General features: G+C 33.5%; 1 protein-coding gene across 1 annotated transcript; it reads left to right on the top strand.

Moving 5' to 3' along the window:
• The first annotated feature begins 13,070 nt into the window (after positions 1–13,070).
• Positions 13,071–59,408, top strand: LOC129224141 (E3 ubiquitin-protein ligase KCMF1-like). Its single transcript, XM_054858557.1, has 7 exons — positions 13,071–13,364; positions 31,373–31,540; positions 38,885–39,024; positions 47,607–47,705; positions 50,990–51,146; positions 52,838–53,123; positions 58,234–59,408. The coding sequence occupies exons 1-7, from the start codon at positions 13,349–13,351 to the stop codon at positions 58,775–58,777; spliced, it is 1,410 nt and encodes a 469-aa protein (XP_054714532.1). The 5' UTR covers positions 13,071–13,348; the 3' UTR covers positions 58,778–59,408.
• Positions 59,409–63,776: the final 4,368 nt, after the last annotated feature.

The raw sequence follows: 63,776 nt of genomic DNA, 5'->3' as shown, positions 1-63,776 counted from the left end.
TTGAATCAGCACCTGCTCCTGTTAAGGGCAACATATGGACCAAATTTTGTTTGATTCCGCCTGTTACTTCCTGATTAATAGCAAGCAAGCGTAACTCAAAAAACGTCCCATTGCTCCACCCCCCTTGGAGGAATTCGCGCCAAAAACTAATGGGCACAAGTTCACATAGGGGCACATATGTGTACTAAATTTCGTTCGATTTCATGCGGTAGTTTTTGTTGTAGAGCGGCCACAAAAAACTGGTCACACCCAGACGTGACACACATACACACACACACAGAGACAGACAGACATTTTCCAAAAACAGTCGAAATGGACTCAGCGCACCTCAAAAAGTTCAAATCCGTCAAAATTCGAAATTCGAAAATTTGCACGAATCCAATACTTTCTTCTATATATTAGATATAGAAGAAAGTAAAAATTTTTACTTTCTGTCTGTCTGTGTGTATGTGTGTGTGTCACGTCTGTGTGTGACCAGTTTTTTGTGGCCGCTCTACAGCAAAAACTACCGCATGAAATCGAACGAAATTTGGTACACATATGTGCCCCTATGTGAACTTGTGCCCATTGGTTTTTGGCGCGAATTCCTCCAAGGGGGTGGAGCAATGGGACGTTTTTTGAGTTACGCGTGCTTGCTATTCCTCAGGAAGTAACTAGCGGAATCAAACAAAATTTGGTCCATATGTTGCCATTAACAGGAACAGGTGCTGATTCGATTTTGGTGTCAATAACTCAAACGGGGGTTGAGTTATGGAACGTTTTTTGTCGTCAATTGTGACTGCTGTATCTCAAGAAATAATGAACGGAATGAAAGAAAAATTTATCGGCAAGTAGTCTTTAGTGGGTATAAGAGCTGATTTTATTTTGGTGTCAACAGCTAAAAAGGGGGTAGCGCAATCGCCCGTTCTTTTTTTCCATTGTGAGTGCCCTATCTCAAGAAGTAATGCTACGTTCTGGTTGAAATTTGGAATATATGTGAATCCATATGTAAACAGGCTTTGGTTCAATTTTGACGCCAATCGCTCCAAGAGGTGTTGATTTTTTTTTTTTTTTTTGAGCAATCACGATTGCTTATTGTTCTCATTTGACCGTCTTTGATGTTCCGTGCCTTTTTCAACCACCACCGCCACCTGCAGGCGCGGCTCCGTCCTCCGGTAGCCGCTCCTGGTCGGTGGCGTCCATGTCCTAGACACACGCACGCTCATACACATACGCACTCACACACATACACACACGCCAACGTACATACACACAGGTCTACGCACACACAAAAGCCTACACATACACAACTAATACACACGTCTCCGTTCAACAGGAGGGTAGACTTGGAGGCACAAGAGCCGTGTCTAGAAACAAGTGAGTAGAGTAGTAACCAATGAGTAGGGTCCTGTCGCAACTCGTAATTGCGAAAAACATAATTTGAATTCAAAATTTAAGAATTCAAATTAATTTTTTTAATTTTTTTTTAAAAACTAGTATATTGTGGCCATCACGAAACTTTCTTCTATATTTTTCTTTTTTTTTCTGATCCCTCCCCATGCTTGACGAGGAAGCAATATTCCCAACAAAAACAAAATTACACATGCAAAAACTTGACGACTATCCCAATGTCTGAATTATTGCAAAAGCAAAGCAAAGAGCGAAAATTGAAAGTTATTTTAAAAGCCTTGCTTGAATTAATTACAAATATTTTATTTGTTAACAAACATAAGATGGCAACAGTTTAAAATTTTAAATCATTGAGATAATATTTCCTATCATTTCCATACAATTAAAATCACGAGAAATACGCAGACGACAATCTATTACGATTTATCTTTCTTATTGTTGCATTAATAAAAATATTTTTATTCGCAAAAAAAAAAAAAAAAAAAAAAAAAAAAAAAAAAAAAATCAACACCTCTTGGAGCGATCGGCGTCAAAATTAAACCAAAGCCTGTTTACATATGGATTCACATATATTCCAAATTTCAACCAGAACGTAGCATTACTTCTTGAGATAGGGCACTCAAAATGGAAAAAAAGAAAGGGTGATTGCGCTACCCCCTTTTTAGCTGTTGACACAAAAATAAAATCAGTTCTTATACACACTAAGGGCTACTTGCCGATAAATTTTTCTTTCATTCCGTTCATTATTTCTTGAGATACAGCAGTCACAATTGACGACAAAAAACGTTCTATAGCTCAACCCCCGTTTGAGTTATTGACACCAAAATTGAATCAGCACCTGTTCCTGTTAATACCAACATATGGACCAAATTTTGTTTGATTCCGCCAGTTACTTCCTGAGGAATAGCAAGCACGCGTAACTCGAAAAACGTCCCCCCCCCTTGAAGGAATTCGCGCCAAAAACTAATGGGCACAAGTTCACATAGGGGCACATATGTGTACTAAATTTCGTTCGATTTCATGCGGTAGTTTTTGTTGTAGAGCGGCCACAAAAAACTGGTCACACACAGACGTGACACACATACATACACACACACATACACACACACACACAGACAGACAGACATTTTCCAAAAATGGTCGAAATGGACTCAGCACACCTCAAAACGTTCGAATCCGTCAAAATTCGAAAATTTGCACGAATCCAATACTTTCTTCTATATATTAGATATAGAAGAAAGTAATAACTAGTATGTTGTGGCCATCACGAAACTTTCTTCTATATTTTTCTTTTTTTTTTTTCTGATCCCTGCCCATGCTTGACGAGGAAGCAATATTCCCAACAAAAACAAAATTACACATGCAAAAACTTGACGACCATCCCAATGTCTGAATTATTGCAAAAGCAAAGCAAAGAGCGAAAATTGAAAGTTATTTTAAAAGCCTTGCTTGCATTAATTACAAATAGTTTATTTGTTAACAAACATAAGATGGCAACAGTTAAAAATTTTAAATCATTGAGATAATATTTCCGATCATTTCCATACAATTAAAATCACGAGAAATACGCAGACGACAATCTATTACGATTTATCCTTCTTATTGTTGCATTAATAAAAATATTTTTATTCGCAAAAAAAAACTAGTATGTTGTGGCCATCACGAAACTTTCTTCTATATTTTTTTTTTTTTTTTTTTCTGATCCCTCCCCATGCTTGACGAGGAAGCAATATTCCCAATGAAAACAAAATTACACATGCAGAAACTTGACGACCATCCCAATGTCTGAATTATTGCAAAAGCAAAGCAAAGAGCGAAAATTGAAAGTTATTTTAAAAGCCTTGCTTGAATTAATTACAAATATTTTATTTGTTAACAAACATAAGATGGCAACAGTTAAAAATTTTAAATCATTGAGATAATATTTCCGATCATTTCCATACAATTAAAATCACGAGAAATACGCAGACGACAATCTATTACGATTTATCCTTCTTATTGTTGCATTAATAAAAATATTTTTATTCGCAAAAAAAAAAAAAATCAACACCTCTTGGAGCGATCGGCGTCAAAATTGAACCAAAGCCTGTTTACATATGGATTCACATATATTCCAAATTTCAACCAGAACGTAGCATTACTTCTTGAGATAGGGCACTCAAAATGGAAAAAAAGAACGGGTGATTGCGCTACCCCCTTTTTAGCTGTTGACACAAAAACAAAATCAGTTCTTATACCCACTAAGGGCTACTTGCCGATAAATTTTTCTTTCATTCCGTTCATTATTTCTTGAGATACAGCAGTCACAATTGACGACAAAAAACGTTCTATAGCTCAACCCCCGTTTGAGTTATTGACACCAAAATTGAATCAGCACCTGTTCCTGTTAATACCAACATATGGACCAAATTTTGTTTGATTCCGCCAGTTACTTCCTGAGGAACAGCAAGCACGCGTAACTCGAAAAACGTCCCATTGCTCCACCCCCCTTGGAGGAATTCGCGCCAAAAACTAATGGGCACAAGTTCACATAGGGGCACATATCTGTACTAAATTTCGTTCGATTTCATGCGGTAGTTTTTGTTGTAGAGCGGCCACAAAAAACTGGTCACACACAGACGTGACACACTTACATACACACACACATACACACACACACACAGACAGACAGACATTTTCCAAAAATGGTCGAAATGGACTCAGCACACCTCAAAACGTTCGAATCCGTCAAAATTCGAAATTCGAAAATTTGCACGAATCCAATACTTTCTTCTATATATTAGATATAGAAGAAAGTAATAACTAGTATGTTGTGGCCATCACGAAACTTTCTTCTATATTTTTCTTTTTTTTTTTTCTGATCCCTGCCCATGCTTGACGAGGAAGCAATATTCCCAACAAAAACAAAATTACACATGCAAAAACTTGACGACCATCCCAATGTCTGAATTATTGCAAAAGCAAAGCAAAGAGCGAAAATTGAAAGTTATTTTAAAAGCCTTGCTTGAATTAATTACAAATATTTTATTTGTTAACAAACATAAGATGGCAACAGTTAAAAATTTTAAATCATTGAGATAATATTTCCTATCATTTCCATACAATTAAAATCACGAGAAATACGCAGACGACAATCTATTACGATTTATCTTTCTTATTGTTGCATTAATAAAAATATTTTTATTCGCAAAAAAAAAAAAAAAAAAAAAAAAAAAATCAACACCTCTTGGAGCGATCGGCGTCAAAATTAAACCAAAGCCTGTTTACATATGGATTCACATATATTCCAAATTTCAACCAGAACGTAGCATTACTTCTTGAGATAGGGCACTCAAAATGGAAAAAAAGAACGGGTGATTGCGCTACCCCCTTTTTAGCTGTTGACACAAAAACAAAATCAGTTCTTATACCCACTAAGGGCTACTTGCCGATAATTTTTTCTTTCATTCCGTTCATTATTTCTTGAGATACAGCAGTCACAATTGACGACAAAAAACGTTCTATAGCTCAACCCCCGTTTGAGTTATTGACACCAAAATTGAATCAGCACCTGTTCCTGTTAATACCAACATATGGACCAAATTTTGTTTGATTCCGCCAGTTACTTCCTGAGGAATAGCAAGCACGCGTAACTCGAAAAACGTCCCATTGCTCCACCCCCCTTGGAGGAATTCGCGCCAAAAACTAATGGGCACAAGTTCACATAGGGGCACATATCTGTACTAAATTTCGTTCGATTTCATGCGGTAGTTTTTGTTGTAGAGCGGCCACAAAAAACTGGTCACACACAGACGTGACACACATACACACACACACACATACACACACAGACAGACAGACATTTTCCAAAAATGGTCGAAATGGACTCAGCACACCTCAAAACGTTCGAATCCGTCAAAATTCGAAATTCGAAAATTTGCACGAATCCAATACTTTCTTCTATATATTAGGTATAGAAGAAAGTAAAAATAGCTTTATTAATGCAACAATCAGAAAGATAAATCGTAATAGATTGTCGTCTGCGTATTTCTCGTGATTTTAATTGAATGGAAATGATCGGAAATATTATCCCAATGATTTAAAATTTTCAACTGTTGCCATTTTATGTTTGTTAACAAATAAAATATTTGTAATTAATTCAAGCAAGGCTTTTAAAATAACTTTCAATTTTCGCTCTTTGCTTTGCTTTTGCAATAATTCAGACATTGGGATAGTCGTCAAGTTTTTGCATGTGTAATTTTGTTTTTGTTGGGAATATTGCTTCCTCGTCAAGCATGGGGAGGGATCAGAAAGAAAAGAAAAATATAGAAGAAAGTTTCGTGATGGCCACAACATACTAGTTTAAACAATGGCGGGATGGGTTTGAGATCTCTAAACAAGTCGCAATCAGTGGTATAAGTACTTGGTAAAACAAGGGGAACCAGGAGCTGATAGTGGGAAGTGTCTTGGATCCAAAAGGCAGAAGAAATGGTGCAACCAGAAATAATTTTAGGGGGGAAGGGAAAAAGATTTTCTCATTTGAAATGGATGTCAATCATTCCATCTCTCTCTCTCTCTCTCTCGCTTTCCTAGCAATTTTTTCAATCATATCTAATGTATGCATTGTATAGGGAGAGAATGAGGTGATAAAACTTCTGGTTTTGGAAAGGGGTCCGTCAGTACTCGCAGATGGAGCACGTACAAATAGAGGGGTCCCGGGGTTCTCCCCGGGAAACACACGTTTTCGAAATTCTACTCCTAAAAACGAAGTTTTTGATGATCTATGGTAATGTTAAAGGGAGAAAAGGTTTGAATACCCTCCTCGGAAAATTTTCGGAATTGATGTCTTTAAAACGCGATTACTTACCATATTTGTGGTCGTTATGGAAAATGATATGACTCAGCGACAGTATTTGATCGATTTTACGATTTGATTTATATCTCCCTTACATCATTTCGAAATTGAAGTTCCAAAAACGCAATCGTAGACGATCTTCAGTGGTGTCAAGAAAAAAGGACATACTAGTGTTTTCCACTGGAATCTTTTCGAAATGGAAGTCCTAGAGAGCGTTCTTCAATGATGGTATCGGAAGAGGTTCAGAGATTCCTTCCCCCTCAATTTTTCGAAATTGTGATACTAAAATTTCAATTTAAATCTTCCTTTTGGTGATATCAGAGAGATGAGTTTCGGGGCTCGTTAGAAGACTTTCCTATTTTCTGAGAACTAGAGAAAGGGGAATTAATGAAAGAGGAAGGGGTAGTACGCCTGAAATGTTTAAATGAAATGTTTGAAGTTACGTTTTTCAGATACATTTTATTAAAAGTGCTTGACGGAAACTATAAAGTATTGTTGATACTTTTTTCTACAATAATAAGTAAAAATGTATATGAAAAAGTGTTCTCCAGAGTATCACAAACATTTTGTGAGGTAAAATGGCATTAAATGGCTTTTTCTACCCGAAATAATGATCCGATTTTTTTGACTTAGGTCTCATTCGAAAGCCCCACGAAAAATACCCCTCAAACTGATTTCCTTCCTTCGAATTTCCAAAAAAAAAACAAAAAAAAACAAAGCTGTAAATCACCAAGAAAAGAGTTATAAGCATTTTCAAGCCTAATAGAACATCCATATCAAGTCGGAAATTTATCGTTTGCCAACAAGCTCAGTTTAAATTAACGTGAATAAAATCGTTTTGAATCTGTTGATATTTTTTTCTCGACTGTGAACAAACAAAATTCTTGCTTTTGCTTTGCGGTAAAAATTTCCCCTTTTGCATATTGTTGGGATCTCTCTCTCTCTCTCTCTCTCTCTCTCTCTTTTTTTTGTATTGTCAGCAAAAGATAATCAAAGATTTTCGTTGCATTCATGGAGGGTTGGGTTTAATTTATTCATTACTTAAAGATTAACCGTTAACAAAATTTAAAAATCATTTTTTGACGAGAAATTTTACAGTATATTTTTTCTTCTATTATTTGAGCCCAGTTGTTGAACATGCGTCACTTGACATAACTTTTATTTTCGAGGTACACCGTGAAAAGCCGCTAGTAGATAAATAAATCAAGTAATTTGCCGCCCTCAAAATTAAAGTGAGTTTCTAGTTAAATTCCAAACTGGTTTTTGCATATATCCAAACACTGATACACACATTAAACTATTTTTTAACATTAAAGTAGCGCATCTTGTGGCACTGAAACATGTATTAATATTTTCGAAAAACATTTAAAGCGCATAATTTGCCCCCCCCCCTTACCGAAATTAAACTGAATTTCTGGTTGAATTCCGAACTATGTTTTGCATATTCAAACGCATGTACAAACTCTAAATTATTATTTTTTTTAACATTAAAGCTGTGTATCTTATGACACTGAAACAGACTTTTAAAAAACTTTTAAAAAAGTTTTAATTTTGAAATTTGCCGCCCCTAAAATCTGCCGCCCTAGGTGGTCGCGCTGCCGTCCGTTTTCCCACGGTTACTCCCATTTCAGGCTAGGGGGTGGGGCTAAGAGTAAGGAGGCGTTCTTTGGGGTGATCGAAACCCAACCCTTTTGTCCGGAGTGATGGGCCAACATCGGCGGGAAAATTGACGGTATGGCAAGTTTTATTTTTAGTTTTGCTTTTCATGAAGGGTTACTTTCATGGGATAGGCCGTTCACCTAGACCTTCGACCTTTCACCTTTGACTTTCGGCCATTTCACCTTTGACTTCGGCCATTAGAGTTTTGGAATGAGTAGGATAGATACCAATAAGTAGGGTCCTGTCGCACCTCGTGGTTGCGAAAAACATAATTTGAATTCAAATTTTCGGAATTCAAATTAATTATAAACTTAAAGTTTTTTTTTTAAAGGATTTTAGGTGTATTTATGGAGGATTGCGTTTAATTTATTCGGGAATTTTTGATTTGCAGTTTTTTTTCTTTGAGAATGATTACTTTTACGGGTGATAAACGGTTTCTTTCCCTCTAATTGATGCCTGATTGTTGAACATGCGTCACTTGGCACAGCTTTCATATTTTCGAGGTAGACCGTGGTGCAACACAGTTAGTTAGATTTAAAAAAAAAAGAACACGGTGGAGCGCATGTTAGAGAGAGCAAAAAAAGGAGAGGAAAAAAAAACACAAGTTGAAAAAAAAAAAGTCGCGCAAGTTTGCGAATGCAAAAAAAAAAAAAAGAAAGAAAGAAAGAAAAGAAATAAAGGCGCACAAGTTTAAAGTCGCAAAAAAAAAAAAAAAAAAGCAGAACGTGCCATAGTTAAAAAGTCAAAGACGAAAAAAAAAAAAAAAAGAAAAAGAAAGAAAGAAAGAAAAGAAAATTAGAAGGCGAGAAGGCACACCGGCCCGCTGGCTGCAAGCATAGGCACGACAAGATAGTGGTTTTTAGTTGCCTCCTCTCCCAGTGTGGACTTCGGAAACTACTTGAAATTATAGTCCTCCTCTCCCATTTTTGGTCAGATGTAGGCATAAAAAAAGGTTATGTGTCCCTCCCCCGGAAAGTTCTCGAAATTGAGGTCCTAAAATTGCAATTTTTAATTATCTTTGCTGAAATTTGGAAAGAGCGTAAGAATTAGAGTTTATCTTCTAGGGAGGGGAATTTACCCCTCCCTGCCCCCTTTTGGCTACGCCCATGACCACACAGTTTACAAATGTAGCAAAACATTGCTTTGCTACTAGGACAAAGGAGAAAGACCAACCAGTCTCTTTTGACTATTTCTCCATTTTCCTTTTTTAGTTGGCCTCATGACACATTCGCTCATTTTTCCCGACTTTTTTTTTTTTCGAGAGAGATATGGAATAAAAACCATAGCTTTGCTTCATTGCTTACAAAAAAAGATCATCAGTTATTGGTGAGGGCCACAATGCTGAATCACTATAACAAAAATCACTATTAGGTGAAATTGAACTTATTTCTGAACGTTTGAAATCCGCCCTTTGTCAGGGATTTTTTCAGCTATTTCTTTCTGATCCAAAGTGATTTGGAATTTTCAAAGTCAGGTATCGATCCAGAATTTTCTTCATTATTAAATAATTCAGAATTTTCACAATGTGAGATTTCAATACAAAATTGTCTTCATTTAAAATGTTCTTGTTGTCGTGTGCCAGCCAGGCTGGCAATTTGGGGTGCGCTGCTTCACTTTTCCAACTGTACCGTAATTTGGTGTAAAGCCCGAATTCTACAGTGCACACATGCCATAAGATCCGTTTATGGGGTAGGAAACCATTGACAGCATAACAACGCATTCACACAAAGAAAGAACACGAGAGAGAAAATACATCCATGCCAGAGGAGGGATTCGAACCGAAACCTCCCCATCACAGTCAGACGAGTCTGACCGCTAGACAATGCGGGCAGCTTCATTTTCAAATGTTAATTCTTTATTGTCAATGTACGATATCGATCTAGGATTTACTTCACTATTCGATACTGATTCCGAATTTTAAAAACTGACGATCCAAAATTTTCATTGTTCCATCGCTTCAGAATTTCCTTCAATGTTGGATATCGATCCAGAATTTTCTTCAGCGTTTAATGTTGGTTAAAAATTTTCTTTCGTTATTTTATTTCTTTCATTTTTTATGAAAAATTTCATTTTCGTAAAAGAAAGCCTTTTATTACTTTGATGAGGATGATAAAATAGTATTCTAACAAGAAGTTCCGCCCAGAACTAAACGAGTCTACTTTCCCGTTTACCAATATCGACTTTCTAGTATGTGATCAAAATTCTCAAAATTAGCTAAAATTGCAAATTATTTATACAGTATTTTTGTTAATATTTTAAGTCTATTTCTAGAAATAAAATATGCCCCTCCTCTTGGGTGGTTACGTGTGAATGTATGTAAGGACTTGTTTGTGTGTAGACGTGTGTGTATGTAGGAGTGTGTGTATGCAGGACATGGACGCGACCGCCTAGGAGGAGGAGGGGATTCCGGTGGACAGTGCTGCTAGTGGAGGCTAGGACCAGAGGAGCAGCTCCGTCCTGCGGTGGACGGCGGTGCTGCAGAGGCCCCTGGTCCATTCTGAAAAAGGAACCGGACATCAAGGACGGCCAAATGAAAGCAATAAGCAATCGTGATTGCTCAAAAAATCGTTTGTTTTTCCCCTGTTGCCAAAAAATAATTTTAAAAATGAATTAACGCAATTTCAAAAAAATATAAAAACAATAAAATGTCAACTAAAAAATTAATTTTCATTGTCGAAAAAAAAATCGTCTGTGCATATCTTTAAGTAGAAACTTAAAGGACTCCAAATTTTTCCTCCAAAAATTGAATTTGCAACTCCAGTAAACTATAGGGGGCGCTGTAACCACTGTCTAATGGAGGATGAAAAAGGTAAAAAAACAATTGCCGTAACTTATAACTTGCTTTGACACTTAGTGAATGGCAGTAATTTTTCATCGTGTTTGTGGGAAGCTTTCTTTTCTATTCTTCTGAAATGACATTACACCATAAACTGTCTGAACCTGTAATTTACCCCAAAGAAAACACGTGGAATGGAATGTTTTACCTATTTTTTTAGCCTTGTTTATCACTGCAAGGTAGCGTATTCGAGCTCTGGAATTGCGAATACATAAGTTAAAACTTTAGAGTGGAAATAAAAACAAATCATATTAACAATAATTATTTCACAGTAAATACCATAGCTGCGGAGTCAGAGTCGGAGTAAATCTCATTTGGGGATAAAAGAGTCAGATTCGGGAGCCGAAGTTGTTTAATTCAAAGACTCGGAGTTAGAATCGGTCATTTCCCTTAGAGTACGCAACTCTGCCAATGTTTGCGGAATCGGAGTTGTACTTATTTCGGGATAAAGGAGTCGGAGTCGAATGTACAAGAATCGGAATCAGTCATTTTCCCTCCGTGTATAAGTTTTTACCAAAGCTTACGAAGTCAGAGTCGAAGTCGTGGCGTCGGAGTCCGACAAATTTTTGGGTACATTAGTCGGAGTCAGAGTCAGGTGCCCCAAAATTCTCGGAGTCGGAGTCAGGAGTTTGTCGTCAAGAGCTATTTCCAACGAAATGTTTTTGAAGTTAAATTCGACTTCAAGTTCGGAATCTACATTGACTTTCAGTTTCCCCGTAGACGCTAAGTATGTTTTGAACTGTTCAAAATTAAACGAAAAATAGTTCAAATCGAAAAGTGAAATATAGGAATTGTCCTCGCCGAGATCTTTCGAACAAAAAAAAAAAAAAAAAAAAAACAGTTCGAATCGGACTATTCACTCAAAAGTTATTGGGGGGGGGGGGGACAAACAAACAGACCGACAGACAGACATTTTCCCCCATCTCAATATCCTACTTTCAAATTTTTAATTTTTCGATTTTTATTAAATTATTATTTTTTTTTTTGACTCTTTTTTTTTTCCGCGATATTTTCAAAATGCATTAAGCCTTTTTTTCATGCTTTCTTCTTCTTTCGCTGACTTTTACCGGGAAAGTAGGCTGAAAAGAGAGGCAACCAGAACTTCAAAAATCCAACACAAGCGCTAATTATGTGCAACGAGGACGATCCAAACACTAGAAGTGCATGTAAACGTTCAAGATTTGTTCCAGCATTTAAAAATAGTTTGTGAAGATCATATTTTATGAAACTTATTGTCCCCATTCGTTTCGCTATTTGGAATTCTCTCCCCCCCCAAAAAAAATTTTGATTACAAACTAGGCCATGGCCTGGGGTCCCTGCTTTTTAGGGGCCAAAAATGGGTAAAAATGTTTTAGCCAATGGCTAAAATTGCAAGTTTTGATTGCAGGCCACCCTTAGGGGATAGTCAAAAAATATTTGTCTCATTGTGAAAAATCTCTAGCCACTTTTATTGAGCCAAGATAAAATGCTGCTTCGGTAAACCTTCCCTAACATTATCAAAGATCGTTCAAGATTGTAATTTTGGAAATTCAATTTCTGAAAATTAGGCATGGGAGAGAATCTTTGAATTCCCTAGTGCTGCCCCTCCCCAAAGGCCGTTTTTTTTTCTATTTTTTTATGCCAGGGCCGAATTTTCTTCTCAGGAATTCCCATTCCTGGGTATTGGAACCACTCGACACAGATACAGCACGTCAGAATGGAATATGCATCACAAAGAGAAGGAAATAACACCCGGAGAACCGATGGGAATTGAACCCACAACCTCTTTTCCTGCATGCAGGCAGCTGTCAGAGCCGGCAGTTTCCACCGCTCAGCCACGGAGGCCCATGCATATATGTAATGCATGAAATTGGCCTTATATGTCATAACATATTGCATACATGAAAGGACTGTTATGCCCAAGCTTTCCAAGGAAAAAATTCTGGCTCGTTATGAACAATTCCCCCACACCAGAGTAAAATTTTGGCTTTGCTCTTGCTATTGATGATGAACATAGCTGAACATTTTGAACAAACAATATCCTACAGACCATGTCCTACTTTTACCACTGAATTCATTAATGTTAATACATTCTCTTTTTGGTTTTAAGGTGTTAGTAAAATATATAAATTATACTTAAAGTTAAGAGCTTTTTATCTGATTTGAGTGCAAAAACCTATTACTGCTGGGAGAGAAATAAGTAACTACTTCATCATGTAATAATTTCATCCCACTAATGCACACTGTAACACGGACAATCAAGACCTGTTTCTTCGCACATTCATAAATTTTCTGCTTTTTTTTCACCTTTTTAAAAAAATATTTGAGTAGTACGCCTGATGATTATCTTTAAAAGGAAAAGAAACGTTCATTGAAATTTTCGGAATCTGGCATTGACTATTTTAATCTTTAGTTGTTTTCTTCAACCAATATGCCGGATATTGGGGTGACTGAAACTGCGCAGGAGTCCGAATTTATATTAGCTATTTCTAATGACTTTTATAATCTTAAAAGAAAAAAGTGTTTTTGAAAACGATTCTAGTATTTTAGTAGTTAATGAATTACCTTGTATTATATCGTACTTAAACCAGTAGACCGTAATAAATTCCTTTTATCTTGACGTGGCATCCAACTTATACCGAAATCTAGTAATGTCTCGTCATGAAGGTGAGTTAAATTTCGTAATCTCAACTTCCTAAATTATATATACCGTAAATAAAACCATAAACCAGCTGCTGAAGTTATTGCAATTTCTTAAGCCTAATTTTTTGCATAGCAATGATCAGTGCCTATCTTGGATGTTTGGGAATATGCATGTAACAACAGAAAATAATCTTAATTTAAAATAAGGTTTTAGAATATATTCATGGTCATTTGTGTCGTGTTGAAATAAGCATAGAGTTCGATTGATTGAGTATGTGCTGAAATGCCATACCTATCAGGTAAGATTATCGTGACACTTATATCTTGACCTCTGACCGTTATTTATCACAACATCTTTAGAATGAATTTTTTGAATACATGTTTTCGAGTGTTAGTTTGTGTTTATTCAAGTCTAATCATAACACAAAAAACTTTCTTAAGCCATTCCATATTAAAAAAAAGCTGAGAATGTTTGTGGTAGTGAAAAATGTAAACACACTTCACTCATATGACACTAGGAAGCAAGATCGAAATTAATGTTTTAAGTAAATCAAATTATATTTATTCGTGCATTGAATAGGTGTGCTTAATGCGTAGCTGATAAATTTAATTCTTAATTAACCTTGAAATTGGAATTTTATCAACTTTATTTTAAAATCTTAAGTCGATTTTATTTACATTTCAAAACACCCAAACAAGAATGAAGTCAAAAAGGATGGCATTTAATTAATCAAATGCGTTTTTCTTGGCTATGTTTTTGAAGAAATGTCATAGGCATTTTCTGAATGAAAATGTGTCAGGAGTTTGAACAAAAATGTGTCGGGCGTTTTCTGAATGAAAATGTCATATCTAGCATTCTTTTAAGTCATTAGAATGCAGATTCCTGAAGATTATGATAATTTTTTCAAATTTCCTAACCAAATTTGTACGAGTAGAACATTTGTTAACGCATTTGAAATTCTATCTACCATGTATTCTGTAATAGAAAAAGTTACTAATGATGTCATATTCTGCTAATTACTGAATGTGTAAATTTAAAAGTGATTTTCCCTACTTTGCTCCTTTGATGGTTCCCTATTTGCCATGATAATTCAATAGTGAAACTGTATGTTTTGTTGAAATCACGTCAAACTTCATTCTTCACATCCTTTTTAAATAAAAGGCGAATCATTTGTAATTGAGTCCTAATAAACAAATTTTTAATGAGGTTGACTTGTTTTAAAGAAAGATTTGTGAATAAATTTTTAAGTTTTGACAAGGCTTTTGATTTTGATTGGTTCTGTTTGGTTTAATGCCTGCAATCTGTTGTTGACTAGTAGTTAACTGTTTTTGAATGTAGGGGAGGGTGGGCCACGATGAGACATAGTAAATTCAAAAATAAATATGATTCTGACAGCTACCACCACCTAGGAGGAGTGAACATAACCAAAATGCTTCCAAGAATTCCAAGTTCCACACTGTTCTATGCTTTTGTTTTGTAGAAAAAAATTAGTTACCTACTGTTTGGACACACTGAAAGTTATTTGGATAATTTCTTGCATCTATCCTAATCTTGAAAAAAATTAACAATTAAGCTAGGTGTTGTAGTTTATGTCGTTACTGACGCTTTAATCTTCTATTATTCAGCTGTATCATTTTTAACTCATGGTTTATTTCAATGATATGAAGCAAAAATCTTTATTTTGTTTGGGCCACAACGAGACTTCTCATTGTGGTCCAAGCAGCAGTAAGCAAGTGTAAAATACTTATCTACTTCTTGTTTTAATCTACAAAAAAAAAGTAAATAATAATTTGAATTTTGACATTTTGAATTCAAATTATGTTTTTCGCAATCACAAGTGTGTGTATGTAGGCATGTGTGTTTGTGTCTGTGTGCTGGCATAAGTGTGTGGGTAGTTGTGTGTATGAATGTGTGTGTATGGGGGGTATGTGTATGTAGGCATATGTGTTTGTGGCTGTGTGGAGGCATGAATGTGTGGGTAGTTGTGTGTATGTGTGCGTGTATGTGTAGGTATTTGAATGATGCTTATGTGTATGTGTGTGCGTGTGTAGTTGTGTATGTATGCGTGTGTGTGCAGTACATGGCTGCAACCTGGAGATGGCTTTCGCTATAGGAGCAGCACCGTGAGGAGCCCGTCGACGGTGATGGTGCGGAGGGTGGCGGTGGGAAAATAAAATGATAGGACGCTAAACACAGTCAAATTAAAGCAATAAGCAATCGTGATTGCTCAAAAAAAAGAAAGGAAATTTAACAAAAAAGGAAAAAAAAAATTAATTTGAATTCTGAAATTTTGAATTCAAATTACGTTTTTCGCAATCATGAACTGAGACAGGACCCTACTCATTGGAGTTATTGTTTCTAGAAACGCCTCCTGTTCCCCCCCCCCCCCCCCAAGCCTGCCTCTCCTCTTGGGCAGTTACGTGTGTATAGTTGTGTGTGTGCGTAGATTTGTGTGTATGCACGTAGGCGTGTGTGAGGGTATGTGTGTATGTGTGTGAACGTGCGTGTGTGTCAGGACATGGATGCCTCCGACCAGGAGAAGTGGATAGCTCAAAACCGGAGCAGCCCAGCAGGGGGCGGTGGGCGGTGGTGCTGCAAAGGCTTCTGGTCCAAGCTGAAAAAGGCACGGACACCAAAAACGGTCAAATGAGAACAATAAGCAATCGTGATTGCTCAATAAAAAATAGGCTTGATTTAAAAATATTTATACTTTAATTATTACAAGTGAACTTTTACCAAATTGGAAGTTGTATTGGAATAGCACAATATGACCGTTCAATGACACCAGCGGATATTAAGAGTGGTTTTCGCAAAACTGGTATCTATTCATTTGATAGAGATCTTCACAGAAGATGATTTCAAATTGTGCCAAGTTAGAGACAAAGAAATGGTTGAAGAAAATGTTTAAGAATGCAATGACCAAGTAGAATTAGATTCTGAACTAGTCCTAGACGAGTTAAATTCTGAATTGTGTTCAGAATTATTCCAAGAAACTTCAAAAAATGACACCTTCTTAAGCCCTAAAATTTTCTAAGTTTTTTTTTAAATCCACACCAAGGAAAAAAGTTAGATGTATTAAAAAGGCATATAATTGCATTGCAACCGACACACCAGAAAAAAAAGAAATTTGAAGAAATGGTGGAAAAGAAAAAAGTTTCAGTTAAGCAAAAAGTTGGAAAACTGCAGTTGAAAAGCAAAACTAAAAGTTAATAAAAAAAATCAAAACTTTCTGAGACTGAAGAGAGTTGCAGTTCTTTTGAACTACATGACAGTTCATCAGATGAATATCGTAAAAACTTAAATGAAGTTGAGCTAGGTCAGATCCTGGACCTTAAAGACGGGGATTTTGTCTTGGGCAATTCCATTGTGACGGGTGTGACATTCAGACATTATTTTTACTGGTTAAACCAACATTTTGAGCACTAAATCAGTTAACAAATACTAACAAAGTATTTTAATCATGTTTAACTATGCTTTGCTTGAATAATTGAGTTGAAGCAAAACTGCAGGGCTTTTCAATTTTTTTAAAGAAATTTTTAAAATCTTGCGACGTTTGCGAGACATGAGTTTTCACCTGCACTCATATTCTTAGAAATTCATGTGAATATTTTAATGTTTCATGACTATAGCATTTTTTTCTAATAAAAAACATTCAAATGAAACTTGATACATGATATTTCAGATGAATTTAAATTTTTTCATTAAACAAGTTTTTTTAGGTTGTGTTGATGGGTGTGACACTGCAAATCTGCTACTTGATGAGCAGTTTCTAAAAGAATAGTGGTCAGTGCAGATAACACACTTGAAAATAGTGAATACAAGTTACATTTCGTAAGAAAAAAACTAGTACTGGGTATACATTTCGTTTAGTACTTCTTTAATGACTGCTAACGAAATTAGGTTAAATATAGCTTTTTTTGGTAATAGGTAAGTTGCAACCTATTAAATGTTCATATTTTGGCTATTGGATATTGTTAATTGACCCTCAAAACTAAAAAATCACCATCGCCAAATTTTAAAACACCGTGATTTATTTTTAATGAATTTTTAAAAATCCATACGCAAAAGTGTGCTCTTCTGAAACGTCACGAGCTTACGTCACAGGGCACTAATGGGCAGCATTTTGCCGAAGATCCCTTGTTTTCGCTAGGGACATTTTGAGCGCGTTGATTAGGGTGGTCCAAAATTTCAAAGGTGAAATTTTTTTGAGTCTTACCCTCCCATTTGGTTCCAATACATTAGAAAATAAGTAGGACAAAATTTTATAGCATTTAAATAATATTTAGAGGTAGCTCAAAGCCGATGAAGTTTGCTTCATTGCTGAATATAAGTAAATTGACAAAGGACCAAACTAATCACAAATATGATTTCTTTTCCACTAAAAGAACTTAATTACATTGTAAAATTGCTACTAAATATATACACAGTTTCAGCATTTCACTGGCCATGTACACTGGCTAAATACACAATTTTTTTTCTATGATGTAGCAGGAAATGTAATTTTGCCCAATTTCTTTGTAAGTTGACAAAGTGTTGTACTTTGACTGATGAAGCATCAATACTGGCAAAAACAATAGCACCTGTTTTACTAGTACAAAATAATTAAGAAATAATTCTGGAATGTCAACACCACATTATACAATTGATTATGCAATTTTTAATAAATGTACAGTTTCCATACTTTTGCACCAAAATTACTTTTCTGTAAGAGATTCTAGGCCTGCTGGGAGTTTATTCATAAGGATAAATGCATTACAAGGCTCAATAATAAGGGAAATAAACTTATCTAAAGGGCTGTAAAATACAATCTGTTAAAAAATTGCTGTATGACTCAAGAGATGATTATCGAGAATTTCTTGAACTAATTTTAATAGTTCAGCATAAAACCCCTTTCGTAGAATCTGAATTATTGCACCTAGAGCTAAGCACTATACATAATGGATGTTAAAAATCCTGTACTGTTTTGAAATACACTTGTTTAACCACTAGTTCACCATCGATTATGTAGAAGATATTGGATTTCGAAAGATTTGGTATATTTGCAGAATGTATTTATTTAAAACCTAGGGTGACGTTTCTATATATGCACTACGTAATGATTTTAATTTGATGAAATATAAATTTCATAGATGCAATACAAAAATATTGATGAAGAAGTAAATAAAATTGCATGGCTCTTTTTGACAATCAAGTGATACACTCGAATATAAGAGATTTGGTAAAGCTGTTCAAGAAGTGAGTGAAAAAATATTGCTGCAAAGTACCTGAGATTATGCCAAAAATCTCATGAAATTTGAGGACTTCCTAACTTATCAGCTTCATTAACTGAAAGAAAAAAAAAAGAATTGAACTGATACATTTCATCTTGCAAAACTTGAGAGATCAAACAAATCTGCGAGTTTTGGGAGAATTATCTCCACAAAGCAACAATATTTATTGCAGTAAGCCAGTAAATAATAATTTTGCAGAAAAGAATAAATATATGTTATAAAAGATTTTAATGGAAAAATAATAACCATTGAAGAACAATTTCAATTCTTGTTGCAGGTTGTCGAAAAACATTGCCGCGCTTATACCGATAGCGAAAAAATAGTTTGGTTGGTACTAGCACAACCACATCCATAGTCATTTAAATATAATTGTTGTGTAATTTTCAACGTACAAAATGCTAAAGATTTAAATGAAATATAGTTGTACTGCTTTTTTCAGCCTTTTTCTTCTCTTATGCATTTATTACTTAAAATCAATTATTAATCGAACTTTGAGGATGTTGAGCTACCTCTAAAAGTTAAAATTATGAGCTGAAACTTCGCAGTAATTAATTTTTACATAAGTGAAACCAAATGGGAGGGTAGGACCGGTAAAAATCAGAAATTTTTAAAAAAGGGCCTTTTATGGACCACCCTAGCGTTGATATTTTTATTTTTTAGAAATTCAATAATCCTTTTGAACACACTTTGGAGGCTGGATTCGTTAAAGCACAATCTAAATAATCTTCCTCAAGTAACATCAATGATGATATTTGAATATTTCCGAGAGGATGAGAGGTTTAATGTTCCAGAAACGCGAGGAGATAAGCCTTTTTACGTTTCGTCTTCGAAGTCGAATGCACGTCCTTCGTTTTCTCCCCTATCGGAAGAGCACATGACGTCACTTCCTATGCCATTTGATGTCACAAGCACTTGAACTTTAAAAATTAATAAAAAAAAAAACTACTTATCGTATAAAAATTTTTTTTCACTTATGATGTTCATACATGTTACTCTATCATATAAAAATAAAATTGAAAAATCGAAAAATTCCCTATTACAAACAAATTCATTTTTTAAATACAGTCGACGCTCGATATAACGACCATCTCCGTCCCAGAGAAAAAGGTCTTTATAACGAGTGGTCGTTATAAGAGGTATAATTAAAAAATATATACACGGTCATCATGCATGCCCCGCTGTTCCGAAAAAAATTGTACTTTTTCAAACATTCCAGTTAAATGCCCAAATTATTTTTATCATAGGAATTTTTTAGAAAAATCGTGTGCAAAATATTATGACAGAATATTAAACAAATTTTAAAGTAGAAAATATAGGGAGGAAAATGTTACACACTTGCAAATCTGCTACTACTACCACAACATTTTCTGAAGATAAAACCAGACAGATGTTCGCCTTTTTGACAGAAGTGATTTTTGCGAAACATTATTTTCTGTTTCTGATATAGGTGATGAATTGTGTTTTTCTTGCTTTTCAAAGAAGCATTTAAAAGTCCCTTGAGAACCCCAAATTTTAAAAACCACTAGATTCAAACACCAAACTACCAACACATCTGTCAACTCCCTTTTCTTAGGAATCTGGAAATTTCTCGATTTTTCCTCCCATTATTTTTTTTGTGCTAGCAGTGGTGAATGGTAATCCCTCCACCCCTCTCAAAGTTCGATTTGACATTGAAAACTTCAGGCAGATGTCCGTAAACAATAATCAAAGTCATTTCAAGCTACAAATTTGTTTATTGGAAAGAACACCAGAAATAGCGTCCGCTGAATTCGGTCGCTGTATTGGATTAGACGATACAAAAAGGTCGTTATAATGAAAGCAAATTAACATAGAGTTCATAGGAACAAAGTTGGGACTTTTACCACTGGTCGTTATAATGGGACGGTCTTTATAATGTGTGGTCGTTATAATGAGCGTCGACTGTATCACTTTTTACAGCAAAAAACCAACAGGGTCATCCATTAGTTTGCATATCTTTACTTACTTTTTTGTTTTAAAGTTAATAAGTAAAACAGTAACATAATACTAATAATGTAGTGCTTTGTACTACATTGTCTTGAGTGGTTAGTGAAAATTAAAATAACAGTTATATCAGGTATTAATATAATCTGACTGGGAGTAAGTTGTTGCCTTGCAGTGATCACTATATTTACAATTAGTGATGTAAAATACCTGGGTATTTATTTTTAGGGGTAAATACCCAGGGTATATACCCAGGTAAATACCCAAATTGTGAATATACCCGGGTATTTATTTCAAAAATTTATATTCAACGAAAATACTTTTCTGTATGTATTCCACTATGTATATATAAAACCAACCATATACAAAACAATAAATTTTTGCCCAAAAATTGTATTTCAATCACACATTCAAAGAATGTGAAACAACTTAGCAATCTAATATGATATTCGCATTAAATGTGTTGGATATGCCTAATCAATGTTGATAGCCAAATTTCAGATATAAAAAGCCATTCTACAAAAAGTAAATAGCTTAACTTTTTACAAAAAAGTAAACATCAATTTTTTAAGGTCCTAGTCTTTTATAACTCAGTAATATGTCCCTGCATATGACATCAAAATGTAACGAGATGCCGCTCAATTTTTTATTTTTCTTTATTTACCTATATGAAAAATTAAGTGTTCCAAAGGATAGACAAATGTCATTAGTAATATAACACACCTCTCCTGTTTTAAATAGCAATCCTGAGCGAATGAAAATACTATGTTTTTTCTAAATACAAGTTTGTTACATTACGTTAACTTTAGGCTCAAAAAAATAATAAAAAAGAAACTTTTATGAAAATTTTCTTTATAATTTCATAAACCTCATGTTACTAGCTTTAATTTGATGTATTACATGTAGCAATAAAACAATTTTTAAATTTCATCCCTTATGTCCACTTTTTCTTGGAATTGCCCTAAAATAATTTTATTTCTCTTTATGTCAAGTACTATTTGTTACTTTTCTCACTAAAACTAAATTTACGTGCAGGACAGAATTATATCGATAATATTAATTAGTGAAAATGTTAAAGTTTAATAGCGACTACTTAATGTGGGCACGTCCCGCCCGAGCCCGAAAATTTGACCCCGAGCCCACTCGAGCTCGACTGATATTGTCTCGGACCAAAATCCGAGCCCGAAGGAAACTTGTATAAAAAAACCGAGCCTTTTACAGTCTGACATGATCTCTCTGTTAATGAAAAATGTTACGTCAAATGTTCTTCATTAACAGAAGTTTCTAAATATTCTTAAAATGCTCCCCTTCAAATGCATTACTGACATATGCAATAGTAATGCAAAAAAATCACTATAAATAAGCGTTAATTTAATTGTTTTTTTTTGGGGGGGGGGGAGAAGGGTAAATTTGACATTGATTGAACTGATTTAAATGTTCCTTTCATTTTCTCACAGTAGGAAAACGTTTATTTGCTTTGAATTTGTATCGAGATTGGCGATTGAATATCTATGCTTGAGCCCGAGCCCTACTTTCGGTTCTACAGTCCGAGCCCACTTCGGGCTCGGGCTGTCAGGCCCGGGCTGAGCTTGTCTCATCTCTAATGTGTGGGAGTCATTTTATGACTGCAGCCTCTCGGCAGATTCTAATTCAGTCATTCAATCTGTTTTTTGTCCGTATTTTGAAAGTATGCTGATTAGTGCTTTCCAAGTTTGGTCAGTTGCTTGTATCATAGTGACGCAGCACATCCTTTGGTTTGTTCCACAAACCACCTTTTTAGCCTGGCTGTTAAGGCTAATTTGTTCTTTTCTGTTCTGCCTTTTTTTTTTTTTTGCAAGTGATTCATTCCATGTCAGTTCAACCACACCCCAACACCCACCATCTCAGATTTCAATGAAACTTTGTATGCTTCTACTTTTCATAGTCCTAAGTAACCTCCTAAAGTATTTCTTCTTTATTAAGAATAGTTTTTATTTTTTGACCCTTCAAAGTTTTGCGATTTTGCGTTAGTTGTCATTTACAGTTTTCTCGGAATGAACAGCAGCTTGTTTGCAAAAAAAATTATTTCTCAATAACTAAAGATAAAAAATTTTTGAAAATTTTGATATTATATATTAAGATTTCAAGTATTTCAGAAAAAAATATGTCAAAAATCTAAATTTATATTCAACAATTTAAAAAAATTAACGAACTGAAAAATTTAAAATTTTTTCAATAAAAAAATGATTGTCAAAATTTTATTTTTTTGGCATGAGGGTCTAAATTAAAATGATTTATATATAGTTTTTAATGATCACACATTAACATGTGTGCTAACATATAAAATGAAAATCTTTAGGGGACTTTGAGGGATTCTGCCCCCCCCCCCCCTGCCTTCTATTTTGATAAATGAAAAAAAGTTGATCACAATATTACAAACTAAGTAAATAATCGCATTAAAGAAAATTTAAATATTGAAATACATTGGTGTTTGAAATTAAATGTAAATATTTAAATACTCAAGATTTTTCTGAATTGAAAATAATTAAATTAATTAATAGTAAACAATAAAAATAAGATATTGCAAAATTCGAGCTTTCCTACAATTTATGCATACTAAAAATTATTGTTGAACTTAGGGCAACATAGAAATTAAAACTTTTCATCTAATTCTAATTTATAATTAGGCAATTTATACAAAGCATTAAAAATCCTACAAATACCAGCTCATAGTTCTTAAATTCCTTTTATTTTATGTCTGTTTTTCATCTTTTCTAATACGAAGATTAGAAAAAAAAGTATGTCATTCTAGTTGTTGTGTGTGGTGGTTCTACAGTACATCATCAGATCTAGGCCAAATGCAAGTAAAAATTCCATATCTGTTCAGTAATGATTTCTCTAAGCAACTTGGCAAAGAACAGACTAAAAGACGAATTCAAAGCTAGACGCTACTAGTTTGCAAAGCTTTTAACTTGTCTTATTAACCTAATGCAATAATGAAACTGAAACTTCGATTTGTTTATCTCTCATCCAATGGAATAACCCAGAAAATAACTAAGCAATTTATTGCGTATGAGTTTAAAAGGGTTACCATTGCCGAAAATGTTTACAGTTAAGGCTTTGCAACAATCTCATTTGACCCTAAAAGTGTGTTTTGTTATCTTGAGTGTTTCTATGATCATAAATGGATCCTAATAACCTGGCATTTGTACAAATGACAGGTATTTTTATTTTGCTCTTCACTTGTAATTTTTTTAGATATTTTGTTTTCTTTCTAATATATTTGTCTGTCACCTCCCTAACTTTATGGTTACTTTACTAGCTCCCCAAAAGGAACAGCTGGTATTACATGACAGCTGATCAGCAAGCTGTATGGTTTACATTTATAGTTGCTTATATTATGACTGTGAGATTGGTAACTACTTTTTATTTAAAAGACACTTTCTTTTTCTTGACTCCTTTTTCAACCTGCTACATTAGTTTTATCAAGGGAAGTATGTTCTTTTATAAGCCACTTTTAATTTTGTACAAATGATTTATAAACATTGCATTCTAAATATTCCTGTTCAAATATAGTGAAGCTTCAGTAACTGGACTCGCTGATAATCCAGGTAACTCGACATTTATTTTTCTTAGGGTCTGCCCATTGCTAACTTCAATGGCCGAAAACCTTTCTAACTTGACACACATTTGCTAGAACCCCTATCAGTCGACATCCAATTGCTATTCTAGTTCAATTCCTTCTTTCATATTGACCTTTTCTCAAAATTTTAGAAAAGCTCTTTCAGAGAATTCTATCTTTTATCCAGGGGAGTCGGCAACCACACTGTGCTGTTAGTGCAATTCTAAAAGGGTAGGATAAAATGTATCCTATGGGAGGTTTGTAGAGAAAGATGGCACCATTACTTGTTTTCTAAACTAGTGTGAGCAGGACTTGTTATCTTTAGCAGACCTGACTAACAAGAAGCTTTTATTTCTTTTCAACAAATATGTATTTATTCCTTACAAGATATTCAAATTTATTATTGATTTTATTATGTATTTTTCAAAGAAAGAAAGCAAAAGTAATACAAAATTCATTTACTGGAATTAGTTTTCATAAAGTGAATGTTAAGCATTAATAAGTATAAGTGATACACACATACACACAGAAAATGTTTAGGAATTAAAATTTTGGAACCCCAGGTAAGTTGACGAAAAATTGCAAGTTATGTCATTAATCTGGAGGGGGGGGGGGAGCAGGGAATCTGGATAAAAAATTTTTTCTCCAAATTTGCTTTCCAATTGTCATTAAAAAATTATAAAAATCCATTGAATACGAGAGGTGCGTAAATACTAATTTATTTCTTCATTTGCTATGAGGGGAGGGGGAAAGGTAATTTACTTTATTTAGAACATATTATTACTAAACAATCAGGCCATTAATTTTTAAGGGTTGTTAAATGTAATTTCAAACAATTAAAAGGATGAATTTGTCGTTGTACAGCAGTAAAACTATAATGGAAAAACAGTTCCACAATAAGAATTTTTTTCAAACGTAGAGAGAGGGGGGGGGGGGGAGAGGGGATCCTGAATGTACTAGAAACTGCATGATTATGAATTGGTGTTAAGACTTAAGACTTTACTTTTGTTTTAAGTTGTCTGGACTAAAATGTAGTAATCCGTATGCAGATATTGTTGTCTGCAACTTTTGAATTTCATGGTATCTTGTTTTCAGAATGTCTATATTTTAAACAATTTTTAACTATTTCAAATAAAAAAGCTTGAATATTAAATTTATATGTTTGAGTTCAATATTTAAAACTTTATATTTAAATTTTTTGAATAATTGCTAAGAACTCTTGTTTCAAAGACATGGAAGAACTTTTCTCTATGTTGCTTTCATTGTTTCTAGGGGTGAGGGGACAGAATCCCTAAAAGACCCATAACTTTTTTCATAGGAAAGGTTAGGGCATATACTCATGATCATATTTTCTTTAAATCATGATTTTTAAAACTGACCCTGATGTTAAAAATTTAGAATTTCAAAATTTAGAAATTCTTCCGGCATGGGCAAGCTGCCGTAGGTGGCTGCTTGCATAAAAGGCGAATGGCGTAAGAAGGCGAACCAGCTGGTCGCCGCAGGCGGCTAGTTTCAAATAAAATAGAAGCTTAAATTCCTTTTTTAAAAAATATTTCAGTTCCATATTCAACACACTGTACACTTGAATTTTTGTCATAATTGTTGACAATTTTGTTTTTAAGAATGTGGAAGAGATTGTATGATGTTTTACGCTTTTTTCCAAGAATGTGGAAAGAAGGGGGGGGGGGGGGGCAGAATCTCTTAAAGTTCCCTAATGTTTTTCATTGGATAAGTTAGAGTACATATTCATGATTATTTTTTAAAAAAATCATAGTTTTTGAAGCTGACCCTCTTGTTGAAATTCAGATTTTTGCCAACACCTTTAAAAAAAAAAAAAAAAAAATTCAAAATTTTCAATTTTCTAATTTTTAAAAAAAAATTTGTGCAAACTAAGATTATTAAAATATTTTTTATCAACATGTTCAAAGTCCTTCTATTTTGTGTAAAATTTTTTAAAAAGATTATAGCATTAGTTACCAAGAAATAATTTTTTTCATAAACAACAACATCTCAGTTTGAGTGTCTCGAAAATGACAAAAAATGTAAAATTGCCAAATTTCAAAAGGCTGTAAAATCAAAACGCATTGACACTGAAAGAAAAAAAATTAGGGGGTTGCTTGTAACCATAAAGGGATGAAGTATACCAAGTTTGATCAAATTCTGAGACGGTGGGTGTTAAAATCCCATTTTTGTGGTTGATTTGACGTGGAATGACCCAAGTGCAAGTTTTTACATGTGTATATTCCATGGGAAGAAAATAGGTTGTTTACGTACACTTTTTAAGTGACTGTTTGATCAATAAAGCAAATAGAACTAAAGATCTTTTGGAAGATACAGTTTTAAATCATTCATGAAAATTTCAGCGAATTTCAAACCAAACTTTCTCATTAAGAAAAACATGCATGTTTCAACACTCAAATTTAGGATTGAAAGTTAGATAATAATGAAACATTCTGTACATGACTTGAGCCACACTTTTCATCATATGTGAAGTCTTCCTTGGAATAATTGAAAACTACAGGAATACTTAAAATGACCCAGAGAGTTATTTTGTGCTTTTGAGTCATTATGAAAAGTGCTTGGTATTTTTTCAAAAATTCTGTTATCGAATCAAAATTAGTGATATTGTATACTAGTAGGGATATTGTATACTGCACATCATTTAAAAAATCTATAACTGTCCAAAAGTTTACACTAGTGTCAGAAATCAAAAACTATAAAACTGAGAAACATTTGTTGAGGTAATTTTGTTATTAATATTGCTTTTAAATTGTTTTTGGTCAAAAATTCAAGTTTTGAAGAAAAAATCTTTTTACACAAATTTTTTTTTGATTTAATTTTGTCCTAGTTTTGATTTTAGCAGTTTGATTGTTATGGAACTTTTCTCGATGTCTCCCCATCTCTTAGTGTATAGCCATAGGATAATAATTTGTAGAACTACCTGATAAAAAGAAAAACAGACGACTTGCATCATTCAAAATAAAGAAGTTAATCTTCAACCTATGCAAGCTGCTTTTCTCAATGAAAATCTAATGCTTAAAAGCTGTCTTTGCAGCCTGTAGAAGCCAAAGAAGTGTATGTTATTGATAATGGAGCCATTGAGTTGCCCGAAAGAAAAGCTCCATGAAGAGAAAATGAGAAAATTGATCAAGGTAGTTTTGTCCATGAAAGTAACTGGGCCCTCACGTTAATTTTTTTTATTATCGCATTAATGGAAATGTACTTATGAATAACTCTCTCGGTTCATAGATGCCAATAGAGCATTTTTTGAGCTGGAATGAGGATTTTTTAAAGAAAGTTTAATTTAATTGAAGTATGAATGACTAAATTACCAGCCTAAGTCCAGGGGCATGCACAGGGGAGAGAAGGGGTGCCTGTTGGCACGCACTCAAGTCTGGGGACCCAAGATTTTTTAAATGATTGAAATATATCTAAGGACATAAATGGAAATTATATGGAGAGGGCTAGCAAAACGCCCAATCCAAAGTTGCGGGTGTGACATTTACACTAACTAAATTAGTCATCAGCAAAAATATTTTAGAGTATAGGTTTCAATTTTTATATTTTTCAATAAAGATTACTTGCAGGTACATTGATGCCAATTTGCAAGTTGATTGATATTTTATTTATTTTTTAAAAAATTAATTTCTACCCGTTGCGGGTGTGATATAAAAAGGACATGCATTTTCACCTTGCGATCAAAACATTCAAAACTCTGTGAATTATATCAACTGATCGAACTGGTTTTTTTTTAATGTTAGACAGTAATACTTAACTAATTATTCTATACAAATATTTAGATACTCACTCAATTAGTTTCACTGTAAAAAATATTCTAAGTTGCCGTAGCGGGTGTGACTTGTGTGGCCAATAAAATAACAACATACACAAATAGTTATCAATCAGACATTTTATGATTAGCACAGTAATAAATAAGAGAAATTGCAAATAACTAAGGAAATTTTTTTTACATAAATCTCATTTCCAATCTAGAATTGATGATTTCAGGGGGTGTTAGTTTTCTTATTACAATGTTCTGTTTCTCCCATGATATGTCGGACTGATTGGGCCAGATGTATACATGTTCTGAAGGGGTTTTTTTTTTCCAAGTATTCTACTTGTATGTCTTCTCCATCTATTTGCTTGATTTGACCAATTTTTTTTTTTTTTTTTTTTTTTTTGAGGTAGAAAACAAAACTAATTCTACAAAATCTCCAATAGCATTTATATTACCAAGGGAGATCGTTTCCGACTGAGGCAGCAATGAAACTATCTTCAGTGCACTTTCTGCAGTTAGTGCCTGCCACTTGAATTGTACCCATATCGATCGGTACAACATGGTGTACTGATTGTAAGTTTGGTATAGCTTTGTACAAGGCAGCAGCGTGCGTGAAGCATTTTTGCAACATCTTTTGTGATATCGCTCTTCGCAGAATAAAGTACTCTGATTTTTTTAAGAGCCTTTTCTGCTCAAATGGCAAAATCCGATGCAGAATTGACTGTTGCTCTACGCTGTAGAACGGCAAGTGACACCATTTTTTTTTGTTACCGCACCAACACCATCCACAGCTCCTTATCTATGAGTCCTTGCAAAGTATGACCATGCAATTTTAATGTTGTAGTCTTTATGGTTGTATGACATTAACAGAAGATTGTACCTGTCTATGGATTGCATTACCAAAGGTTTGAGCTCTTCAAAAAATTGCCATCGACTTACTTTCTACAGCTGGAGATGGTGTGGCCCCTTTTGTCAAAGATTTCTTTCTCTCTCTACACTTTCTCTGCCTCTCATTCTGGTTTTGCCTCTACATTTTCTTTTTTTTCATGGCCACAGATGTAATTTTTTAAAGTAGTTTCTTCGTAATTTCTATTCTTGCTTTGTTTCTTTCCCTTTCTTTTAGAAAATATTCCGAGTATTTAGCCGAGTTTTCTTTCATCTTTTTACGATGATTTCGGAATCTTTCAGTGCTGTTCATTCTTCTGCAAAAAAAAAAAAAAAAAAAGTGTAAAGTGAATAAATATAGCACTACAAGTCCCAGAATACATTGTTGAACATGTTTTTTTTTTTTTTTTGAAGTTCTTTGAATTTTTTAACCCCAAATGAAATTAAAAACATTAAGTTTTGATTCATTTAAAACTTTAACTGACAGAATTTTATACAAAGTTTTTTTAATAAATATTTTAATAAAAGTTTCATTACTATTTTTATTATTTCTTTATATTTATTTTGAATTTGAAGTAAAAAATAATCTGTCCCTAATATTACATTATTTGTTTTAAAAAGTAAAGGGGGAAAAAGTCAAATGCTGAAAGCAAAATCATACATTTTTATACATATTAAAAAAGATAAAATATTGTTTTGGTTTTTTAAAGTTTTATTTAAAAAAAAAAAACAAATCTTACCTTATTGAATACTTGCCTTAATTATAAATCAAGAAATACAAAAATGTTTCTTAGGAGAACCAATAATATAGAATACCAAACTAAATAAATCAACTGCACATGCTCTAAAGATACTAATTTTGAATTAACTGGGGGTCTAGACAAATAAGTCAAAGGCCAAAGGTTAAAACATTAGTGCTGTCATCTACATGCATTCCAGAATTACATTTGTGTTTAATTTAAAAAGATGTTGCAGGTGTGACTTTAACTAAATGTCACACCCGCAACGCTTAATAACTCCAATTAAAACATTAATTAATTTTTTTTTCTGTTTGTTGTTCAAAGTACTTTAGTAAACTATTTTAGAATACAAAGTTTCAAAACTTTTAGGCAAATAAATTTTTCTGTGGAAATATAAATGCATTTTTTTGTTGCGGGTGTGACACAATAATTAAGAATAATTAAATATGCTTACCTTTTGTAGTGAAGATTAGTAGACATTTCTCTTCAGGAAAAAACTGTTGCTAATGAATGTCAGATTATGTGTGAAACTTTATAGATTTCTAGAATTATTTGTTCAGCTGTAATAGACCATGCAACATAAGCAGTTTTGGTGCAGTCTAGTTCGTACTGATATAGTTCCACTTTAGTAATTAAAATAAGAATGTTAATGACATAAATGAAATTTTTTTTCAATAAAATATGAAATAGTATACTTTTAACAGTGCGTATGCAAAATTTCAACCATATTGAATGAAATTTGAATTTTCATCCTCATGTCCACTTTTTTTTGGATTGGGCGAAAAATCATTTGTGACGGACCCCCCAAAGTCCCCCAAGTGGTATTGAGCTGAAATTGAGCTTGCTTGAGCTTATTTGCAGCATTCAGTCCATAACTTTTTCATTAGTATTTTGGTTCAAAAATTTAATAGGTGGAGCCTTGTTTACAAAAGTAATTTGTTATTTGTCAAAAGTATTACTCTATAGTCAGGTTTGTTCGAACATGTATTTTCCAATGAAGTATATTAATAGCTCATTCTTTACAATATTTTGATGAACAACAATATCTTCCAATATTACATCCTATGTAAACTTTCTTAAATATTTCATTGGAAACCTCGCAAATGTCAAAATTAAACATTGAAGCTTCCTTTGTTTTGCAAAAAAGGAAAAGGATTGACCAATCAGTTTTTTTAGTTAAAGTAACTAAGTAATCATTCAAGCAGAAGTAATTTATTAATTTTATGTGTACATAAAGCATGCATTGTTAAAAGGATAAATAAATCATTGAACTATCATTTGAACTACATTTATAAAATTTCTTGTGTAATGTTCCCCCCCCCCCCCCGAATTTTTTTGGGGGGGGGGGGCGTGGGCTGTGCCTTGCCCCCTTTCAGGCAACCTTTGATGAGCCCTGCCCTCTTTTTTTTTAATTTTTTTTAATATAATTTCTCAATATGCCCTCCTTGCTCCTTCCAAATTTATTAACACTTTATCACAAAAGCAAATTTTGTTGCTTGAAAACAATAAAACGAAAAAAAGTAAAAATTCATTCCTGCATGATTTTGAAATGTAACTCTCTCGTTCCCCTTCCTTGTCTACTGGAATGGGTGCAGGAAGATTAACTACAAAATTTTACTTTTTAACGGTAAAATTCTTTTGAGAAAGTGCCCTTTTTATTGAAGGAGTGACCTTTTATCAGGAAGCAAACCTATCCCTTCAGGATTTTCTTTGGAGCGGGAATATAAATGATTGTTTTTTGTTTTCAATGGAAAAAATGTATATTTATGGTCGCAAAATTTTCTGTTTCTTTCAGGCGTCAGCTGCGACTCTTGTTTGAAAGGAAATTTTCGAGGGAAGCGTTATAAATGCCTTGTGTGCTATGACTATGATTTATGTGCTACCTGTTATGAAGCTGGTGCATCTACAACGCGTCACAATGCTGATCATCCAATGCAGTGCATCTTGACTAGATCAGATTTTGGTATGTTTCAGCTCATTTAAATTTTTGGATTTGTTTGCAAACATGTGACTTTAACGATTATAAATAACTTTTGTAGTAGTGAATTTCCAAGTTGTGTGTTTTTATTTTGGGGAAATAAGAAGTACAAATGGTTGAATGGTAGTTTTTCATTTATGTTGTTTTATGGGTCACAAATTATGTGAAGGAAAAGTATTTATGGGTCATTTCACAGTATTCATGTGTTACGTACGAGACATTTCACACTCACATTTTGACATATTTTTACTTTTTTTTTACGGTTAAAATATAAATAAAATGATTTTCAATTATTTTTAATGTATTCATCTCTTCAGCTATATTATGCTGTTAAATTTTAAGATTTTCAGCTGTTTATGTTTTTTTTAAAAGTAATTTTAAGTTTTTTTACGTACCGGACATCACAAAATATATTTTTAGTACCTCTGATACTGAATTTTTCTCTGAATTTATAAAATATTTTAAGAAATAAATTTAATGACTAGATACAAAAATATTTATTCTTTTAATACACTAAAATAATTTTTAAAAATTATTTAATTGTTGAGAGCTACAATAGACCTTTGCTTTATGGGGGGGGGGGTACGTTCCACGGAAATGTAGCGTAAATCAAAACGGCATAAATTGAGACCTTATACTAGTGTTGGGGTTGGTTCCGTAGACAACAAAATACTTCATTCCTAGTGATGACTAATTGTACACTGAAGTGACAAAATTCATGGGATAGCAATATGCAAATATACAGATGGCAGTAGCATCGCGTAGAACAGGTATAAATGCGCAGTGCTTTCGCAGAGCTTTCATTTGTGTTCAAGTTGTTCATGTGAAGAGATTTTGACATGATTATGACCACACGATGGGAATTAACAGTTTTTGAACGCGGAATGATAGTTGGAGCTAGACGCATGGGTCATGCCATTTCGGATATCGTTAGGGAATTCAACATTCCCAGGTCCACTGTGTCAAGAGTGTGCCGAGAGTATCGAATTTCAGGCATAACATCCCACCATGGGCAGCGCAGTGGTCGACCGCGTGCACTTAACGACCGAGACCGGCGACGTCTGCGTAGAGTTGTGAATGTTAACAGACAAGCAACACTGCTTCAAATAACCGCAGAAATCAATGTGGGACGTACGAGGGACGTGTCCGGTAGGACTGTGCGGCGAAATTTGTCTTCCTTGGGCTATGCCAGCAGAAGACCGACTCGAGTGCCTTTACTGACAGCATGACATCGCTTTCAGCGACTATCGTGGTCACGTGAGCATAATGGTTGGTCCCTAGATGAATGGAAAACCGTGGCCTGGTCCGAAAAGTCACGATTTCAGTTGCTAAGAGCTCATGGTAGGGTTCGAGTGTGGCGTAGACCCCACGAAGCCATGGACCCAAATTGTCAACAAGGCACTGTTCAAGCTGGTGGTGGCAGCATAATAATGTGGGCTGTTTTTACATGGCATGGACTTGGTCCTCTGGTGCGACTGAACCAAACAGTGACTGGAAATGCTTATGTTCAGCTACTTGGAGATCACTTGCAGCCATTCATGGACTTCATGTACCCCAACAACGATGGGATTTTTATGGATGACAATGCACCATGTCACCGGTCCACAACTGTTCGTGATTGGTTTGAAGAACATTCTGGACAATTCCAGCGAATGATCTGGCCACCTAGATCGCCCGACATGAATCCCATCGAGCATTTATGGGACATCATCGAGAGGTCTGTTCGTGCCCAAAATCCTGCACCATCAACACTTTCTCAATTATGGACGTCTATAGAGACAGCATGGCTCAATATTCCTGCAGAAGACTTCCAACAACTTGTTGAGTCCATGCCACGTCGAGTTGCTGCACTTCGCCGGGCGAAAGGAGGACCTACACGATATTAAGACGTATCCCATGACTTTTGTCACTTCAGTGTATAATAAGTTTAATGTGTACTTATATCGACTTTTATGCACAACATGCATGAAGAAAACATAAATTAATTTCATGTCCTGTTTATAAAGTGGAGCTGGCTATTGGCAGTCATTAAGAATTTTTCTCTGTAATTCTTTGCAGAGCATTAACGCATCTATGATCACTTGCGTCATATCCATAATAGAATCTTCTTTCACTTCCAAATCAGAAAAATCATTTCTATTGTCTAGAAATGGCTCAAAATTTTCAATGTGAACGTTTTTGGCTGTGTGTCACTGATGTCGGTATCCTTGTTGGTTTTGGCCTCCTTTGTCACTCCTTAAAGCTTTTCTTCCAGTGAGTTTTGAACTGCATGAGTTTAATAACTTTACTTCTGGAAAGAGCTCTGAAACCAATTGCATGAAATGTCTCCAGTGGCCCAAGCTCGATTATTAGCTCGCCAAAATGCAGTTGATTACACGTGATCTGAAATCTTTAGGAGTTTAGATTTTGAAAGAGTGGAGAATTTTATCTGTTTGCATATTCGCATCCGTGTAAAACCGAAACTCATCCGCATAAAATAAAGGTGTCAAACCTTAAACTGCGTATAATCAAAATTGCATTAAATAAACCTGCATGAAACGAGGGGCTACTGTAATTACTTGTGTTACGTACGGGACCTCCGAATTTAAAACATAGCTTTCCTCAAAAGTAAAGCAAAAATAATTTAAACATCAATTTTATACATTCTACTCAGGGGTCTGGCCAGAGCAAATTTGGGTCCGTTAACTGACCCTTCACAAAAATCCGATCAACCAAAACGGACCTTTCACAAAAATCCGATCAACCAAAACCAACCCTTCACAAAATTCTGGTAAACAAAAAACGGATCTTTCACAAATTGTTTATTGAAAGAGCAAATCTCAAATTAAAATAATTCAGCGTATTTAAAGTTAAATTAGAGGAATCAACTTATACAAAATCGGCTAATTTTGCAAAAGGGGGAAAAAAAAGGGGCACTCTTGTGATGCTCCTGCAAGCCATAAATAATTACTATCGCCAAATAAATATAATGCCTGTTGTTGGTTTCTTTGAAAGAAATTAACAGCTGAAAGTCAGTTCGGTTTATGCAGCGGTGTTGTTGTAAACTTCTTTGGAAAAGCGTCAACATTCTCTGACTAGGAGTAGTAAGCACTTTTCTCCCCACTCATGATTTAATCATCAATAATATACAGAGAAATGAATTTAGAACTGCAAAGGATAGTATGGGTGGGGCGGATGTGATCCCTTCAGATAGGGTTACAAAATTTAAACTTATCGCCACTTAGTGTCTGGTGGTGCAATGTTAAACTGTTATTTTGGGAGAAAGTTATATGGGTTTAGTTTTTCGATACTAAAAAGGATAATTAACTTTAAATAAACTTTTATTTACTGTTATTTTTTTCTTTAGATGTCTACATTTTGAAAAACACAAATCTTTTTACATTCAATATGAGAATCATATTTTAATCTTTTTTTCAAGCTAACTTCGCTTTATTAGGGTGCAAATAAATGATAAGTCTCTTTATTTTTGTAACAAAGCTTATTTCAAGTTTTTCCAAGGGGAATTCCATTTTCTTTTATAAGTCAATAATTAAAATGCTGAATCGAGGGTTTATTTTTTATTTTATTTATTTATTTATTTTTGCTTCAACTGTAACCAGATATTAATGATATGTTTATTATAGGACTCTAAAATGCAATTCAAAAGTAATTTTATCAAAAATATTTATTTTACAAGCCATTTTTATACTTTTGATTCCTTCACTTTGAGGATTGCAATCTCTTTGCATCCGCTGTGGAAATCTGATTTTTCAAATTTTCGATTTTAGTACGCTTAGTTAAGAGGTAAAAAAAAATATTTTTTTATTTTTGTGAAAATCACGGAGTTTATAAGGTTTGAACGAAACTCTGTGCTCTTAAACAGTGTCTTGGGTTAAAAAGTTAAATGCTGAACCCCTGCCTAATTTTTTTTTCTTACAGTTATTTTAAATACTAGACAAAAAACATTTCTAGTATAATTTAACATGATGTAGAATGGTAGATAAATATTGATACTTGAGGGGTGCCCATCTCCCAGGGAGCGATGCCTCCCCCCTCTCTTCAAATACTAGAAAAACACTCAAGAATGATATTCTCAACAGAAAAGAGAGAAAACATTCAACTTTAAGTGTCAGTGATGCAGTTTCCACCATCTCAAGAGTCTAAACTTTAGTTTTTACAAGAAAAAAAAATTTTTCTTTTTAATTATTTGATTTTTCACAAAATTCTTTTATTTTTCACAAAAAACGGACCCTGTGAAAAATCCTGGACAGACCCCTGCTACTTATATATTTAATTTTGTACTAATGGTAAAAATATTTAAAAAAAAATATTAGTATAATTTTAACATTTTAATAGATTTTTACAAATTATGTTATGTTTTTAAACAAATTTCCATTTTAAACATTTCTAGGTTGTTTATTGACTTGATTATTATGATAATAAATAATATTCGAAAAGTTATATTAATCACTTAAGTCCTAAAACATTAATAATGTTTTCAATTTTTTTCACATCTTCCGGTGATATGGAAAAATGTCCTCTATTATTTATTGGCTTGGGTGCTTCAGTCTTAGTCAAAAAATTGTTTTCCAATATATTGTCTTTCTCTGGAATGGTCTCGATGTTTTCGTGATATAAACACATGCATACTTCATGATCTTTCTGAGAAACTGGAAATGCTTCAGCTGGACGAAGAGCAGCAAATAAACTGAAACCAATTGATATCTGTGATTCTTTTTTAAACAATTGATAGGTTTCTTTAATTTTCATAACTAAAATTTGTTTTTTTGAACGCTTTCCTGTGGCAGGATCCTTTATAGAAATGTACTCTTTTTTTTTTACCCTAACAAAATTCTGTTTATTAGTCTTGTCTGTAAAATTTAAACACTTCCTCTTTTTGAATTTTAGTTAACAGTATCTGTTCTTTTTTTCTGTGCCGTCTTATTTATTCCCTGTAAAAGTTTCAAGTTCACCTGGGGAAAAAAATCCTCATTTTATTTGGTGACCAATTTTTGAGAATATCTTTAATAATTGTTATTTGTTTGATTGGTGTTGGAGGAAATATGTCTTTAATACGCTTTGCTCTTTTACGTATGACTTGGGGTGTCGGCAAGGAAGGTATGGGTGGTTTTTCAAGTGGGACTGCGCTTTGACTTCTTATTTTCTCTTTAAGTTCCTTTTTCTTTGCCCTTTGTGTTCTCTTTCTTTCAGTCTCATATTGCTTCAGTTTGGTGTTCTCTTTCTCAGTCATACTTCATTTTTTCTTTCCTCTGTATTCTTTAATTCTTTTCCTTTCTTTTGCTTTATCAGATATGCATGCTTCTTTGCAGGCTTCGTGATTTTTTTTGATTTTTTTAAAAAAATTAAAGAAGTCGGATTTTTTTTAAAATTCAAATCGGATTTTTGATTTAAATCAGATATATTTATTTTTTTTAAAGTTGAAAAAAATTGAATATTGTTCAAGACAGATTTTACAGTTAATAAAAAAGTGCAAGCATATAATGTACTGCAATCACTTACAATTCAAATTTATCAGTCAAATTTAAATTTAGAGAATAATGAAGTTTGTTATACTTCAATGGAGTAAATCTTTATTTTAATGTCACCAAAGTTAATAAAACTTATTTATTAAAAATGGGACAAAAAAGGTAAGCGTAGAAAATATGAAATTTTTATACTTATTAAATGGGTTTTTGCTACAAACAAAAATTATAAGAAATATAAAAATACGTTTGCTTAAAAAGTAAAAGAAAATAAAACAACATTAAAAGCACAAATGTGCAGAAACACTGCAGACATGTGTTTTGGCGTTACAAGGAATGCCTTTTTCAATGCACAAAATGTGAGCTTATGGATTTAAAGACATCTGACAAAAGTCGGATATTTTTGTAGGATGTCTTTACATTCATTAGCTAACACTTTATGCCCTGAAAAAGATGTTCTTTACAGCGTAGAAACACGTGTCTGCAGTGTTCCTGCATATTTCTGCTTTTAGGGTAATTTCACGGTATTTTTGACATTTATGTAGAGTCCGAGTAACGGGGCCTCATTTTGCCACAATTTTTAAATTTACTGTTTGATAAGCGTATTATTTTATTTTAAACAATTCCTACCAACACACCAAACCAACTCAAATTAAAATAACTTGCAAATCAAAGAGTAAACTAAAAAGTTATGGCAAAAAAAGGTCACATTACGGACTCTACATAAATGTCAAAAATACCGTGGAATGACCCTTTTATGTTTTATTTGCTTTTAAAAATTATTCATGTTTGGCAAACTAGAACTATAATAGATTGATATAATTTGTTTCAATTCTAACTTGATTAACCATACCTTTTATTTATTTGCGTATTTTGAATTTTAAAAATAACTTTTCTGTAAAATTTTTGACACTATTATATAGACATGGATCTCTATACTACTATTTCAATGAGTTCAAAACTCATCACGTGTTTGTCTGTGGTTCTTCTTTAAAAATATAATAGGCACTCGGTAACTTGGTACTCGGCCGAGTAGTGACAGGCCGAGTACTCGGTACTCGGCCAAAGTGCTACTCGGTACGTCTCTACTTGTTTAGAATGTTTTTGTATAATTGCTGCCACCTATGAAAGAAAAATACAAAAAAGTTCCTCTCTATTTTTTAAAAAAGTTTTTTATCAAAACTCCCACTTTTGTCCCGTATTTAACACCTTTTTATTTATCTTTCACAGCTTACAAACTTAAAGGTATAATAATGTTATTTATGATTTTAGGAAGTTTGTGTTTCAAGTGAAGCGAAAACAAAATATTGTTCAAATCTCATAACTATAATTATGTTTTAAATTAAAAATATTCTTAAAATTTTTACATATGGGACAAAAGAAAAGGAATTATTGAAATTTCACCAAAAAAAATTTTAATTTATATTTATTAAATTTTCTAATTATACTTCTGTAAGATGTATTTTATTAAACAAAAAAAATTTTGCATTCAAATTTTTTTTTTTTTTTGAGTTATGGTTAAAAATAAAATTTCTCGTTTATAACAGACTTTTCAACAAGTCCATAACAAAAGCTCAGTAATTTTTTGGAGAGTAAAAATGAAGATCATATTATTTTAATAAAATTTAAATGTAGAGATTTTAAGCTTTAAAGTGATGTTAGTTTTAAGCATTTCAGTAATAGAATAATTTTTTTTTTCAAAGCTCTGAAGCTAAAAACTGTGGAATGACCCTTGTACTTTTTGTACTTAAATTATGTGTGTTATTATATGTAGCACATAGTGCATAAAAGTGAATGAAGTTAACTATTAGAGTATGAAATAATAAAAATGAATAAAATTGTTTGCTTAATCTGAATAATTTTTCAGATTTATATTATGGAGGTGAAGCAGCTTCTGCAGAACACCCTCAGTCATTTACTTGTCCATTTTGTGGACGAATGGGGTTTACAGAATCTGCTTTGACTGAACATGTTGCTACAGAACACTCTGAGTCTTCAGCAGAAATTGTAAGTTTTCTTTAAATTCTCATTTCAAGTATTACAACGTTGCTATATGGGAGTAAAAAATGAATGTAGAATTTTTTTTAGAGAATTTGACTGAATAAATATTTTAATACTATTTTTCGCGTGCAAATGACTCAATTCTAGTTTTTAACATTCATCTAATGTTATCGGTTCTCAGTATTGCCTACAAATACAGCTGTCTAAGACTATCAAACAAGGAACCTAGTGTTAACTACTTACAGGGCTTGACCTTGAGTAAACCAATTTAGATGAAACTGAAATAGTATTCCATGGTGATAAACTACCTGTAAAATATTTTCATCCAATGTTCGGTAACAGTGTAGAAATATGCGCTCACAGTTCACCCTGTACTTCATGTATAAATAAATATTGGATCTCCGCTCTGTGCACTGTGTCATTTCTCTAGACTCTTACTCCTGCTTACATGTGGGTTCAACTAATTGACCTCATTTTCTTATGCTGTTTAGAGTTAAATTATTAAGTATAGAAATAAATACCTGTGTTTCTTATTTATTCTTTATTCTTTAAACAAATTTTTTCTTAAATTTTACCTTAATTGTTATCTGTACTTAAAACATACTGATAGGTAGAAAATTAAATAGTTCTTCAACTATTTTTGTCTTGTTGAAACAATATTTTACAATTTCACCTTTTTTTCAGATGGTAGTTTCCTGGGTGATAATCATGACACTAATATGATAATCACTTGAAAAAAAAATGTTTTAGACAAAGGACAACAAATTCTGCATTTTTACAATTACTGGGGATTTTCAAATGATCTAATGAGAAACACGCTAAATTTACGTTTTGTAAATTTTTGTTATAAATGTGCAGTAGAGTCTTGAAAACCTAAGGTAATTGAGGCTCGCATCACCTCGGATTACTGGAAACTCAGATTATCCGGAGAATTCTCAGCAATTACAATTTTACCTATTTGAACAACAAAAGAATGTATGTACCTTTTACTTTCCTGTATAAAGTATAGCAAGTAGTGTTTCCCTCAGGCATTTACAGCAAGACTCTGCTCCTTGCCCCATTAATGTTAACACTTGAAGCATCCTGCCCTATTTTTTACATTTGTCAATGCGCCCTTCTTGATCCATTGAAGTTTTAACAGAACTTCATTTCAAATGCAAGTTTTTTTTTGGTCTTAAAGCGTAACTCACTTGTTTCCCTAATAATTTGTTTTGAATACAAATCTGAGTTTTCAAAATTTTTAACAAACTTTCTAACTTAACATTTAAAAACTTTTTGTTTCAAATTTAAGAAATAATTACATTAGAAATTAATAAAAATAATTGCTACAAAAAAAAAACTTGGATTTTGTATGATATTAGTACACACACACAAAAAAAAGGGTAGAAGTATCCTTTTTACTGCAAAGTTTTTACTCAAAAGTGCCCTTTTCATTGAATTAAAGTGCTATTTTATCTGTAAGAACCCTGCCTTTTTTTTGGTCTGGGAGAAATACTAGCACATGAGTGAAAATTTTCCACCGACATTTCCATTTTAATCACCTATTGAATCTATTTTCAAAAGTGTTCCAAGATGTCTACTTTGTGACAGCACCATGAATTGACATTTGATGCAGTGAGAAGGAAGGGATGTAAGTGACAAAATTAAAAATTTGGAGTTCAAATGGCTGGTGAACTTCTCCTTTGTCTTGGGGGCAAGAGATAGTTCTAATAGCCCTGGTAGGTGCTGTTATACAGCATGATTTAGAAAAACGTTTCTATGAAAGCCTACCTAGGACTTTATTACTTATGGTCCTAGGAAATCCTACTAGGACCTGGGGGTTATATGCATAATGAAGGTTATAAAAGTGGTAAAGGGGACAAGTGGATTTCTTGTGATTTATGTCAGATGTTCTGCTTGTATAAGGGAAAGGATGAGTCTTGAGAAGGATTTCTTTTGCACTAAGTGTGTTGAACTCTCAGAAATCAGCATTAGGATGCTTACTTTGGAGGGTGAGTTAGCATTAGGCTGTAGGATTGCAGAGGGGGTAAACACTCCAGAGGGAAAGGAGGAAGTTAGTAAAAAGGTAGGCATTAGCTGTGTGTTAGATAGTGGGAATATTCCAGAGGTAAAGGGGAAAGTTATTGCTGTGTGAGGCAACAGACTGGGAAACAAAGGGTATAATTTTGGGAGATTCAATGGTGCATGAGATCGGAAACTCAATAGGCAGATTTAGACGTAAGGTGGCTAGATGTTGTTTGTCAGGGGCTCGGGAGAGAGATGTAAATAGGGTTGCTGAAAAGAAGGGGGTATTTAATAAAGAGGATGTAGTTACTTTGTGGGTGGGAACTAACCATGTAGGCCATAGTAACAACGATGAGTTTACAAAGGAATGGGATTCTCTGTTGGACAAAGCAACCAACTATGCGGCAAATGTCCAAGTGGTTGGTTTGCTTCCCAGATATGGAGTGTATAGGAGTTGGTTAAACCAACGGGGTAGGTGTATGAACCTGGTACTCATGGAAATTTGCGTTAAGCGTAGTATCAGGCTTATTGATGTGTGGAGTAAATGTAAACGTGATTGGATTGCTAGGGATGACCTGCAATCTGAGCTCTACAGGGGTCAAAATGGTTAGTGGTTTTAGAGGATTCATAATCAAAAAACTAAGTTGGAATGGGGGCATGGTTCAAGGAGCAGAATTCGAAAGGGTACTAACTATTGGGATTTTAGTAGAAACGGAAATAGGGTGGCTAATAAGAGAACAGATTTTAACAGTTGGGATTCAAATAATTGCACAGCATTACATGAAAGTAAGATGGGCTTACTTAAGGTTTTTTATACAATTGCTCGTAGTACTAGGAACAAGATGGAAGAATTGAAAAGCATAATATTAGACGAGAGGTTGGATATTATTGGTGTTACCGAGACATGGGCTATCGAAAATGATGATGATTTATTATCTATTGCTGGGTATAATTTGTTTAGGCAAGATAGAGTAGGTAAAAGAGGTGGTTGGGTTTTATTTTACGTCAGAGACACTTTAACTTGCAATGAATTGGTAATTAATGATAAACCTAATGAGATTGATATGATTTGGCTGGAGTTGATGAGCTGCAAGGGCAAAAAACTACATTTAGCGAACATTTATAGGCCACCCAACTTAAGCCAGGGTCAAGATGAACAGATGTTTAGTATCATTAGTGACATTTCAAGCAAAGGGTCAGTCATCATAATGTGAGATTTTAATTTTCCAGGAATTGATTGGGATAATTTTTGCCATAATAATAGCAGAGAAGAGAAATTTTTGAAAGTAATTGGTGATTGCTTCTTAGATCAAATTGTGACTCAGGGTACTCAACAGGACGTGATTTTGGATCTAGTTTTCTGCGACATGGAAGGTTCTGTTCAGGGGTTATGTGTAGGGGAACACATTGGAGATAGTGACCACAACAGTATTAGGTTTGGGATTAATTTTGATATGCACATAGTAGAGAATTTCAGGTTTGTGCCCAATTTCAGAAATATTGATTTTGTGGCACTTAGGCAGAGTTTGAAAGCAGTTTTTTCTTCCAGATTGGACAATAGCGATGTGAATCTTCAGTGGGCAGAGTTTAAGGAAAATCTAGCAAAAGGTTGGGGACCATGTTCCCTTTAGGAGAAAGGGTGTCAACACTAAAATTTGGCCAATGTAGTTCTCCAGGGAAACTAAAGATGCTCTAAATTACAAGCAAGCCGCTTTTCATAAGTATAAAGAAACTGGTCACAGTGAAGATAGGCTCCATTATTGTAAGGAAGGACGTAAATTTAAGTATTCGGTACGGATTCAGAAAAGAGAGTTGGAGCAAAGACTGGCAGATAACATAAACAGGAATCCGAAGAGATTTTTTGCATACGCTAATTCGGGGAAAGTTCGAAATAGTCATATTGGACCACTGGTTGATGAGCACGGAATTTTAATTCAGGACGATAGTGATATTGCTAATGTTGAGTGTTTTTAACGATAACTATATCTCAACAGTTGACATCAACAAGACACAAGCTATAGTACAGCTTGAGGACTTTGTATTTTTCAGGGATGACGTTTTACTTCATTTGAAAAAAATTAAAGAGACTAAGGCTCCGGGACCAGATAATATTTATCCAAAAATTTTAGTTGAATGGCCAGAGGAATTAACAGATGTAATTGTAAATATTTTCAATGTGTCTTATAACTGGGGGACAGTGCCAGAGGACTGGAAGCTGGCTAACATTACACCGCTCTTCAAGAAAGGGTCTAAAGGGAGTGCGGGAAATTATAGACCTGTGAGTCTAACTTCGGTGGTTTGCAAAATTTTTGAAACATTGATAAAAATTAAGATAGTAAATTTTTTAGAGACTAATAATCTATTGACTAGTTTTCAGTTAGGTTTCAGGAAAGGTAAATCTTGTGCAAGTAATTTATTACATTTCTATGACAAAGTTACCATGGCTTTGGACAATAAGAAGCCAGTAGATGTTGTTTACATTGATTTTCAAAAAGCTTTCGATAAGGTACTGCATGTTGCTCTACTTAGCAAATTAGTTGATATAGGAATAGGAGGGAAAACTTTCATTTGGGTAAAAAACTGGCTGACCGGAAGGAAACAAAGGGTAGTTATAAGGGGAAATTATTCTAATTGGAGTGAGGTTTTAAGCGGGGTTCCTCAAGGATCAGTGTTAGGGCCTGTTTTGTTCATTGTTTTTATGAACGATATTTATAAAAATATTTCTGGGAACATGAATTGTTTTGCTGATGATGTCAAAGTTATGGGGAGTGTAGAAAATGAAGAACAAGAAATCAGTTGCAAGAGGATCTAGATCATATTACGGAGTGGGCTGATAAATGGGGTATGGCTGTTAATGTTGGGAAATGTCAAGTGCTACATTTAGGGCATGGAAATAAGTGTACAAGTTATTATTTGCAAGGTTCAGTCATTAGTCAGGCTTAAAAAGTTACTGATCTGAGCGTCTTAATAAGTCAGGATTTGAAGTTCAGCCAACAGTGTAACATAGCTAGTAACAAAGCCAATAACATGCTTGGGTTTATCAATAGATCTATTTCAAACAAATCCAAAGAAGTTCTTCTGCCCTTATATAGAAGTTTGGTAAGACCTCATTTGGAGTATGCTGTTCAGTTTTGGTCTCCTTATCTTAAGAAAGATATTAATGTTTTAGAAAGGGTTCAAAGGCAGGCTACAAGGCGAATAAATATGGACTTTCTCATTTAGACTATGATTCCAGGCTTAGAAGGCTAAAAATATACAGTCTTGAGCAAAGAAGAGACCGAGGAGACATGATTCAGTTGTTTAAATTTATTAAAATGAAAGATATTACGGGGCTGAAGTTTAGCACTGAAAACAGAACAAGGGGTCATTGTTTTAAGCTATTTAAGTCTCAGGCTAACACGGATATTAGGAAAAATTATTATGATAGCAGGGTAGTGGAACCTTGGAACAGCTTACCGGAAGAGGTGGTAATGAGCACGGGAGTAGATAGTTTTAAGAGGGCCATTGATCTTCACTGGGGATTGTAAATTGACTAGGACCAGTCTAGCTGGGCCCAGAACCTGTTGCTGGTCGTCACTTTTGTATTTGTATTTATCTTGAAACGTGTTGTACTCAAAGCTTGAAAATGTGGACTGACACATGGGTTTTGTTTCTCACTGCCTCATTTGTAACCTGATGCAACCTGCTGAGTGAAAATTTGTGACCATCATTTGACGGGACACTTATGTGACCATCACGCAACTTGCACATGCAAGTTGCCACTAATCTGATAGGGATGATTTCTTGAGCTTCTTCAGTTGGTAGTTCAAATAGAGCTTGAAATATTTTTGGCTTGTTTTTCTTTACGTTAAAGGTTTCTATTTTTTATAAATAAACCTAGGGAGTATTTTGTTCTCGTATGTGCAATCCCAAGATCTTATCTGTAGAAATTTGTTCATGCCATTCCCAGGTAAGAAAAAACAAAACTTTGCCTTGCTGGTTATTTTAATAATTGTATCTTCTACCTAAGTGCGTCCATTGCATTTGATAATAATTGGTTGATGTACTGCTCCTCACAGAATAGTTTTTTACTTGGATTGTTTAAATCAAACCTTTTTTTTTTGCCTCTCGAACCCCTCCCAAAATCTACAAGTTTGGCGAACCCCGTGTGCACTGAGTAATAAGTGACAAGCACTCCCTCCTGCCCCTCACACAATAAAATTTGGGAGATTTTTTTTAGTTTGAGAAACAAAAATAATAATAGCAAAACATAGAAGGACAAACCTTGCTGCAGGCTAAAATAGGTTTTTTTTTTTGGATGAAACCACGGTTAAACCAAGTAGTTTTTTTTAAAAAACCATATGTTTTTTTTTCAAAAATGTTTTTTTTGAAAAACTAAATTGTTTTCCCCCAAACGTTTCCATAAATTTTACATATGATTGGAAAATGTAAACTCAGATTAAGGAATCGAATAGCACCCACCTCATTAGCCCTTTGATTGATTATAGCTGTTAAGCTATACGTGGCTATCTGTGGGAGCCGGCCGCACAGCCTTTTGTAGCCTCCTGCTTGTTCATAGTCGCTCAAGAATCGCTTGAGAACAGCAAATCGCAGCAGAAAGAGTTCTGAAAGAACAAGCTACGCAACCCGCACCAAGTACACAACAGTTCAACGGCAGTTATGGTTATTACAGACATATTATTCCATACAGAAAAATTCCTTTTGGCTGTTAGCGAGCACAGTTGTCTGTGTGACCTGTCGGCAAGTGATTACTGTTATCAGAATTAAAAAAAAAATATTAAAAGCATGGAGAAAATTGTAGCTCAAGTAGTGATTGCGCAGTTCTCTGATTTGAATACTAAGGAATTGTAACATGAGTTATTGGTAAGACTTTTATAAAAGTTTATTTAGAATTAAATTTAAATGAAAAGACTAGTAATTTTTGTAATTATTATAAGTTAATAAAAAAGATGAAAGATCCCAGAAAACTAAAAATTGATTCTAAAATTAACGTAAAAATATTCGTAATATTTATACAATATTACTTTATTCCTATTACTAGTTATTTGATTTTATCTGATTTATTCATTTTTCTAAATACAGATACTCTTTAATTGACTCAGACAAATAATTGCGGGATTATCGTTTGAGAACCAACCACTTCCAAAACACCATGTTTTAACACATGTTGCCAATCCTTTTATACTGTAGTTTATACACCTATAAAGGCAGTTATGACCAACAGCCCCACCCAGACAGTTATTTCTGATTGCCTTTACTGCTATAGATGGATTCGTGTCAATATATATTTTTTAAATTTATTTATTAATGGGGAAAATTGTTTAAAAACAAAATTCCAGGCTAAATATTTCGTCTTGAATTTATTTAGAATACTTTTTAATTAGTTATTACAATGAATAGTTCATTTAACATTTAAGTTTAGTTTCATTAGTCATAACTTTTGTTTTCTCTTTCAATAATTATTATTATTTGATTCAAGATGATTTAATATGGTTGGGGCAAACCTAAACTAGCAGCGTCGTAATACTGTGATTAGCACCTGTCACACTAAGCAGCACAATGCTGCCGTTCAGGTTTTCCCCAGCTATTGACGAAATTGAATTTAGCAGTTATGAGAACAAAGAATATTTCTTTACTACATATGAACAACAGAGTTGAGAATTTGATTTTTTAAAAAAACTTTGTAGGAATCATTCACACAAATCTTCTCTCGAATCCCCGCTTAGGTAAACCCCTGTGAATATTAGTGCAGTTTAATTATTGTACACATAAACTGAAATTCTGTGTTCAGGGCTGAACTAAATTCATGTTGCTTATAAACAATTAGATACAGTACAAACCAGACGTATTTTTATCTCTGTTACATGTTTATTTCACGTTTTAAAAAACATAAATACGATTGAAACATTTATTCAAGCTTATGTTCACTTTTTTTTTTTTGCATTATAGTGAATGTAATTGGAGTTTCAAAAATATTACATTTGAATGATTTCATTATTTTATAGTATATACAAAATGTCAAGCATTCTAAACATTGAAAACCAAAATATTGCGCCCCTCTTTTTCACTTCATCCATTTCATCCTTTGAAAGCTATTTTTATTTTGGCAATCACCATCGTTATCCTTTAAAAAGTAGGGCAAACTTTGAAGTGTTATTTCAAGTATTTCCATTACAAGATTTCAAACATATGTCAAATGCGCCATATCAAGTCAAAGCTTTATCGCCTTTGATGTACCGCTTCAAGTTGCATGAGCAATCCTCACTGTGTCTTATCTGATGACTCGTCGACCCCCCGTGTCTAATGAGAGGTATTCTTAATCGGTCGGGCGTACGAGTCGCGAGTGTAAAGGCGCCCTAAATGCTTAGTCATATTTACGCTAAGAAAACTGAAATACATTTAAAACTCCCTTCTTTCCAAAACTTATTGCATATTCTTTTGTTTTCAAGAAAAATCCTCAGAAGACTGCTCTGCAATTTTTTTTACATTGCTGCAGAATTTCTCTGTTTTAACAAAAGTTATACTAAAAAATTTGTCAACTGTACTTAAAAATTAATTTTGATCAATGTTTCCCTCATTTTCAGGTGTGCCCTGTGTGTGCTTCTCAACCCGGTGGAGAACCTAATCATATGACTGATGATTTTTCTGCCCATTTAACACTTGATCATAGGAATAGAGATATTATATCCTTTTTCATAAATTTATATTAAAATTATGAAGAAAGTGCTTAATTTTTAAATTTTATGAATTTGGTTCTTCAAGTTCAAATAATATATGTTTCATATTTAACATCTTTAATTTTAGAACCTAAAAAATAATAAAACATATGGATGATTCTAGAAAAACAGAAAAGTTTGCGGTGCATTTGTATCAAAAAGCAAATTTTATTTAAAAAATCTGAATAAAAAAAGGGAAAATACTTTAAAGGTTATGTAATTAAAGTATGATATAAGCAGAGCTTTTATTATTTGTATCTTATTGTATTTTTGTAACTGTTTCATAGCTGCCAACTTGTAAGATTTAGCCGTACATTGTAAGATTTTTGGATGTTTTGTACAATTAATTGTATGGTCTTATGGCAGATATGTACGAGAACTGTACACTTTATCGGATAACAGCATGAAGAACATTTTAATCTGTAAGAACTTACAGAAAAATATTGTTTTGAGCAAGTTTTTGATAAACAACTTTTGAAAGCTGCAAAGTTTGCAACTTTTCAAAGTTTAAGTTCAAAGAAATAAAAGTTTATTTATTTACTTAATTTTAAAGTTATTTATCAATTTTTTGCTTATAAAAGCACAGATCAAGTAAAGGTAAAGATTTGAAAATGTTATAATAATTTAAATTTTAATACTTTGCTTTATAATGGTCAAAAAAGCATAAAATATAGCCACTGCGTACATTGTAAGATTTTTTAAGTTGGCATGTTGGCAGCTATGCTGTTTTTCTCAAGTATGTGAATGACATTTATTGATCTATATATTAAAAAATAAATAAATGAATAAAATATACCCATGAAATTAAAGTCTTTCAAAATCTTTGTGTTTGTAAACATAAAAACTATCAACAATCCTACACTTCTTATCATCCGAGTTCTTAGAGTCATTCACATTTTTCAATGAGAAAAAAGTATTTAAATCTGTCTCAGGAAGTTATTTTAGAAGCTTTTCAGGCATAGCTTCTGTTGAGCTTAGAATTGCAAGGTTGATCACATTGTACAGTAGAACCTGTCAATAAGGGACACTAAGGGGACCAGACAACTTGTCCCTTAAATAGAGGTGTCCCTTATTCGGAGGTGGATGAATTGATGCACTTAGTAGTATAATATCACAATAAACATTGACGAATGATTAATAACTGAAAATGATTTATATATGATAAATAAAATTCACTTATTCAAATTTCTAAGTTTATATTATTTTATCAATTAAAATGTAATAAAAATTTTTGTAATGACAAAGTTTTGCAGCAAACAAATAATTTGAAGTGTAATTCATTACATATATTTGCTTTATGTTATGTAATTTACAATGAATGTTCAAATTTTACGTTTTATAGTATACAAAGCTAATTAGTTGCTGTGCACTCTCCGTCGGCCCTGAACCTACTTGAATAAGTTGTTGAGAGGGTAAATTATGCATGTTAATTTCAGCAAGTTTTTTTTACAACACATTGCTTGTTTCCTTCACATAGGTTTATGTCAAACTTACCTCAATTAAATTTTAGAGGAAATGTGAAAGTTGAATTTCAGTAAATTCATTATTTCTCAAGCACTTATACATTATTTTTTGCTTTGTGATTGTCCCTTAAACAGAGTGTCCCTTAAATAGAGGTAAATACATGGAGGTTCCTATTCAAAGGGACTGGGACCAGAAAAAATGTCCCTTAAATAGAGGTGCCCCTTATTCGGAGGTATCCCTTAAAGGAGGTTCTACTATATATTATGCATTTGCAACTATATGTTCTTACCAGGGTTTGTACGGGTTATGGAAATCTTGGAAAGTCATGGAAAAAAATTAACAGAGTTTCAGACCTGGAAAAGTCATGGAAAATTGAAATTTTCATTGAAAGTCATGGAATTTTTTTTCAAGTCATGGAAAAATGTCCTGGACAAAGAGAAAGGAACAGTAGCTAAAGGAGCATCAGAAATCTTGAGTGATTTAACAGTATAGCATATAAAAGCTATTAAAAGTGGAAAACTGAACGTTTTAAAAATAAATCTGAATTTTTAAATCTCATTGCATCCACTTCTGTCGCAGCCGCTTGCCATTTTTTGCGATGTGATTTTACTGCCTGGACATCACTTATTTTGAATTTTTTGTTATTTTCAACACTTCTTATGTTTCATATTCTGTAGTAGCAAAATTTCACGTTCTTAGTTTCGCCACGCCCACTCAAAAAAAAGCAATTCAATTGCATACAAGTTCGATTCCATCACTCGTAAGGACTTTATTATTAAATTTATCAGTTTATCTCAATTTGTTGAATGTTTTAGAAAATAAAGATCTATAAGTCAGGCGATAGAATACAGAAAAAGAGGAATTCTAATGCTCTAAAACAGTAGTGCCCAACATACGGCACGCAAAACTAATCCATGCGACCCACTACTACGTTCAATGTCGGGAATTACAAGTGTTCTGGAATTTCTGAACCTATTAATTTATATGCATTTGAAAATATACAAATTTGTAAACAAAACAAATATACTTTTGAAGCAGAAGATTGATTCATTACTGAAAGTTTTTTTTTTTTCAAAAAAGATCTGGTTTAGAAACTTAAAGAACTAAACTATGTGCCTTTACTTTAAAGAACCAAAATACTGTCAAGTTACGTGTATGATTAAAGGCACTGTTGACACTAAAAGGAAACTTTTGAAGCAAATTTATTGAAACTTAGTGATGACTCATTCAACCTTTGTCCCATTCAATATCAATCTGCCTGTTTAAAAAAAAAAACATTTAAGCATTATCATATTTGTTTCACTGCATTTTTACTTTACGAAAATTTATATGTTGAAGACAAATAAGAATAGTTTTTTAAGTGTGCACTTATATTTTTTCCATTATAAGTAAGTGCTTCAATGAGACTGTGGCATTCATATGGACATTTTGCTAATGCTCATTTCCAAATATTACCAAGTTTGAAATTAAATAGTGCTATTCTCTTCATGTAACAAGGTCATGGAAATTTTCATTGAAGTCATGAAAAAGTCTTGGAAAAGTCATGGAATTTTTTCATGCAAATAAGAGTATGAACCCTGTCTTACATGATTGTTAGTTTTTAGTGTTCTTTCTAACCCCACCCCCTTAGAATTTAACTACACATTTTCTGATCACCTTGTGGTTAAAAGAGGGAGATTTATGCAAGAAAAGTAGAATCAATTTGAGGCTCTTTTCAAGACCTTTTTATTGTTATAATAAAGCATGAAAATCATTTTCATTGCAATTTTTTCTTAATTTTCAATTACGATGAGCCTTCTAGTTCCCGGCATATCCGAAGGATACCACATGCCGGAAGAGGGATGAGTAGCAGCCGAGCTCGCCGTTCTCAAATGCAATTTACTTCTGCTGGTGGCTTATCTTCACTTTCTCCAAATAGTCGAGATTCTATGGATCCAATAGCTGGTATGTTTCTCTTGTTTGTATCTGAATAATAACTTTAACTGTAAGATGTGGTGTATTTATAAAATGCGAATGAAATGCGAACGTAAAAATCCTAATCAGGGACTTTGTTGTGTGTTAGTTAAAAAAGTGTACAAATACACCCACGGCATGCATTGTGAGTTTTTTAAAATTGATATGTTGGCTGTTAGTTGTTCTAATTTTCCTTTGATTGATTTTTTTTTTCAAAACTGTCTAAACATGTTGAATGTTGGCTTAAATGTCCTAAAATATTCATTATTTGATGTTGCAGTTTTATAACATTTCCCATTGTATAATAACCTGGATGAAAGATTTTCAGTTTAAAAATATTTATTGAAATCCTTTGTTTTATTTATTTGCATTTTTGATTTATTTTGATTTTAAAATTTATTTTTTCTAGATACTAAACCTTCAGGTTTTTCATCTTTTTCCTAAAATTAAGTGGGCTAATAAGAATAAGCAGCTGTCTGATTTTAAAGAAATCCCCCCACCCCCTGGATAGGATAATATCCTTGTGCTTATGATGATTGTATAATTTGAATTGAGGAAGAATGCGGGAGTGAGGTACAGCAGCTAGTGTTCAAAACTGGTGTCGTTAGGTTTAATTCATGCCTAAAAAATTTCATATGAAAACCTGGGCTTGTCTTCTCAATTTACTTTTGAGTATATAAAAATAGAAAATTCTGCTCTTAACTCAGGAAACAGAGAAAAAAGGTAACTTTGTAGCATACTTATATTTCATGGTAAATAAACTTGGGAATTGCTTGATATTCCTTTAAAGACAAAGAAGAAAAACCTACGTAATTTTTTTTCATTGGGAGTGGTTGGGAAATTGTCATGAAGTTAATAAGAACAAATCACATGCTCAAAATACTGGTGCTGTAAAGCTCTTGATATTCGTGGTGAGGATTCAAATTTATCCTGAATGACTATTTATTTTTAGTAGCTCTTTAACGTTGCTTGCAAAAACTGAATGTTAAGTTTGAACGTAAAATTCTCTAACAGAGTGAGTGTTTATTTTTTGTAAATGTACTTAATGGTTTATAGGCCATTTCACAGTATTTTGTCCAAATCTAGAGTCTGTAGCATAACATTTTTTTTTACCATAACTATGTAATTTACTGTTTCATTAGCACAAATTTTAATCTTGAGTTAGTTCTACGAACACATGAACTCAAAATAAAACAATGTGCTAATCAAATAGTCAATTAAATAATTATGCAAAAAAAGTGTTGTGTTGCTTACTCTGCATTTGGACAAAATGCTGCGAAATGGCTCTTATAAAAGTGCTATAATTTACCCTCTTATTATTAAAGCTTCGATTTTGGGGGGGGGGGGGGGGGGGGATCAGTATTTTTTACAATAGTATGCAGTATCAGTGATGCATGAAATATCTCCAAAATCCCTCTCAAAATTTTTACAAACCATTGCAAGCAGCTGTGAATGTGCAGAGGCACTGAAAAGTCTAGATGTGTATTAAGTAAAAGGCCCTGTGTGTTAACTGATGTGTTGCATAGTCGAAACAAAAATATGGTAACTACTAAATCCTCAATTAGCTTACAAACGGAATTATATGGTAGTTTGAGCTTGAAAACTTTATAAAACTTGCTGTTCAATTTTCTCATTGCATTACGATGAACCCAAATGAAGTACATTTTTTATATTCCTTTTAGAACTTCTGTCTCAGTTATCTTCTGTAAGGCGTTCAAATATTGCTCAATCCAATACAACCACTCAGCTACAGCAACTTCAAATGCAATTGCAAATGGAACGTCAGCAAGCACAAGTAGCTCGACAGCAATTAGAGCGATTGCCTCGACGTCAGGCTGCCACCACTAGCATTTCTACTTCAGCTGGTGCAGGGGGTAGCAGTGCACTTCAATCCCATTATTCAGTCTCGATTGAAACTTCTTCTAGTCCTTCATCGGCCTCTTCTGGACCACAGTTCCTTTTATCAAGGTATTGTAAAGACTCTTCTGAACAAAAATATTTCTTTTAAAGATTTTTTTCCATGTTGAAAAGGTTGTGCCTCAGTTTAGTTTAAATTTTTGATATTTCTTACCAGGAATTTGTTTTTTGTTAGTAATTTTAAACAACATTTAATTGTAATATGCATTGGTATGCCATGTCTTCATATTTTTAAGCTTTAATTACTTTTGCTATTCTTTTAGCAGCAAAATTCAGTTTTTTAAAAATAGTTCTTTCTCCTCCCATTAGTTCACCAATATTTGCATAATTTTTAAACTGTCCTGCCCCAATAATGTGTTGAGTATAAGGATATCTCACGGCTGTCAGGGGAGACTTCCGAATTTTGATTCCTTCTCCCAAACTCCCTAAATGATGTAAATATCTCCCAAATTTTTATCAAACAATGAAATTTTTCAAAAAAGCAAAATTTTCAATGATTAGAATTTTGGGAAAAATGCCTATGATAAAACATGGCAATCACAAAAATGAAACTTTTTGATGAGGATGAAAATTGCATTTGTCCGATCAGTTTTTAAATGTGGTTATTTCCTTCTTCTTAAAACTTGTATTTCCTCAAAAATGCAGTGAAACGTTCTCGATTTTTCTCCGAACCTTCTAAATTTTTACCTCCTACAAGAAATATTTTCTTGAGTACCTTATACCTCTTTCAAAACGTTTCTTTTTCAAACCTATTATTGTGAATATACTATTGGTGATGGCCCATTAAAGGAATGAGAATGGACTGTGTTTTGTTTAAAAAAATAATTTGTTTCAAAGACAGAAGAATATTAGTAGCATTTAAAAATAAAAAGGTTGCATACCACTTAACATATAGAGGTACAGTCGACTCCCGCTATAACGCGATCCAACTTACGCGAAATGACTGTAACGCAATTTTTTCACCAGTTAAGAATTTTAGACCCAACACGAATTCCTCGCCCACAACACAAAAATGTTTGGAAGGGAATCACGTTGTGTAAGCAGGGCCCAATACAGGCTGATTTTGCTACCGTTTTTCGGTACCTTCACAAAAATCTTGTTTTGAAATCGGTACTTTCACAAAAATCAAGTAATAAAATCAGTAGCTTCACAAAAACATCGAAAATTTCACAAAATTCGCATTTTAAAATATAAAATTTATTTCTCTGTTTAAAACAAAATTTACTCATAAAATTCTAAGCTGGTTTATATGAACAATCGCTTAAATAGAAACCTTTTTGTAGTATTTTAACTAATTTTTAGCTGTTTCTCGCCAAAGTGTATTTATGCAATAGTATCGCAATCTTTCAACATCTGTTTTGGGAAACTGTTTTTCTCATAATTTCCTATATTGTACACAGTACATAGCCCATTAAGCTGAAACTACGATGGTATTTTTTGTATTTCTTAGGTTTTTAGCTCCCCCCCCCCCCAAAAAAAAACCTGTTAACAATAATACTAGATGACATTTACACTTTTGGAACTAAAATTTCACTTATTCTACTTCTCTTTTACAAAAATGAGGATACTTCTTTCTAAAATTTCACAAAAACAGTGCTAATGATAAAAAAACCTTTCACAAAAATAGAATGATGCAATACTTTCACAAAAGTAGGTAGCGAGAAAAAAATCCTGGATTGGCCCCTGGTAAGTGTCGGTCTTGTTATTGGCTACTAAAATTTTTTTTTCTGTGAATGGACCTTCATCCCTTAAGCATCACTGAGAGCGGAAGTTCCCATCCCGTGCTAGTCTGAGCATTGCTAATACAAATAACTACTCCTCATTTTCCACTTATTTTTTTCATTCTAAATGCGAAAGTTTTTGAAATATATTGACACCTAAGAGCGCTGTTTCATCTTAAGTGTAGAAAGAAAAAGAGAAAGTTTGACAATTAAAAAAAAGCTAAAGATTATGTGCTTAAGCAACTATAAAATGCATCGATGGTAGCACGACACTTAGGTATGAGTGAATCTTCCATGTGTGTACAATTAGAAGTCAAGAAAAGGAAATCCGAAAAAGTACACCGAGTAGTATCTAAGCAAAATGCAAAAAATTTTGAAAATGGAAGCTGCTCTTGTATAGTGAATTTAAGAAACCAGGAAGAGGGGTGTTGCCATAGATCGAAACGTTATAAAAGAACTATTGAAGCAACTGTATTGTGAATTGAAAATTATATAAAAGTAACGGTTTGGTCATGCAGCATAAATCATCATCTTCTTCACTTTTTTAAGTTAAATATCATTACTGGAACTATTGTACAGTACAACTAAAGTGCATTTGTTTTTCTTGCTACATACTGTACACTACGTACCGTACTTGTTCATTTTATGTCTTTCTTTCCCATCGATCAGTGATTTTGTGCATTGTAGCATTATTTTATGTTGAAAACAACTTTTTTTTTCAATATAACTAAAAATTCAGTTTTTTTTAATCTAAAAAACAGTAATGTATAGTTAAGAAATGGTTTTTAGCAGTTTGAGGTGGTGTTTACAAATGTCTAAAGTAATTGGGTATGTTAATAAAAGTTCTTACACATACCCTTTTCCACAACGCAAAATTTCGACTGACGTGAGGGGTCTTGGCACGCATCCCTCGCGTAACTCAGGACTTGACTGTATAACTAGATGCACAACTCCGTAGCAAAGCCCACTGGCCACCATCGAACAAGCGAAACTTGAAATAAAAAACAGTGAAAAGTGTAGCCTATGGCAATGCAACGCTATATGCCTGCCAGCGCCAAGACGGGCTTGAGCTTTTTGGACATTTGCCCGTCTATACTAGAAGGGCTCTTTGCCCATGGAGCCTGTTCCTGGTTGTGTATCTAGTTAATACTACATCTATGAGTTAATGCAATTCATTGCCAATTGGCAGACGATAAAACTACAAGAAATAAAACCGAAGGCTTTGCAAAAAGATCAGGCAGAAAAGAGGTGATAACATTTATATCGCCAACAAAACCTGAAAATTCTATTATTTTTTACAGTTCAAAAAGCAAAAATAGTAATTTCAACCTCCGAATGTTGAATTCTATACAACCCCAGTTTGAGAAATCCATACTTATATTTTAAAAATCCCTTTCACTAAAACTTGAGTCACTTAATTCATTCATGAAAATCTCCGTAATTTCACATGCAAGTCCCCCTAATTTTCAGCTTTCAATGTTGCAACTGTTCAATGTTAGCTATCTTCAAAGAGATACTCCAACTCATGTCCTCTTTGATAGACACTTCTTAAAATATGTTGTTTAAAAGTTCAGCTGTGAATGAAATTTATCTTTGTTCTTTGTCCACTGGTAAAAAGTTATTTTCTTCCTGTATTTTTATACTCCAATTTAGTTAAAGACAAGTTTTGTTGCTTATCATGGCTTACTTAGAATGATAAACTGTTCAATAACGTAAAACATTTTATCATGGATATTTTTTGTGGGATGCTATAAGTGTGTTACAATGTAGGATGATCATGAATGGTTTTCCATTTTTCCACATTGTTACTATTTTGCTACCTCCTAAGATTAATTTTGGCTGACCAAATTTCCACTGTTAAGTTATATACTGGTGAAAGTGTTTTTCAGCCACATACTCAAACTACATCTTCCCTTTCCTCCTGGATGTATGATGGCCAAAATCGGTCCATATGCTCTTGTGTCCTTTTTCTACAGCATCCAAAACATGTACAAAGATACTACAGGGTTGCTACACCACAGGAAAAACCTAGAAAACAGAAAAATAGGGGATTCAAAAAGCATTGTAAAAAAATAATTAGAAAATCTAGGAAATTTTGAAGTTTTTCTTATAAATACATGAAAAGTGTGGTAAATTTTGTTTCTTTTCTTTTTTTCGTTCAAAAATTGGCAATCATTATTGTTTCTATAGAAGATCTAAGCCACAGACTTGGGAATGAAGCAACACCATTTGGGACTTTCAAACTGAGGAAGCTTAGAAAATTTCAGGTGGATTGCAAAGAACAGCTTCATACATGTTTTAATGAAAAAATTGACTTCTATTTCAATGTTTTGAAATCTAAAGAATGTCCAAATCTTTGGGTTGGGAAGTTCAGTCACTTGGCAATACAGCTGTTGGAAATGGATTTGTATTATTAAGGATTTATTTCAAATTCTTTGATTAGCCTGACCATGAAACTGCACGAATAGTGCAATAATAAAAGAAAAAATTAAACATAGCAATCGAATGAGCATCTTGACATATTTTTGATGTAAAAATTATTTGCTCTTGTCGGCCCCACCCTTGTCGAGATATAAATCTGCCAAAATTAAGAACCAAATTTAATGATTTTGCCAGATCATGCAATCTCATTCTGAATCCATCTACAAATCATGCAAAAGATGTCTTCCTTTACTCACTGAAACTTGCTAAATTTGGCTACTTTTCTTAAGATTTTGGCAGAATTTGAGACGTCATATTCTGATAATGGGGACACAAGGATAAATAATTTATTATTCCAGAAACATGTTTTACCATGCTCTTTTGATTGCTACTTATTCATTTTTTTTTCATTATTAGCCTATTGTGTGGTTTCCTGGTGAAAACAGAATACAATGCTATGCACTTTTATGGTGCAGCTTTGAATATTTCGATCTCAAAAGATTTATTTCAGTGTACTCAACATGTATGAGAAATGAGGTATCAGAAAGTTTTGGAGAAAAAGTAATATGTGCTGGAAAAAGGAAAAGAGTCAGAACATATGCAAAGTAGCATTGCAAACTAACCTGATGCAAATAAAAAAAAAAAGTTATGACTGCAAAGTCAGCAGAAGTTACAAAAAAATAATGCTCAAATATATTAACTACCACCCCCTCCCTCCAAAAAATAAGTTAATTTTACTTTTAAGTTATTATTACTATTATTTTTTTGTTGAAGTAAATATTAAAATGTCTGTCATAAAAGCAAACATTCATTGTTTTATTTTTGGTCTGCTTAACGTTTGCATTTTTTCTGTTAATAACAAATCTTATTTTTCCTTTAAAAAAAAATAATTGTAAATGTTTATTCACCATACTATTATTTCAGCTTTTTTTTAATGACCTCCATGATCCACCCCTAGATCATTACTTGTGATGTATGTTTTAGTCATTCATACTAATAAATTAATTATTTTTTTTCAGATGCACGGATCCAGTCATTACTGAAAGTGAACAACAAGCTTTAGAAATTGAGCATGCTGAACGTAGTTTATTTGTCCAAGAACTGCTACTCAATACTTTAGGTGAACAATTTAATAATGAAGCATGGGACAGTCTTGTTAAAGTAATTGATCTAAAGGGGGACAGTCATTGTCCCGAGATCAACGATAATCATAGCCTTCATAGGGAACTGACAAGTGCCATAGTGGAGCCAAGCTCTCCTTCTGTGCAGTCTACCAACGTAGAAGAGACACGGCAGTCTCGCAATAATCCAGAGCCACCTACACAACGTACTTCAAACCTGCAGGGTCGGATCCATCCCCGTGGTGCTGGCAATAGCTACAACAACCCAATCGGTAGAGGAGCAATACCCCAGCGTGCAAATTCAAGGGAAGCTTTGAGTACTTCGGGTCGGCCGGTGAGTAGGACAACCAATCGTGAAAGGGGTACTTCGCCTTCTAGGAGAAAAGCTTTGCGCCAAGTTGATGATAGAAATAAAACGACCGAGCCACCTCCACCCCACTGATATTAGCTGTTTCTAAGGCGGAGGTTGGACTAACACTTTTGATGTGCATCTGAGCAACAGGACATGGTTTAGAATTTGGGGGAAAACACCTGCTTTCTAAAATATTTGAAATAAGATAACAAAAATATTCATTTAGCATGCTGTTGTTTTATTTATTTCGGCCTGCTTAAAATATGTCCATAAGAAATCCAGAATAAGTATTTAAATAAAAGTTATGTTATGATTCATCTTGTCATGCAAAAGTACATATTTTTTTGAGTGAAAATGGTTTGTTGCAGTATAGTGAGATTGTATTTAATACCTGTAAAGCCTTGTATACTCTAAATTATAAATTATACTTTAAAAATCAAAATAAATACTACAAAAAAATAGACACTTTTTGAATTGTTTGTATGACTTGTTGTCATTAACTCCATATTTAATTTTTAACAGAAATAAGACTTATATTAATAACTTTTAAAAAATATTTCAAATTCTATTGCTATTCTTGAAAAACTAAAAGTTTGCTTAAAAGAACAATATGCAAACTCATGTCCTGAACTTTATAAGCTTAAGCATGCAAAGTGATGTTATATACAAAAAGCTTGTTTTGGAATCTTATGTTTAGAAAAAAATTTCAATTTTAGAAATTAATAAATATAAACAAAAATTTGTTATTTGTCACATTTATTACCAATTCCAAATGAAATTTAATGCGATTTATTGTGCAACATGAACGTTGTTTGTACAGTATCACACAAAAACGTTGAGTACATTTTAAGCACTTACAGTATTGGTTTTCTACATTAATTTTCTGCTAAATGTGTATATTTTGCCTTTAATGGTAAAATTTATTCCAAATGATGCCGTCGCTCCAAAAACCAGATTAACACGTTGACTGCCGGTCACGAGACAATGTGTTGATAGCCATTGCCACGCCGAAGAAATATGTTTTTCCCAGAAGCCGATTTATATATTATAACAAATATGATTGAAAAGTGATAGAAAAACATGATTATGTGTATCATACTAATTACCAGGCAATATTTAGGCCTTTCCTGATAGAATATTTTGATCACGCGCCAGCGCGTGATCGGCACTAGAGGTGAAATTTTTTCCTACATGCCACATTAGACGCTGGCGCATGATGTGTAAAAATGAAAGAAAATAATTAAAATAAGCAACAAAATGCATTATTTTTATATTATTCTTTATCACTAACACACATTTATTGTAAGTACACTATTATCAGTTGGTTATAATTAAAGTATTACAGCAAACAATATTTTTTAACATTTTACTCGTGGGTTATCTTTGCACAATCTAAGCAATAACCGGGAGATCCCTCACAATCAGTGCAGATATAAATTGTATCTTTACGCTTTCCCTTGGAATAGCAATTTTTACACTGCTTTCGCAATACTTTACCATTTTTCTTTTCTTCCCGCTGTTTGAGCACATGTTCTGATGCAGCTGAATGAGGCACGGGTGCACGAATGTCAGATTGTGGTTTCAATAAACCTCTTATCACAGACAAACGAAAGTCATAAAGTGGAAAGTTTTGACCGGAATATTTGTTATACAGAAAGTGAGAATTTGAAATCATTAGCTGCAAAATATGTGCAAATATTTTGGTAGGCCATCTAATGGTTTTTCTTTCACATGGATAATAAGCAAGCATCTGATCTTGTTTATCAATACCTGACATGAATTTATTATATTGAATGATAGGAAGTGGTTTTGATGTAATTTCACCTCTTTTGTTAGTTGTTTCTTCAATCTTATTTTCGAATTCATTAGAAATGTATGTGACATCTCTCTTATCCTTCCATTTCCCAATCATTACACCATTAGCATACTTTGCTACAGTTTCCCCTTTCTTTAATTTTTCTCACTAACTTCTTTCGGAAATATCTTCCTGTTCTTTCTGATTGTGCCAGTACAATGTGTTTTTCTATCAGCAAGACATTTTGAGAGTTCATAGCTATTATAGTAATTGTCCATATATACACTATGTCCAACATCTAGCATTCCGTCCAATAAATGTAACACTACTTTTTGTGCATGCCCTTTCCCACCAGAATCATCCGCCATGCCGGTATACACCATAAATTTGATAACCATGCCATTAGTTGTTGTGGTCATATATAATTTGATACCGTATTTATGGCATTTGTTTGAAATATTATACTGTTTGAAAATGAGTCGTCCACGCGACAATATCATCGACTCATCTAAACTAATCTCTCGTCCTGGGTAATATATTTCAGCCAATCGAGTGTTGAACAAATTCACCATACTTCTGATTTTATATAGTCGATCTTTTGGGAGTTCTGCATTTTGCTCTGGGATTTTTGCAAAGTGCAATGCCCTCAGCAACAAAAGAAAACGTTTCCTGCTCATATTATATGAGAATACACTCAAACCAAACAGTGTATCAGTTTTCCAGTAATCTTGAATGCGATTAATTCTTACAGTTCCCATATGTAACATTAATCGCACAAATACCAATATTTCCTCTTTTGTGGTTTCCTTCCATGCATTAATTCGAGAAAATTGCTTTTTTTCACGAGAACAAAGTACTTTATGAGCATAGTCATTGGTCTGAACAATTATTTCATTCAACATATTTTCGGTAAATAAATGGCGAAAATAATCAATTGGATTGTCACCTGAAACAGGTTGCAACAAACATTCTGATTTTGTGAAAGGAAATTGTTACATTGTTGTGGAATCATTTTCCCAAATTACATTTCCTACCACAGCGGAATTACGCTGAAGGCATGTCGCTTCTTGCAGGTCGTGCAAATCTTCATCTTCAGAATCTGAAATATCATGGTCACCTTGAGGAGGAATAAATTCTTCATCGCTGCTGTCATAACTAATATCACTGGGATACTCGTCCGAAAGCTCAGCTAACAATTTTGCAATTTCCTCATCTGTTAGAGGCTTATTAGTCTGCATTTTTCTTCTTTTGGGGCGTGAAGGCCCTGCAGAACTATCGTCTCTACAACTCATATTACAAGATTTTTTCAATAACTAATAAAGCTATAATTTTAAAACCACATACCTTTACAACTAGCTAAAAGCCTTTACTCCACGCCAATAGCAGCAGAAACACCTAACATATAATGCCGATTACAACGGAGAACAGATGTAGAGGCAATGCTCTTCCCGCGCGAGCGCATTGACTGGCTGCTGGGACATAACACCGCTTCCCGCGCTGGCACGTGATTGGCCTTTCAGCGTAGGCGCGACATCACACGCTAGTGCGTGATTGGCAGCGAAAGTGTTAACTACAAAATCTACAATTTTTAAATAATAAATTTTTAAAATAATTTTAATCAATTTTTAAAGTAATTTTAATCAATTTCAGTCAGTCAAGCTTTATTTTCTTTTGTTTAATAGTTTAATACTTAATGTAATATACAGACAGCCTGTTTTTTGTACTTATGTTGTACAACTTCAATCAATAGCTAGGGATGAGTCATGATTTACAGGTGAGAGGGAGCAACTCGATTTGCACATGTAGGATAAATGCTATGAAGGAAGAAACCCAAATTTGAAATCATAATGGGTTCCCAAACTTTTTCAACTCTAACACCCTTTGAGATGCCCAAGCTGCTGAACAATTTGTTCAAGTGTGAGAAGAAAACTTCTACAAATTTTGTGCAGAAATTCGATAGATTTCTTCAAAAAATCTGCAGATTTTCTGCAAAATATCTTCCAACTAAAGATATACGTTGTAGAAATTCTGCACAATTTCTGCAGATTTCTGCAAAAAAGAAAAAAATCTAAAATTACACTAACTCGGCGGGAAGCTTGCGCAAAACGTTCAGTTTGATCTGTCATTTGAAGGAACTTAAAGAAATCTTACAGAATTTGTGAAAAATTAAGATATTTGCAGAAATTCTGCCGATATCTGCAGAAAATAATTATTGACTGCTGGCGCCTGCTTTATGCTCCTTAGATCCTTAGAAATGAGATTTTTCCGACATTCGCCGGAATTCATGCTTTTTATTTGTTTTGTAAAGTTTTCCCTCTTGTTTAACATTTTAAGACCTCTGGGCAATCCTTTACTTCATGTAAATCTGAAAAGATTCTTATTTTTTTTGCATTTTTGGTTCTCTTACTTATTTTCCCTCAATCAATCTTCACAAACCGCAATTTTCACCATAAAATTGCGTGCATTGTTTCGGACTTCAATCTTTTTGCATCCCGAAAATATTTCAACTATTTAAAAGGTTTTGAGGTGTTTTGTTATATGCTATCGTTACTCGACTCATTTTATTTTTGAAATTTATTAATTTATCGACATTATTCCATGTAAAATGAACCAATAAAATAAAACGTAACTTGACACCCAGATTGGGATTTTTATAAAATTTTGCATCTTTGCTATTTTTATACATTCAAGAAAGCATGTAAAATAATTTTGGAGAATCTCAATCAGTTTAGGTTTTACAACCTGTGAAAGTTTTCGAGATTTTATAGTACAGTAGAAGACCATTATAACATACCTTGGGACCAGAGCTTTTGTGTTATACAGGTTTGGCGTTACATAAGTCTTTTCACAAATTTTGAAACTAATATTCAGAATATATCTATATATTAGCACTTCAGAATGAGTTTTATCTGCAATGAGTATTAAAGCACAAATTATACAATTAATCATTCACAAATAAAAATGTTTCACAATCAAAAGAAAGTGAAATATCCTGCACTTCTGCTAGTTTCATGGTTTGCATAACAGCTGCATTTTCAAGAGCCATCTGGTATTTTCTTTTAACTGTGAATACTAATTTTCATTTAAAAGCTTTGAATTAAGATGGAAAAATGTTAAAAAATTTAATTGCCTAACATTTTTTTTTGCAAGGCAAAACAGAGTGATTTTTTAAACTTCAAAGCCTATTGTTTACTTCTGAAAAGTTGTGCGGGATTTATAGATAATTGCATTATAAAGGTCGGCATTATAAAGGCATTCTACTGGATTCATGATCAACTAATTTTGTAACTTCCA

Source organism: Uloborus diversus, chromosome 6 (genome assembly GCF_026930045.1).
Source record: "Uloborus diversus isolate 005 chromosome 6, Udiv.v.3.1, whole genome shotgun sequence".
NCBI classification, from domain to species: Eukaryota; Metazoa; Arthropoda; class Arachnida; order Araneae; family Uloboridae; genus Uloborus; species Uloborus diversus.
The sequence above is the reverse complement of the archived record's forward strand: the minus strand, read 5'-3'. Positions and strand labels throughout refer to the sequence as shown.

Coding starts and splice junctions, on each gene's coding strand:
- LOC129224141 (XM_054858557.1), top strand. Junction 31,541..38,884: donor CTTGACTAGATCAGATTTTG/GTATGTTTCAGC, acceptor ATAATTTTTCAG/ATTTATATTATGGAGGTGAA. Junction 39,025..47,606: donor CTGAGTCTTCAGCAGAAATT/GTAAGTTTTCTT, acceptor CCTCATTTTCAG/GTGTGCCCTGTGTGTGCTTC.